Raw genomic sequence first — 72,089 nt, 5'->3', positions numbered from 1 at the left:
CAAAACTTTGATTCTAAATTCAGGATGCTTTAAACTTCTGACTAGCAGTAAGAGATAGGCCACAAGTAAGAAGCTTGTTATATCTCTCCTAAAAAGCCCTGTGTCCTGTCAGACATCTATTCACAATGTTTCTTGCATTTTGAAAATACCGCTAAACTGACAGAAGACTGTTGAATTACCAGAAAAACAGCAGTTGTTCTGAATGTTGGCTCGACAACACAGTCTGAGTCGCTCCGCCAGAGTCTTCATCTACGTGTCCCCCTGAAGAGAGAATTAGTCATACTGTCTACCTCTCTCTGTTACAGTCTTGTTTTTCAAGGAAAGAACGCTTCAACCACATACCTTGCCTCTGTCAGAGAAGAATCAGCAACTAAACAAAACAACAACAGCAACTTGAAAAGGTCAGTGCTCACATAAAAATAAAGACCTTGTCCCTTTCTCCTATCGCTCTGGTTTCCCATCATGCATTACACAAAACACATCACTAAAGGTTAGGCTGAGTGCCAATTCATTTCCTTGAATGAGCAGAGACAAAGGTTGGAATGAGTCCTCCCACATGCAGGTTGTTAATGTATGCAGCAGCACATAATGAATGTTTATCTGAATTCAGCAGTCAAGCTGCTGTCGTTTAGCTTACGGCAAGTCAACCCGGTAGTTCAAGTTTCTTGCATACAACCAAACTAATGATCAATAAACATCTGCTTATAGTTTCTTCTTCTTTGAAGATTTTTGTATCTTCTGTGGAAGTGAGACGGCAATGGGGTCATAGTTCATGCACTGAAAAAAATGTGGAGTAGGATTTACTTGAAAAAAGCTAGGCAACTTTTTTCACTCAGAAAATGCTAGTAAATTTACAACGATTTGCCAAGTAAAAACCTAAACATATTTATCAGTAGCTTTAATTAGAAATATTTAAGTTAAATTTACTTGGAATATGGAATTAAGTAAAATTTACTTACAGTAACCTAGCCAAGTGAAAGTAACAAAGAAAATAAGACATTTTAACTTGGCTAGTAAAAGGTTGAGTAATATCAATTTAGTTGAAATTTCCTTTGCATTACATTTCACTCAAACAATAATATTGAATTATACCAGATTGTGCTTTACTTAGAACTTCTAAGTAATTTTTACTACATCATGTCAGATGTTAAACATCATGTGAATGCAAAGACCTCAATACTTGGTAGAAAATACACAATGACGGTAACATTTGATGGATCGTTTTTGTGTTTGAATGTGTCAATTTTTTGAGCAGAAAATTTACTCGAAATGTCACAAAATGGCAAGTTACTATAATCCTAACAACAAAAGCAATGATAAAACAGTGTAAATACAGCTGGAAACCAGTGAAAAATCAACCTCATTAATTATTCAAGGTCCAGTGCATGATGGGAACCCCAGTATCAGAAAAGTTGAGTAATTTTTACTTAATTTTATTAAGTTGATATTTACGCTTTCATTTCTACTCGTTTGAATTAAGTACTGATATGGAATTTACTTCGTTTTTTTAATTCTTGCCTGAACTAACTTTTTCATGTAAATTACATTGTTTTTTTTTCAGTAGTATTTACTTCACCACAAAATCATTTTTTACAGTGTGGGATTATCCTTCTGACCTCTCAGTAGTGTCATTACGTGTCAAATCAACCAAATTTCAGAAACTTCCCCAGCTCAAATTTTTTATTTTACTCATATTTTTTCTAAAGAAAGACAAACATAAATAGTGATGACAGCCAAAATATTAAATGTAATGGCTTAACAAAAACGTTTTTTATGGTTTTAGTTTTAGTTAACGATAAGAAAATGTTACTTTTTATTAGATGGTTACACTACATGACATTTTTAGAGACATTAAATGTTATTCAGTATGAATTGAAACCAAATATAAAACTAAAATGCATACAAAGAGTAGTTTACAAGAGTAGCATACAAATTTACAACCTCGAATTTGACACATTTTAAACTTTTCTTTTTTTTTTTATCGTGGACACTCTTGTGGGTCATTGACCTATACTGTCGGCTATTTCACAGCGGCTCATCCAATCATATTTCAGAGTCTGAACTATATATGTGTTTTAAGCACATTTATAGTTTTTCTCTCTTTTTTTTTGTGTGTGCTATTGCATCATGTCTATACTTTGGAAGCACAGACGTATGTTAAATAGCAAAAAGGAAGTTTCACTGTCTTGTAATCAATCTTCTGTACAAACACAGATGATACATAAAAGGACGGTTGTTGATCTGTCATCAGGAATCTGTGTATCCGTCAAAGCTCAAGCGTCTCTAAAAATAGATCAAATATGATTAAGTCTAAACAGATGCTACTTTCTACAAAACACCCACTTAAATGAATTCCTCCACACTGCTAATTACTGCAACATTTTGACTTGCAAACACTTCCAAACTCGCAATCTTAGCTATATATTTAACCCGACAATATGTAACTTGAAACAGGTTTTCAGTGTCTATTGCTATGAGAAATGGAGGTGGCAAAAACCTTATTTCTGAGATTCATGCGCTAAACTTGCATATGACAACACGGCCAATTTTGTATGTGGTGGTGCAACCCCTCCGTTTCCATTATAATATCTTTGCTGAAAAACCTGTTGTTCACAATTTACTACATGCCTTCTGTTGTCTGATTGATAGTTCTAAAAACGTACAATTCTGATAAATTATAAATTATAATTTATTAATCTGGTTGATAATTCTAAAAAAAATCCCCTTCCTGTCATGGTATGTGTCTTTTTGCTGTGAAATATTTTCCAACTTTTTTTAAAATAAACGCACAAATAATTTTTATATTGTTATATTGCAACTTGGTTTACTTTATTATCCATACATTATTTATTATTTGTAAAATGTGCACCGCCTTTCAAAAGTTTGGGATCAGTAAGATTATTTTGAAGTTTTTAAAAGAAGTATCTTCTGCTTACAAGGCTGCATTTATTTGATTAAAAATACAGCAAAAACTGTAATATTGTGAAATATTATTACAATTTAAAATAACTCTTTTCCATTTTAATATATTTAAAAATGTGATTTATTTCTGTTTACAAAGATGAATTTTCAGCATCATTACTCCGGTCTTCAGGGTCACATGATCCTTTGAAGAAAGTTATTATTTGTACTGTAAATCTCTCATTTATCAATGTATTGCATTGCATTACGTCTTGCATTGCATTACCCCTTTTTTCTAAGAAATAAAAATAATAAAAGATTATGCCAAAAAGAATTGAAACCTTTTTAAAGAGGCCTTTTTTCTTTATTATGATATAAAAAAAGGTTGTAACAGCATTTTTAACTTAATACCCCCAAAAAATATCTAAATTAATTTTAATTCAGAAATCAGCAACATGCTCATCATAGTAGAAGTGTATTCAAGTCATTGTATGTGAATTTTTGAATAACTACTTATTCATGTCAATGTCATTGACCCCTATTCTATTCTATTCATTCTATTCTATTCTATTCTCTTTCCAATCCATATTTACGTGCACATACAAACATCAAAGTGTACAACTGAGGGGGTTTTAATTCCTACCCTTCACGTTACATTTCCCCAGTGCCGCGACACAGCCGAGCGTGCTAAACTTGAAATTGCATCCTCACTCGGGTGAGGTCAGAGGTCACCACCTCACCGCTTTTCTTTGCATTTCAGAAGCGAGATGAAGGGAGAAGTGTAGCAGAGTCGTCAGGATTGTCCCCGGCCTGCTTCTCTCCCATTAACCCAAGAGACCCTGGACAACCAACACTTCAACCTCCTGGTATTTTCGCTTCTTCGACATCGAACTCCTTCAGTGACAGTGCATCATCTATGATGTGATGATTCACGACCGCCCACCTCTGCGTTAACACCTCACGATCATTGCCGCATGTAAATGCACACATTTAGTTAACGTCTCCCCTACAATTAAAAGAGACGAGAGGAGGATATATTCAACATGTTGAATACTGTACCTGTCAAGACTCTGAAATTACACTCACCCCCTGAAGCAAACCGGAAAGCCTGACAGATGGAGCTGTCTGCCTCTCTGCATATATAGCCACAGCTAATGAGCAAATGAGCCGTACAGACAAAAAAAACTGTTCTGTGCAGAGGAGGACCATCATAATGGACAATCTGAAGTGAACTCTAAACTTTAGTTGAACAAAATTCCGATATGCCCTCAAACTGTTTTGTGGCTTGTGTTGATTTTAGCCACTATGCAAGTAATAAATCTCTGTCATCTGAAACGGTGTCTTTGTTTTTGCTTCCTGCATATGGTCATGACTTCCCTTGTTTGACGTTATAAAGGCATGAATTGAGAAGCAAAGAAAAAAAAAAGTGTTGCAGGTAGGGGAGACAGGGGAATATAGTAAAACATCTTGTTTCAATTCTGTAGCTGTTATTTTTGTCCACTTTGGAATCTTAGATTCCCACATTTCCGAGCTGCAAATTAGTTTAGAAATCAGCTTTCGCCCTAAATGATGTTTTATTAACAAAGTTCGGGAGGAGCATGTTCAGATAATTAACCTAATTAACACGAGAGAAGCGCATTCAGTTAATCAACTCAATTAACGATAAGAGCTATATTCAGCAGACTTACTTCTGTGCGTTGACAGTTTACCACCCCATCTCCTCACTTCTAACTATTCCCATCACATCCGGGGGGAGTACTCTGGGTTCGGGCCAAATTCCGAGCTCAGAGCCCTGCCCCCGGACAGCACGCCAAATACGCATAACCTTTACTCTATCTAATTATATGTAAGAGTGAACTCGTGAAATGGTGTGAATTAATGTCAATACCAACAGTGCTGTAGGGCACAACACTAATGGTTTTAATTATGTAAATCGGTTTAAACAGTAAATCAAATGTATCGTTTAGAATATTTATTATGCCATCAATTTAACTGCACATTTTAATTCAAAATATATTGGTAACAAATACAGAACAAACACATAAAGCAAATATACTGCACTATACTGTCCTATAATACACTTTATAAATCTTTATGAGTTACAGTAGTGTTACAACCCTCTTACTCTGATCAGCATGACACACACACACACACACACACACACACACATGCTTGATGAGGCTTGATGAGCATAAGAGACTTCTTTAAAAAAAAAAAACGATATCAGCCAAAAGTTTGGAAACATTACAACTTCCAAACATAAACTATTTCCATACAGAAATATTCCAAAATATTACTACAGTTTAAAATAACGGTTTTATATTTTTACATAGGCTACTTTACAATAAAATTAGTTTCTGTGATGCAAAGCTGATTATATATATATATATATATATATATATATATATATATATACTGGTATATAAATATGACTAAAATAACATACTGTAAGTGCTGCTGATTCAGATTTAAAATCCATTATTACCATGACTGCAAATTTATAAAGACTCATAAAAACAAGCACATCAGAAGGGTGGTCATGTATAATCGAGATTTCATCCAGTAGTTCATTTCTAAATGGTTAAAATGATAGTGTTACTCTCTCCAGACTCCCCTAACACAGAATACTGAACCATTTAATAATATTGTTGCATAGACATATTTAAGATCCCAAAATTTCATATGCAATTTGCAGCATTAGCAAATATGACATGAACCATATCTAAACATTTTGTGATACTAAACATTGTGGCACATACAATTTATAGTACAACAGAGGCACTAAAGGATCAAATACATGAAATAAAGAGTGAAAAGGTTAGGCATCCATGCATAGATATTGGGAAATTATTCTCTTTTATTTGAAGTACTGTTGAGAGATAGGACCGTGTTGAGGACGGCCTGATGTCTTTCATTAAAATGCTAAACAGGTGCAAAGGTGGAGTAGGAAAACAACGTGTTTGATCAATGCGCCCTTGCTATTTCATCTCTACCAGAATGGGACTTTATAAAGAACACGATCTGGCTAAATCTACAGAATGTGATATGTCGCACAGAACCGTAAAAAAACAACATTTGGTGGCAAATTTACAACAGAGCCACTATTTCAGCATACTTTTCTATTAATGTTGGTTTCATGGTTTTGAAAACATAAGCTACTATTTTCAACTAGAGTCTACGAATGTGATGTGGTGGGGTCAACAAGAAAAAGTAAATGTCAAATTATTTGATTCCAAAAAAAAGTTTTACTGACCTTTATGTACACTCATGAGTGCATGGGTCCTTTTTTTGATGTCATTTCCTATTGTATGATTTTGATCACACTGACTGACTGACTGACTGACTGACTGACTGACTGACTGACTGACTGACTGCTGATTTAACGGACAAAGGTTTTTCAAACATTAATAAGCAGTGAAGCACTTTGGTGAAAATATTTACAAAAAAAGATTATCCCAAAGTGTTCTGCATCCTCCACAACCTAACACTCAGAACCGACCCGCAAGATGGGTAAACGCGGCATGCAAATTGCGTTCAGTACAGATTTTTTTGCGCTGTTACCTGATTTGCATAATTCCTTTAGTGAATCAGTTACAACAATGCAGACAGTGTATGCAAATTAGCTGTGCTATCAGCGGCTGCAATTCATTTATTTCATTTATACATATATTTTCCACAGAAGAGTTTGAAATGGAACAGCTAGCCCATTAAATCAACAGAATGTTTTGTTTTTATTTGTGTAAGGGAGAAGGAAAGTGCTGCTGTGGGATTCGATTAACATTATTTGCATAACATATTCACAGATAGCCTACAGAATGTGTCTCCTCAGACATTCTCAAGGCAGTGAAAGAGATTCAAATGCCCCAAAAAAGCTGAAAGTGGGATCGCACTTTGGTGCCAAACGCTCTTTATTTATCGTTTGAAAGGCTTCAGAACCAACCACCAAGTGTGTTCGACAATCAAAAGCGTCTTCATCCACATTGCAACAACATTCACACAAACATTGCACATAGCCCTACCAATATTTCATGAGAACTTGACGCAATGCTAAAACATGTCAGAGAAAGTATGTTTTAAAACCTCCGCTATAAATAGCATATCTCGAAGGAATAACCGGCGTGTTGGAAAAGGAATATTTTTATCAAAGGATTTGGGACATATTGAGGTCAGTCTGATGTGGCAGAGTCCATAGATAGAGATGGCGGGAATTAAACAGCGCTCGGTTTCTCTTTAATATCGTGTCATTTGCATATAGTCACATCTGTAAACACCAAATCGCTCGAGCAACATTTTCCGCAGTGCTTTTTAGTTTTGGCAAGTGAATCAGAGAGCTGTTATCTCTATCTACGTAGCAATGCCCCCTAACTGAGAAGGGCCAGGCTAATGCATTCCCTTTGAACACCCTGGGCTAGATGGAGGTGTCAATCAGACTGCATCCAGCCTCCCTCGCTCCCCTCTCGCTTTTTACATGCATTCTCGCCTGTTCATTCGGCGCTAGGCTTGACAAAGGTGGTCAAATAGGGGTGACTGCAGCGACACAGCACTGAAAACACAACCAGTCCCACGAGAAACTGTAAAACCCGCTACCAACCCAAACATACCCCTGCACTGTTTTACTGCTGTCTGTCCAATTATTTGATAAAAATCAGGTGGTTATTTCTATTTTATGTCCAGCACACACACTGTCCTTTTGGATGCTGGAAACAAAGTAGGCCTATCCAATTATCTAAAGTGATTTCCTGCTAATTATATCTACATTAGAAGATTTTACCTAACCAGAAGGGGATATGAATGTATCAAATAAAATCAATTATTTTGTTTACGGATTAGTTCACTTCAGAATTAAAATGTCCTGATAATTTACTCACCCCAACGTTATCCAAGATTTTTTTTTTTTTTTTTATTATTTGTAGAAAAAAAAAGACAAAAGGGACAATACATATTAATGAACATTTTTCACAAATGTAAATATGCCAGATTATAGCCATAGGCTAATTATGGTAGATGTTACACATAAATACATATAGACACACTATGCACAGGCTATATACAGAGAAGCAAGGACAATAACAGTGATAACAACATAGCCCATATTACACTGTTACAATGTTCATGTCTTTCTTTCTTCTGTCGAAAAGAAATTAAGGTTTTTAAGGAAATATTCCAGGATTTTTGAAGGTCCAAATTGCAGTTTCAATGCAGCTTAAAAGGGCTCTACACAATCCCAACCGAGGAACCTTAAGGGTCTGAGTCTGAATCTGTCATTTTCTAAAAAAATGATATACTTATTAAACAAAAAAATGCTCGTCATACACTAGCACTGTGATGGGCATTACGCATTACGTAATGGCACAGTTCACCCAAATAATAAATGCACATTTTGTATGTTACTATAGTGACCTCCCCTTTTTGCTGCAAATAATGGGAAAAACAGCTCTATTATTCCAGTGTCATAAAAACACACAAATTTATTTTTTATTAAAATTATTCAAAATACAGTTTCACCTGGTAAATTCACCACAATGTAGACCTTGTATACATAAAGTAATTACAGCAATACATGTATAAAGACAAATGATAAAGACTTCCAAATTCTTGTATTGCTCAGCTGCTGAGTAACACTGGGTGTATGACTTTGCAAACTGCTTTTAGATCACAGCACAAGTGTTTTTTGTCTACAGTCAGGTTCAATAATGTGAAAGGACTGAGCTTTGGTTTGAATGGACTGAGTAACAGTGTTACTGTGTGCTGTTTAGAGAGAGTTTATAGAACTCTCTCTAAACAGCACACAGTAACACTGTTACTCTCTTGACAAATAAATTCAAACCCTTGATTATGAAGTCAACTGAAACAGCATCAGCCATTTAAATAAAATAAACCTGCCTTAAAAAAAGTCCTGTATCAATCAGACACCAAATAAATACATTTCAGCCTCGACCAGGGTCCAAAATTGTTTTTTTTTTCTCTCACTTGGCATATGAACTGATGGGTGGTTCAGGAATACCCTACGTAATGGGGACAAAATGTTCTCACAAAGATGGCAATATCTGAAATCCTTTTCCTTGTGGAGATATTTGTTTGGTCATGAGGAAAACAGCTTATAAATCCTACCAAGTGAAGTTTTTTGAAAATGTAAAAATGCAGAAAGTTTTCTGTGATTGTTAGAGTTAGGGGAATAAATATACAGTTTGTCCAGCATAAAAATCATTATGTCTATGGAAATTTCCCGTAAAACATGAAAACTAAAGCTGCCACATCTTTCATGAAAAATACATTTTACATTTCTGAAGAACTGATGTTATTAAGACATCTCAGAGTCAAATCTGGGCATTAATGCGTTCATTTTGGACCCTGAAACAAACTATTCTGCCCATACAATCCATTTTTGATGTCTTATCAATGAGGAAGTTCTTATTTGATACAGTTTTTCTCCAAATAGCATAAAAACAGCTGAAAGGCAACACACAGACATTTGAAGACCTCGATCTGACAGAATGATGCCAATCAACACCACACTCCAATCTCACTGAGCCGAGCCAGATTTAGAGATAGACAGAGGAAGAAAAGAAGAAAGCATGACCTCTCTCTGCAACTTCACCTATTTCTATCTTACTTACTATCTCTCGCTTTTCGCCTGGAAAACTCTTTCGCACTATTGCAGTTGTCATAGACAGTTGATCTGCCGCCTTCTAGTGACGCCACACTCAGCCAAAAGCTTTCCCATCATGCTCTGGTGAAAAGGCATCAATAACCAAGAAGGGGTGGGGAACCAGAGCAAGTAAACATTCTGAATCATAAACAAAGATGAATAGTGCTATGAGTCTTATTCCACTCCGACTGCAGACGGACCCTGCATCCTCTCTGACTCGGGTGTTATTGCATTAGGATGGATTGGGAAGTGAAGCCGACACACAAATGGAGAATATTCAAGAGGGATTGAATTTTCTTTTCTCTCACTCCATCAACTACAGCTTTTTAGACCAAAGTGAGCTCTGTTGGAAATGGGGTGAAATTTCGGGGCTGCAAATGGGCTATGGATATTTGGCTGCAGGATTCTGCAGTTCATTCACTTTTTTTGATATATTTTTTCCAACTCAAACTCAATTTTCTCCCAGTCTTCAAAGAAACAACCCTGTAGTTCTTCATTAAATGTCTATTCATAGACAGGAGAAACTCTATGTTTTATTGAGTGAATTAATGTTTTAGAGAATAACAACATGATCAATGACCCTATTGAAACATGAAGCATGTTTATTTTATTTTACTTTGAAATGCCTTGCACTAGAAATTGATTGGTTTGCTTTCTAAGGATCAAACCAAACCAAATTCACTATAGTATGAGGAAATACGAAAAAACATAAAACTTTTTTGGCCCGTGGTTAGATTTGTAGCCAAGCCGGTTAACCAAATAAACCAGCTTAGCCAGGGTTAAAGACCAGCAGGCGTCTTAAAAACACAAGACGCGGCACAACAGCAAAAACCGTCTGTTCAGCCAGCAGTTTCCATAAAATTAATGTGCAAAACAGGACCAATGCAAACAGATTCCAGAGACAATTCAGAACAGTTCTCTGTCTGAGCAATCTATCGCGCTCACAATGCAACGTAAAACTAAGAACACATATCTTTTATTGACTTACTTGTTGAACTTGAGGGATTCATAATATAACATTTGTTTCGAAACTTTCACAATCACATCACTTTGTGTCTATTTGATGTTTAAGGCTATAGATGAGGAGGACCATTACTAGTCCAACCCATTACCACTCCGCCCGCTCACATTCATATCCATATTATTATTATTATTAAGTGACTATTAAACATGCACCAAAATATAAAAATTATTTGATCAAGCCTAACCATTTAATCATACATAGTTAGGATATCAAAATACATTGGTATTTGGACATTAGTTAGTTGCATTTCACTGTTTATATTCAACATTGATTTACACCTGTTGTATAACAGTCCTTTCAGAAAAGGCCTGCAAACCATTGGAGAAGATCCAATCTACAGTGGACCAGCTGGGCCAGGCTGAAAAACCACAAGTTAATTTACCAGATGTTTAACCAGGAGTTAAACATGTTTTCAGGAAGGTAGAACAAAAAAAAGTTAAGCGACTTTGTTTAGGCCATTTTTAAAACAAGTGACAGGAAAAGTGCCAGTTTAGTTGAAAGGAAAAGAGACGTGCTGTGGACAGGGAATGAGAGCATTTCTTCAAGGGTGAAATTAATGGAGAGAGGAAGGGATGGAGAATTGCATATGAGGGAGAGAGTGATCACATTTACTGGATTTCCTAGCCCATTGTTTTCCACAGCTGCAGATCAGTGTCTGTAACCAAACAGGGTTTGGATGGATATTTAACTGACAGAGCAGTTGGTCATTTTACAGCCTATGCATTCCACAAAACAATGCTAAAGTAATCATGCCTAATTGGCCCTGGTCCAGGCCCTGGTCATTTCTAGGCTTGATTACTGCAATGCTCTTCTGGCTGGACTTCCATCATGTGCAACTAAACCTCTACAAATGATCCAGAATGCTGCAGCTCGTCTGGTCTTCAACAAGCCCAAAAAGGCCCACGTCACTCCTCTGCTCATCTCTCTGCACTGGCTACCACTCGCTGCTCGCATCAAGTTCAAGGCTTTGACGCTTGCTTACAGATTGACCACAGGTTCAGCTCCCTCCTACTTCCACTCACTACTACAAGTCTACATCCCTACCAGAAGCCTACGATCGGTCAATGAGCGACGGCTCGTGGTACCATCACAGCGGGGCACAAAATCACTCTCCAGAACATTCTCATTCACGGTTCCATGCTGGTGGAATGATCTCCCCACCCTCATCCGGAATGCAGAATCCCTGACAACATTCAAAAGACAACTGAAAACTCATCTCTTCCGGGAGCACTTAACTTAAAAAAAAAAAAAAAAAAAAAAAAAAAAAAAAAATCCTTTCCTCTAAATCCTCGCTTGCCTGCCTTATGCTACTCCGAGCTATGGCTGAACTTTGTATTTTGAGCACTTCTTGCGTTGCTTTTGCCTCTTCACGATGACTCGCTTGGTTTAGTCCTCAGTTGTAAGTCGCTTTGGATAAAAGCGTCTGCTAAATGACTAAATGTAAATGTAAATGTAAATGTAATTGCATCCTAATCTCTCCCTTTCCATCTTAATTCTTTAATTGGCTGCTGCCATTAAGATGGACACTGTTTCTAGGTCACAAATCAAATAAGCAAATTTGTGTCATTGAGCATGTAAACTTTTTTCTTCAAAAGGTCAGATGTTGGTGTATTGCTACAAGAATCGTACATATTATCGAATCATTCATGCTGTGGACAAACTAGAACAGATCAGTTGGGTGTCTTAGATTCAGCCAATATGTCAATTTGAGTTTGACAATGCTTTAGAATTTCTAGTGAAAACTGAAAGCTTACATTTACACTTAGCAATGTGAGATGACAATCAGATGACAATAGATGGCTTTAATGCTCAGTTCACTGTTGTTCATTCCCCCTCCAGGGTCAGTAAACTGCAGCATATGTTTCTTTGACTGCTGCACTGTTACATAAACACTGAGCAAATGACCGTGGTGTATTTAAAAGTCATTAAACATCAACAACATTTCAATATGCAAATTGGTCAAAAGAAATGTATTTGTGATCCAAAACAATGAATCTAAAAAAATATATAATAACTGTGCAGATGACTGAATGACATTGTTAAAAAAGGATTACAAAAAAACTGACATCAACAAATATGTTGATCCAGGAACATGTTGTACTTGGTGAAATCTCATTCACCCATACAGTCCACAGTTTCTGAGATAAGACAGCTCACAATTCTGAATGTTTTTGTAACTGTGAGTTTACCAGTTTACCTCTCACAGATCAGATTTTTTTTTTTTTTTTTTCAGATTTGCGAGTTTGGACTTCAGACCATATCGCAATTACGAGTAATTAAGTTGGAGAGAAAAAAGTCCAAATTGTGAGATTTAAACTCACAATTGCGAGTTATAAAGTCCGAATTGTGGGGGGGGGATTGCTGTAGTCAGATGTGAGAGTGCTGTGATGGACAACTATAAAAAAGTCAAGAAAAGTAAAACAGAACAGAGCCCTACAACTCAAATGCTTCCTTCTGTCCTTGTATTGGGTGATATAGACTGCAGGTGAAAAGATCTGGGTTGTTAACCAAATGGTTGTAGGTTCAGACCCTTTTAAGGTGTGATCTATGAGCTATCACCATTGTGCCCTTGAACAAGGCACTTAACCTCTGGTCACTCCAGGGGATTATATTTTTCTGTAATAAATGTACTGTCAAAAGTCAAAGTGTCGTTTGGTTTGTTTTAGTACTTGTACCTTTGCTAGTGTCCGCTGAAGTACTTTTCGCTAAACTTTCTTGTAGTATATTTGTAGTATGTAGGCATTTGCCAAGCATAAAATGGAAATGAAAATGTTAATGTACTATATGTAGTCACTTTTAAGGCCAACTTTTGTCTTAGTTTGTTTTGTACATGGTGTTTATTTTCATTTGGTTGACCCCTCTTGCTCATGACAGAGTGAGCAGTCAAGCAAACACAAATGATGAACAATGCATTAGAAGCAATGTGTGTTAGCTTTCCGCCGGGCCTCACCAAACGGCAGAACTTTTCGTTGAGGACTTTCATATGAGGACGCCGGGGGCGTCTCTCTGACTGTCCAAAACAGATGGGCACACAGAGGCAGACGACCCCGTGAAAGACCAACAAAACAAAACAGACAGAGAGAGATTTTACAAATGCAACTGACCCCATGATGGATTAGAAATCCACATCTTGACATAATTGTTACATAAGACCTCTAAAATTGTTACTTAAGAGGAAATAGCTGGAGGATTGATGCGGATATGAAACATTGATCTCCCCAAGCAAATATGAGTCAACTGGTGATTATGTGTGGATTTATGCAAGCACAGAAAGAGAGCCATCAAAAAGCGAATTCAAGGGCTTTGAATAATATAGCTGGATTATGCCATCTGTCACAAAGCAAAGCAGTCTCAACACAAATGGACATTGTCCCACAGTGAAGATAGATGTGAAAAGCAGAGATGGGGACTACTATCCAATGACAAGTTAAAGATAGAGTTGTTTTATGTTTCATATCGTATTCTTTGGTGTCTTTATTACCGGTATGTTCATTTATCTTCATTTTAGAAGGCTTGATTCCTTCTTTTGTCCAAACAGGAGATAATCCAATCTGCCGTTCTTCTAGCCAAAACAAAATGTATATACTTAATATATTCAGTACTGAAAAATGATGGAAGAAGTTTAATCTAAATCAAACAGGCCTACCCTATATTGTGTGTGCTGTGTATTTTTATGCTTAGGCCTATTAGAGTTTCACATTTTTATCTTAGCAACATTCTAACATCTAGCCCTAATTTAATATATTGTAAGTCAAGACTCCAGTGCTCAAGATGCACTGTGTTGCATGAGTTTCTGCAGGCTCTAAATTTCAGTTAGGATGCTGTGTATGTCTATGTAGGCTGTAAACATCAAGACAGGCTTTGGCATCAGCTAGAGACATCACTGTCACCAGAATCAGGCCTGGAGGGAGACATGAGAACTCCACACCAAAGCTGACTTCATTACGCTACATCTGTCACTGTGGCAACAGGGGGTTGTTGCCAGCAGTGATGAAGTAAGGACTTGAGAAAGGCGTTTAAATACTTCAGTACGCCTGTCATAGTACCACCCCAACAAAGTGGAAACAGCAAACCAAGGGAACACATGAAGTCCATTATCACATGCACTCTCCTGCTCTCTGGTTCTCTGGTACAGGGTGCTAAACATGTCTAGAGAAACGTTCTCAAGATCACAGCCCAGTAAGACTCTCACTGAGTAAAACATTTAACAACACAATCATTTGGCTTTTTATAAATAATGTCATGTTCCATTTTCTCCCGGATCATTTCAGTCCTATAAGCCAACAGTGCTGTAAAATTCACACTCCCACTAGATAGCAGTTTTGAAATGCGTGAAATACACTAAAAAAAAATAGCTACAGCTTGAATGAGACAATGACACAATGAAAATAAGTGTTGCCCAAATTTAAAATGATAGATCAGCAAAAAAAGAAAGAAAGAAAGAAAGAAAGAAAGAAAGAAAGAAAGAAAGAAAGAAAGAAAGAAAGAAAGAAAGAAAGAAAGAAAGAAAGAAAGAAAGAAAGAAAGAAAGAAAGAAAGAAAGAAAGAAAGAAAGAAAGAAAGAAAGAAAGAAAGAAAGAAAATTCCCACCCTCGTGTTGTTCCAAATTATGACATTTCCTACTTGTAAAAATTGCAGAATTTTCATACTGCTCTTGTCCATACAATGAAAATAAAAAGACATAATTGGTTTATGTATGATACTCTGGCATACACAGTGTCTTGCCATGCCATTAAACATGAATATTTACATTTTGTGATACTAAGAAAATAATACTGAGATAAAAATCATGTATGATAAAAATGTCATAACTTTGTTAATTACGACTTAATGTAATATGAATTCATATCATAATTACGACTTTCTCATTATTTGAGGTAATTCAACATTTTTACCTCATAATTATCAGTCAGTATTTCATATTTTTTACATTTTATGCCACAAATATGATTTACCAAAGCATTTTTTTCCTCATGTGGCTGAATGTTATTTCAGACCTGTATGACTTTATTTGTTCTGTGGAAAACAAAGGAGATACTTTTTTTTAAATGTCTCTTTCTTATCAATGGAAGTCAGTGCTCATCAAAACGGTTTGGTTACTAACATTTTTTATTCTTTAAAATATATATTTTTTGTGTTCTACAAAAAAAAAATCAGTTATATATCTTTGGAAGGACATGGGGGGGGGGGGGGGGGGGGGGCATTGTTATGCCTTTAAATTTCAGTCTATTCTCCACACAAAGTGATCATGTGGCTTCAGATGACTTGGAATGTGAATTTTGGTTCTCTATGGAGTTCAAAAGATTCAGTCGTTACAAATTTAAAGAAATAAAACCGCATCGTTTCGGAACGAAATGAGGGTAAGAAAATAAAAGAAATAAAATTTTTGGATGAACTGTCGCTTTAAAGTCTTTCTTAAGAAATAAACAGCCTTTTCATTTACATTATAAAGACTCCTTTTAATACCCGAATCAGTCCAGCTGGAACACAGTATGACAGCAGCCAGTGAATTATCTCATTACTGGTGTGTCCTTAGTGGGATGGAGGTCTTTCTTTGAGAGTGTATAACATAATGGCTGGACTCAATCAAGTGCCTATATACTCAGGTGCACTGTGTCAGCACTTCACAAGGAGAGCTCTTCACGATGGAGATAGCACAGCGGCTGGCTCCTTTTGATACCGCTGCGCTAGAAGTGTGATAACTGCTCAGGTGGAGAGTTTAAAAGATGCTCCTTTAAGTAGGCAGGAAATAAATATCCAATCTGGAGAGGTAGAACGTGAGAGGGGACCATGGGCTGCATGTTTCCTGTATATTGAATGTGTGGATTGCTTTTATACACATGGTATACCTTCATGAAGTCTCATCAGTCTATATTACATGGTCTGATTATGTGCGAAAGGAATTAAGCTGGATAAAAGCTCTCAAAATCAAATAGCACCTGAAAGAAGTGCACTGACCCTAATCTCATCTGTTATAACATCCACTTACTGTTCGGTATGCACAGTCACACTACATGGATTCTGTAACACAATGATCACGCATAAGAGTTTTTTAAAAGAATAGGTTAGAAATGTTACAGCAATCTGCATAATGATAAAATTACCATTATTCTCTGCATGAGACTTTAATGCGGCTGCTGAAAGACTGATTTCAAATGTGCATATAGGGAAGTCACAGTAAAGGCCTTAAGGCACCACACACTAAGATAATCGGGCCGATTTTGGGCCCAATTTTCCCCTTTCGACAATCCTAGGCAAAGTCCAATATCTTGATGGTTCTACAGATTATCAGATTTTCTTGTGGTGTGATTGAATCTGCTCGGAAGAACTTTGGGGCCGCACGATTGTCACGTTGAATGAATCAGCAAGAGAGCTAATGGAAGATGGAAGCATAACAATCATAAAATAACAATTACAGGAGTACTTTAGTTCCTAAATTAGTCAGAGGCTGCATTCGAATGCGTCCTTCTTTTTCTGGACCCCGAAGGATAGAACGAGTGAATCCTTCGCAGCCCAGCTTATCTCAAGATTCATTGCGCACCAATGACGTTTGGATTTTTTTTTTTGAGAAAATGCTGGATTACACTTTCAACTGCAAGTATGTGAATATCTAACGATACAAATGTTTCTAAAAAAAAAAACACTTTAAAGCTGTTCAAATATTGACATCTCTTAATGTGCAATTTTAAAGAAAGTTTATACTCTATATTATGTACTTAAAATGGACAAACATACTTAGACAGGTTGAGAACCCTGTTTTGTTTTCAGACAGTTATAGACGGTATAACTTTCAAAAGTCCAATACAAACGTTACTGCCGCTTGTCAATGGCATCGGTCACAGTTGCTTGGTGACGAACAATCCTCCGTAGACTAGACCGTCCCAATTAACAATGCTCGGTCTGACTTTCACGGATTTCTAAGCAATGGCCTTTGAAGTCTGCCAGGATTTCAGATAAAGCTAAACCTCTGAATCAACATGCACCAATGCAAAATTCTCCATATATCCTAATCAATTGTTAGCTAAATGTATTTATTACTTCAATGAGCTCATTGTTTTCTGCCTTTAATACATTGTTAGCTAATTGCGTGATTTGTAAATGCACCTTTCTGAAATGCATACCTTAGCTTAGACAGTCACCTCTGATAGCAGATCTCTCTAAATTGTAATGTAGACACATGCATTTTCTGTAAAGCTGCTTTGAAACGATATTGTGAAAAGCGTTATAGAAATAAATGTGAATTGAATTGAAGTCTGCATCCTTTGAAGGATGAAGCCTCTGAATTGGGATGCAGCTAGTGTTTTTTTTTTTTCTCAATGAATCGGTTGAGTCAATGATTCAATGTGGTGTCTTTATCAACACAATAATTGAATTATTTATTCTACTGATTCATTCAAAAACAATAAGGCTGCAGACAAAATCACATACTTAACTATATGTCTATCATGTACTATCATGTCCGAATTCACAGCTCTTGTAAAACAGTAGGCGTAAAGTACTTGGATGACATACTCCTTCAGACAAGATTCTGAAGTGTGCATTCGATGACACTTTACTATCTCATGAGGGCTCGGGAAAGGATTTGTGAATGGCAGTGAAATGAAGTAACTGACCCTGGTAGGTCACATGACAATGATATGATGACGAATGTAAATCCAGATTACAATTATACTATGTACATTCACACTATAAAGAACATACTGTTTAGCATTTGCAAGGTAATTATCCATAGTGAAAAATAAATATACTAAAATGTATTTGAAATAAATGTATTTTATGCTAAGTATACTACAAATACATTTACATTTTTTATAGTGCTGGGCAAGTTAACGCGTTATTATCGCGTTAACGCATTTATTAATTAATGCCGACAATTTTTTTATCGCGGTTTAACGCAGTTTTTTTATTATTATTATTATTTTGAAAGTCCGTTGCTCACTGGCTCTGAATACACATAGGCCTACAGTCAAACCATGATCACAGGAGGGGTGGGAATGGGATGTTGGTCAGCCAGCAAATAACCCACCCAAACAAGCAGTGGAGAGGCTTTGGCAGGTTCTCGCAGGTGAACAGAAAGGGAGACAGCGCTCCGCGAGTGAATGACAGGCATCGCGTTTCCTCCTATGCATTTCCGGCGTGTTCTTCTGCACCGCCCGCCATTTTAAAATTCTAAGTACAGCGAAACTGTTAAAAAAAAACTAAAAAATTACCTTTTCCACCTCGATAAGCTCCAACTCCAACATGATCTGCTCTCTTTCAGTCGACATTGCTTGTAGTAACCTAAACTCAAAACAGCCGCGAGGAATCTTCTTCTTCTTCTTGCCGCGAGGAATCTAAACACAGTGGAACATTAAAACCCTCCGCCGCCAACTAGCGTTTCGGCGCTGTACTGCAGAGCAACGCAGACCTAAACGCAGAAGTATAAATGCTCATGACGGCGTCGCCTACGTGCGTAGCGTACGCCGTACACTACGGCGTACACTCGACGCAGAAGTATAAATTGGCCGTAACCTGACGCGCACCTCCTCAAAAATGTAACTACACGTCGCGACGACGCGGACCGCAAGATCTGTGATTGGTCGGCTTGGTAGCATCGCGTTTCCTCCTATGCATTTCCGGCGTGTTCTTCTGCACCGCCCGCCATTTTTAAATTCTAAGTACAGCGAAAAATTTTTTTACCTTTTCCACCTCGATAAGCTCCAACTCCAACATGATCTGCTCTCTTTCAGTCGCCATTGCTTGTAGTAACCTAAACTCAAAACAGCTGCGAGGAATCTTCTTCTTGCCGCGAGGAATCTAAACACAGTGGAACATTAAAACCCTCCGCCGCCAACTAGCGTTTCGGCGCTGTACTGCAGAGCAACGCAGACCTAAACGCAGAAGTATAAATGCTCATGACGGCGTAGCCTACGCCGTACACTACGGCGTACACTCGACGCAGAAGTATAAATTGGCCTTTATACTTCTGCGTCGGACCTACGCCGGAGCCTCCACGCTATAGACTACGCGTTGGTTTTCATTTATATCTGCGTCGTTGTCCGCGTTGACGCGCAATCACACATGTAGAGGGAGAGTGTGAAACCCGGGGAGCGGTTCTAGCAATCACAGCGCTTGCGGTACGCGTAGAATTGACGTTACATTTTTGGAGAGATGCACGTCAGGGTACGCGCGCTACACAGCTACGGCGTGAGTTCGATGCAGAAGTATAAATTGGGCTTTACCTCTGTTTAATGTAATCTTACGTGGGAAACCATGGCATGCCATGACCAAACCTAAGCTGCTATCAGAGAAGTAACGTTGGTCGACTTATATCTGTAGTAGTGATCATGACCCTTTGACTACATTTCTGCTGCTCCCTGATACAAGATACCTGTTCAGAAAACAAGAAAACTGGACTCGTTTTAACAAGCTAGATAAAAGGTAATGCCCTGGCAGTGGCAAATAGCTTTGTTTAAATATTTGATTTGATTACGTTAAATGTTTAAGTTGAGATTTACAAGAAATATTTTATTGATACTGTGTAAAGGGAATACTGCTGGTATAAAAGCACCTTATTTGTTTAAAGTTTTTGCAAACCATATGTTATTGCACTTTTGTAGCACATTTAAATCAAAAGTGCACAATACACTACTTTATAATTCATTATTCAATTTTGCGCGTAACAATGCGATTAATCGCAAGAAAATCATGCGATTAATCGCGATTAAATTTTTTAATCGTTGCCCAGCACTAATTTTTTAATATAAATACCCTGCAATTGTACCTTTAGTATACTAAATTGGTATACTTTAAGTCTGCTAAATTGGAACGACTAATTTTGTATTTAATGTACTTTAGTTATCCAGAAATAGTGCTGAGGTCACACTAAAGATATAGGCCCTACTTAATATTGTGCTAAAGTGGAACCATTGCAAGAATACTTTAGGTACACTTTAAATATGTTGCATTTAAAGACTGATATTATACAGAGATCATACTATCCTTAGTTATAGTGATATTAAAACACATTTTAGGCTTAAGATTAAGAAATGTGCATTGTGCACTAAATAAGTACTCCAAATAAAGTTTAATTATAATATTCATATCAGTAAGTCTCAAGCGATATGTCAGAAAATATGTTAATGGATTTGTAGTATAGGCTACTTAGAATGAAATAAATGTATTTTAAATACATTGTGGTATAGTTTTTTTTTTTTCCACTATATGATAAAACAACCGAGTGTGCCATTTTGGAATCAGGATGAAAGTTCCTTTCAGAGATTTTGAGTGAATTGTTGAATCATTCTCTCAACCGATTCATTTAAAAAAAACACTGATTCCTTCACAAATCGGTTGTTCTTATTAAGACAATTTATTGAACCATTCACTCAATGGATTCACTTTAAAAAACACTTGATAACACTTTATTTTACAATATCCCTGTTACACATTCTTACATGTGTAATAACAGTAAATTTTCAAGCCTGAAATTTTCATGAAACACAAATGACTCTCAGCTGGAGACCACTATAGTGCTAAAACAACCTTCTGTGTGTGTTAACAGCACATAACGCCTTCTTTCAGCCTCTTCTTGTCAGAACTTTCAAAATGACGATCCCTTTGGTTTGTTTTAACACAGCATCACCTCCTTTATCCATACTCCAAGATGTTTGTGCATCTACCATGACTTGTAACTTTTAAAATATCATGGTTCTCCTCACAGGCACTCTACGCTCAATCAGCAGAGCAAATATACCGTGATATTTATTGGGCTAAAACTAACCCCGCTGTCACTGATGATTCGGTAACAAAAGCATATAATGGTGAAAAGCAGGTTTTCACCTAATGCATATTTATGTGAATACACCATGAGAGGTGAAGTGGGTAAGCAATACTTCATTTTAAGCAAAGAAGGTCAACAGGCTACAAACAAAAGGAAGAGTATTCCAAAGTGTTTGTGTGACTCAGCATATTGAGAGGTAGAAGAGAAAAATGAAATAAACTAGGCACTTTTTCCCCCTATCCTCTCTCTTTCATTCTAGTTCTTTCTTGGCAGTTCTCTCTGCTTGCACAAACACAGGTGTTACTTAAATAAAATGCAGAGAGAAAATTCCATTAACAGGATTCTCAGCTGTTAACAAAGAAAACTGTGCAGCATGTTTCTGTGAACGATGCAATAAATAAACAGGACAATTACCACAATTATAATGTCTTGCGAAATGGTATTTTCACCTGCCTGGAAAGGTCTCTCACTCAGTTGTTGCTCAGTTTAAAGCGAACATTCACCCAAAAATGGTCACTAGGTCAATTATGTGATGCACATTTTTTTCTGGATCTATCAATTTATTTATTTTTAAAAACATTAAAAATTATTTGAAAAAATACGCCCTTTGTTTAGTCACGAGGCATTAAACGTCGGCGAATATCGCGCGCGAAATTCGTCCCGGTGTGAACAGGCCTTTAAAGGTGGGGTAAGCTATTCTTCAAAAACGCTGTTCGACATTGTTGATATTTGAAATCAACCCAAACAACCACACAAGAATCAATCAGTCTCATTCACATCCACAACACAAAGATCACACTCACCTGAATACTAATCACCTGCACCTGTCATCAATCCAGCAATCCAGCAATCACTAGCATTACTAAAGAACACACCTCACCTCCAGTCCTACCCACTACAGTTTTCGTTAACCCTATTCAATGGGACATTAATGATCAGATCCAAGAAGCCACGAGACAAGAACCTACTCCACCAGAATGCCCTGACACCCTCAAGTACGTCCCAGACGAATATTGCTACTTCTCATCGAATCCGCTCATTCGTCAGTTGGTACAGGTCATCCTAGAGCAACACAAACTTACACTCTCCTACAACAACGATATTGGTGGCCCAGCATAAGAGAGGAAGTACAACGTTTCGTCCAGGGGTGTCGAGTTTGCGCAGTATCGAAACCTCCACGTCACTTACCTTCTGGGAAACTATTACCTCTACCTATTCCTCAACGGCCATGGTCACATCTGTCAGGAAACAATCAGGCTCATTCACATCCACAACACAAAGATCACACTCACCTGAATACTAATCATCTACACCTGTCATCAATCCAGCAATCACTAGCACTACTAAAGAACACACCTCACCTCCAGTCTCTGTCGAACATTGAACTAGGAAAGACCCCCTAATCAGCTCTCTGCATTTCAGACCTTTTGTTCCCGAACTGTTCCAGTCTGTTTCCACAGTTCAGCCAGGTGATATTTCCCTGTTTTCCTCGTCCGGAGATCCCACTCACTCCTTGATGTTCATGCTCTGCATTCCTTGGATTGTATTTCATGTCACCTTCTATCCTTCTGTTATCTACAAGTGAAAAGACGGTCATTCTCCAGGATTATTCTCACAGTACTGTTCGTTCATTTGAATTTCTTTGCTGTCCTTCTAAAAACTTAATTAAAAGTTACTCTGAATCCTTCTAACCTTATTGTCAGAGTGTATATCCTGACACACACCCCTCTTCAATGCTCCGCCTCCAATCCTAACCGCCCTGATCCCCCCGCATGTGAGGCAGGTGCACTAACAATGACACTAAACACCGCATTCTCTGGCAATCGTCAGCGCGACTCTCACTAGCTGGCCTCCGTCATGCACGCAATCCAAGAGTGGATGTCTGTTTATCATAGCAGAAGCACAACAAAATATTGCTTCACGAAAAATAAAGCGCAGATGATGAGCGAATGACAAGAAAGCACAAAAAAAATTAACGTACAGTACACAATAGTAATTACAAACAAGAGTCCGTTGTTAGTTGCCAACAGCACAGCAGCTCCAGACAAATAATGACACTCAAACCCAGTGTTACTCACGTGTGGAGCGGAATCAAAGCAACGTCCATGTCTGTTTTCAGGCCTTCCCGCTTAGCTCTCTCCAGCGCTGGAAAGCTTTTCTAATATTAACGCGGGTCCCAAAGCTTTTTCCTGATCATAACCCTTCATTTTCCAGTGATATTCTTATGAGCTTTTCTCTTTTGTATTGTGTCCCATCTCTATTGCTGCCGTCTTTCTTCAAATATCCCTCTAGCTCAGTCTCTCTCCTCCACCGGCATATGCCCCCCTAATGCAGATTGGCTACACACGTTTTTGTTTGTTCTTCGTGTGTCTAAGCAAACAGCATTTTCAAATAACGCTTACCCAACCTTTAATGTGTTTGGTCTTGGCGGACTAGATCTGCTACCCTGCTGCAAAGAGTTTGACTTGCTACGGCTAATAGATACACAGACATGCTTCTGTGAGCATGCAAGATATGCTGCTGCTGCTGCATAAATAAACATACATTAATCCGGTAGCTATAGCAGATCTATAGACCTATAGGCAGGTGGAGCTGGGGGAGGTGGAGGGTTTCAGAGGAATATGTGCTGCAGGACGTACAGCAAACAATGAGCCAGACTATTTAAATGTTGTAATGTTGAGTAAGCAAAAATCAATCAACTTGTGTCATGCGGTATGAGATTGCTTGCAGATTATGGGGAGTCATATTTTAGATATGCAAAAAATTATTACCTTGAAAAGAATATTTAAATGTTCTGTTGTATAAAGACAGCAGTCAAAAAAAGGGTGAGTAAATGATGAAACGTTTATTTTCGGGTGAACTGAATTGTCCTTTTAAGGACAAGGAGAAGAGAGTCTCAAAGTGGTCTTATTACAGTGACTAAAATGAGCGCTCTACGAATCCTGAATTTAATTCATTTATTAAGTCCATTAGAGTTTATGGGGCTGTAGAATGTAACTTATGCTTTATTACTTTCCAATCCAGTATAATAAAAGTGTCATATTCGGTTACTGTGCATTTCGAATAACTTAATGGAAGAAAATTGGAACATAAATCTACAAAAAAAGCAGTCTGAACTGTTGTATTCTGTATGAAATGGTTTATCTGAGCCTATATATAATTTAATAGCCGATACCTTCCGTCAATCATACACTCAAATACTGGAGAAATAAAAAGAGCAGGCCTCCAAAGTGTAACAAATACTTCCAAATGCCTGTATAACAAGACTATTCTGAAAAAATATATGTGAAGCAGATCCTTTACAGTCTTGCCCAAGAGTGAAAGCAGACATTCTTGGTTTAACTGTCCCTTCAGCCTTAAACGCTTCTCCAGATGCCCATTTATGGCATTATGCTTTTCACAACCTTGTTCTAGATGTGTCTTAAGCCCATTTAGGTGTGTATAATCGTATTTCAGTGCTTTCAAATGAAATTCACAAATTCTCATGGTGTTCAATTCCACTGGCTTTTACTTTCCCAGGGCTCGGCCTGCTGCTGGTTTTGGCCCCTGTTGCATTGAGCGGGTGGTTTAAGAGAATAAGAAGTCTAATACTAATGTGTTAAATCCTTCAGTTCAGTCAAGCCTGGACTCATGACGACCGCGGAGTCTTGACACAAGTCAGATTAGGCCCGGGGATTAAGACAATATAAGTCTTGAAGAAAAAGCATTCTCTCTGGGGCAGACCACTCTCGAGGAGATGAAAAGACGCTCTACTGTAGCGTTAACTGTTAAGCACTCTGAGTCTCTTTGAATAAAGGCAGTCTTTGGATAATGTACATGTTCACAGAAGGCAGGCGCATATGTACTCTGCCCTCCGCCGCTGCTGAGAAACTAGTTCCTGTAAATGTATTGCGATCATTGAGTTGCAAGAGTAGTTTGATTTTTAACATTATTCTATTAACAGACATTTACATCGATAGTCTGCCGTTATAATTTATTTGCTTTTGGTGTACTGTGGAGTGGGTAAAACTGTTTTTAATGGCAGGCTAGCAGTTACCGTTGACTCGCGCTAGCCTAGCACTGGCGAACTATGCAACTGGAACGACTGGATGAAAATTTTTGAAAACACTGTCTCCACTGATAAATAACACTAAGGCCCCATCCACACTACTGCGTTTTAGTTTAGAAACGGATAATTAAAACGAATACGATCTCCGTCCACACCAGCGTTTTAGCTGCGTATTAGAATTGATCTCCGTCCACATTAAAATGACTGAAAACGCGGATCAAAGGTGTCCGTTTTTAAACGAAATTCTGAACCAACCATCCCTTTAAATAAGCTCATATTTAAATGGAAGGGGGGGCTAGTATTTTATGAATGATGCCATTTCAATTCTTCAGACTTCTGTGAGAATCTTTGTGGACCTATTTATTGGCAGAGAATGCATTTTATTTACATTACATTTATATTTATGCATTTGGCAGATGCTTTTATGCAAAGTTACTTACAGTGTTCTTGGTGTTGCTAATGGCATACTCTAACAGAGCTGCCTGGAGGAACATGACTTTACATGTTTTCAAATTCAAATGCACCAGAATCTGCAAACATAAACAATGCATGAATGCAATCTTGTTCAAAGAATAGTGAGCATGAGCATGACATGAGCAAAAGTGCTGTTGTTCTGTGTGATGTGCAGCTTTTCAGTCCAAAAGCATGAGAGCAAGTGTGGTATTGCTAATATAAATGTAATAAAAATAAATAAATAAATGTGTTTTATTATTATAGACTTGATTATTATTTATGAATTATTAAATAAATAATAATAAATACTAAATTCAATATTGAGTAACTTACTCTATCAAAGGTTTTTAAAGAAATGAATACTTTTATTCAGCCATGATGCATTAAATTGATCAAAAGTGACAGTAAAGACTTTCACATTGTTACAATTGTTTTTATTATATTTATCAAAGAACCCTGGAAAAATAATTTTTGTGGTTTCCTCAAAAATCTTAAGCATCACAACTGTTTTCAACATTGATAATAATGAAAAATGTTTCTTGAGAATCAAATCAGCATATTAGAAAGATTTCTCAAGGGATCGTGTGACACTGAAGACTGGAGTAAAATTCAGCTTTTCCATTACAGGAATAAATTATATTTTAAAGTAAATTTAAAAAGAAAATAGTTCTTTTAAATTATATTCATATTTCACAATATTTCTGTTTTTACTGTATTTTTAATCAAATAAATGATGCCTTCATGGTGAATATAAGGATCTTCTAAAACATGTTACCGACCTCAAACTTTAGAATGGTAGAGTACGTTTAAAAAATTTTACCGGTTTTGTAGTTTTTAATGGAAAAACTTCCAAAAGCACTCCACAGATTGCACATCTGAAACACCACAATACCAGACAAGCAGTAAAAAAAAGTCCCATTTGATTAGACTGGACGCTTTAAGACAGACCATGTGCAAATTCATAAGTCGACACCATTGCTGAGTATTTTCTCCGTAAAACTGCAGTCAACCAAAAATATCTCAAAATCACAGTTTGAAATCGCTGGTGTTTCTGACGTAACGTCACAAACTACCTTTTAACCAATCACGTCAACGTGTGATCGTCAACGAGTGGATCTCTGAGCTGGTGTGAGTGAGTGGAGGCGGGGCTAATTTGCATATGCATAGAACTGCGTATACTAAATGAAGCAAGGGTGTAGAGTTACATTCAAGATTTTAAGGCATGAAGAATGTTTTCATGAAAAAAATATATAAAATGTAATTTTGGTGATTAAAGATGAGTTTTAAGGGATACAGTTATTGACTACAGGGGGACTTTAAGTCAATTTTGATTAAATGTGGACATGATCCAGGAAGGACAGATCAGGGTGTCATGAGAGCGCCGCTTAAAGGATTAGTTCACCTCAAAATAAAAAATTTCTGATAATTTACTCACCCCAATGCCATGCATCCAAGATGTTCATGTCTTTCTTTCTTCAGTGGAAAAGGAAAAAACATTTCAGGATTTTTCTCCACACAGTGGACTTCAATTGCAACCAACGTTTTGAGGTCCAAATCAATGCAGTTTCATAGGGCTACGGTCATCATTTTCTAAAAAAAAAGAAACATTTATATACTTTTTATACTTTAAAAAATAAATAAATAAATTAATTAATACAAAGATGTCAGACGATTTTGAAGTTGGAGGAGAAAACGGGAGAAAACAAGATGGAATTTTTCGCCCTTCCCTGCCTTTTTTAACCGGAGTACACCTCTATGGAGTACACACAGACAAATAACGTGACTGGTGACGTTTCCAAATTGATGACGTAATCCCTGGCGCGTCGCAGATCAGCACAAGACGAACAATTGTGGTTAAAAAGTATATAAATGTTTTTTGTTTTTTTTTGAAAATGACCGATTGTTTCGCTAGATAAGACTCTATTCCTCAGCTGGGAACGTGCAGAGCCGTTTGAAGCACGTCAAAGCCCTTTGAAACTGCATTGATTTGGACTGAAGTCCATTGTGTGGAGAAAAATCCTGAAATGTTTTCCTAAAAAAAACTTGATTTCTTTTCCACTGAAGAAAGAAAGACATGAACATCTTGGATGGCATTGGGGTGAGTAAATTATCAGGAAATTTTCATTTTGAGGTGAACTAATCTTTAAGACACATTACCTCAGCATCTGCATGAGCAGCCTATTCTAAAGCTGCTTTGGACAAATGTGAGAACAAGCAAGTGAATGAATGTAATAGGCTATGCAATATATTATGTGCAAACGGTGGTTAAAATCACATTACATCCATTTTAGTATTTCTGAATTTAAATTTATTTTGATAGTTTTTCTGGATTCAGCTAAATAATCAGATGTCTTAAAGTACTGAATTTCTTATAAAAGGAAAAGATTAGCAGTGAGGCACTTTAGCCAACTCACTGTGGCACACCACCACATCCAGCTCACTTCTGATGGAAGGAGAGACAGAACAGAGGTGCTTATAACACATCCACTGATGAGAGACAGACAAAGGGGGGAGGCCTAGAGAGCGAGTGCACTGAGAACGAGAGAGAAAGTCTCATTAAAAACACGTGTTGCTGGGGTGTGCAGCAGGGCCCAGAACAGAATCCAATTATCACCTGCCTTTTTCTCAGCATCTCTGCATCAATACTTCATTACAAATGAAGCATCCACAGAGATTCAAACTTAAACAGGGCAGAGTCTCCAGACCTGCAGCACACCTACCTGTTCAGCCAACGCGATCTCACGGCAATTTGTACGAATTATACGAGGTGGCTAATTCGTACAAATTCATACGACCTCACTCGTACGAATTAGTACGATTTTTGCTAAATCGTTCATATTTTACGAGTTGCCCAATTCATATGAATTCATACGCACGACCTACCCCTGGCCCCGCCCCTAAACCTAACCATCATGGGGGTTTAGACAAATCGTACGAATCGTACGATTTGTCTAAACCCCCAAGTGAGGTCGTACGAATTAGCCACCTTTTAATCACTCGTACGAATACGTATCATCAATTGGTCGTGAGATAGCGTTGGTTCAACTCCAGATCCTGATTCTGTCCCTAAGATCAGGCCATGTGAAAGAACTAGTAAACTAACAAAAGACACCTTACAGTCCCCACTCATGACTACCATCCTGTTCTGAGCATGTTGGTATTTTCTTTGAAATAGCAAGTTAATAAGGACAGGCAGAATTGAATGTTCTTTTTTTGTAGGAAACTCAGCAAGAAAAAAGACATTAGGGGTCATACTGTTGAGTTTGACCGTTGTGCTCACGTCTCACATATTTTGCAGCATCTCGCTCATGACATGGCATTGAAAAAAAGCAACGCTGCATCTCGAGAACTTGTGTTTTTATTCTCCATTCCACTGGCTTCCATCTCGTGTTTTTCATTGTGAACCAGCCCTTAGTCTTTCTTATGCTTTAAATGATAGCAGCACTCGAGCTGTATGAACTCCAAATTTGTGAGAACAACCCAAAAGAGCATCTTGAGCTTCATTGGCAGAGAACATCTGACTGACTGTACAAAGTCACATGACTACAGTGTCTTTCATGTACATTTGATTTGTGATGTAGAAATAGTGCAGAATCTGAAATTATTCTTACTAATTTTACATTGTTTTTTTTTGTTTTAAACTTTTTCAAATACTAAAACGTTGTAGTATTTAAGTTAAAATGGAAAAGAATGTGGTTCCGGATGTATATATATAGACCAGCATCACCAAAGATCTCATCAAAGTGAGAAAGCCCACAGTGTTGTTAGCTGTGCTAATTGGTTGTAAAATAATAATACATTTCATTTCATACTAAAATATCTATTCTTATATTACAGCAGACTGCCTGTGAAAGACTCCAGAACAGCAGCAGCTATTGCAGGATTGCATCATCTGGCATCTCAGAATTAAGGCTATATACAGAAATGAATTCAAGCTTTCGGTTCTTCTTAAAAATAGCCTAGAGCATCCAATAAAAAGCAATAGAAAATGTTAGAGTCCAAAGGTCAAAAGCGACCACGTCAGCTGTGAGGTCAAGCAAAACTGCTCACAAATTGGATGTTTGCTTTTCAAAACATACGCGCTGCATAATTGAGGGGCAGCAATTTCAAACTGATCGATTGTGCAAGAAGCTGCTAAAAGGTGGAGGGAGAGAGAGAGAGAGAGAGAGAGAGAGAGAGAGAGAGAGAGAGAGAGAGAGAGAGAGAGAGAGAGAGAGAGAGAGAGAGAGAGAGAGAGAGAGAGAGAGAGAGAGAGAGAGAGAGAGAGAGATGAAGAAAGAAAGATAAGCGGGTGCATTTGTAAAATGACAAACTGTGAATTTCTAAAGAACTATTATGATGACGCTAGAGATATGACCCTGTAGACCTACTCAACATAATGGAGTATTGCTTTTTCACAAGCTAAATTGAAAACTGACAAGATGATTGTAATATTACTGGCACTGGCAACAAGTACTATTATCATTGACAAGTGATAATTACCATGTGGTGCAAATATTTCCTTGGTAATATTTGATAATTCAGTGTTACCTTTCTAGATGTCAAATTTTAGTAGGGCGTATAATGAAGGGCAGAAAACGTTTAGCTCAAAGTTGAGTATATATTACATGCACTGCTCTCAGGAATACTTGAACCAGTTTTACAGTCACAGCGTTCTGGCCATGAGTGCTAAACTACAAAATTAAATTTCAGTGGAGAATTTTTTTTACATAATTCATAGAAGAAGAAAAAATCCTAAATGGTTTCCATTATTCATGTCAAAGACATTGCATCCAATCAAACAATTCAGCGCTTTTGTGCAAATTCCTGGTAAAATTACCAGGTAAATTCCTTGGTGAAAAAAAGTATTAATTTCATTCTAAACAAAACCTCAGACTACACTGGCAGAACAATAATGAACTATTGACAAAGTTCAAGATAGAAATACTTAAAAATCAACCTATAAAAATAAGTTCATAATATATAAAATATATACTGTACATACTGTATGTCTCCTTTAAGGACATTTTTGTTTACCTGTGTGCAGACCAGTAGAAAGTGTATTAACATTACATTACATTATATTATAACACATATTCACATTAGGGCTAACTGTACATTATCCCTTACATAAAATAGATGCATGTAATTAGAGTATATGTTGGTAATGGGAACCATATACACACACAATAGATACATGTAATTGGTCATGTATCACACAGTCAGTGACATATTTTGAACACCCAATCCCAGAAACTCCACAAACAGCCTTGGTGGAATACATTACAGACTCAAATCCCTAAAATAGGTTGGACTGATGTCAAGATAGAGGATAAGTGATTCCTTCACAAAAGATTAAAACCCAGCCTGGAGGGGTTTGAGAGGGAAGGACACTAGAGAGATAGAAAAAACCCCACATCTCATTAGTAGGCAAGTACGCGAAGACCTCAGCCTTTAGTGATGCGGATCGTCTTGTCATCCTGTCAGGCGGTCTGAATGAGAGAAAAGTGAGAAGAAACAAAACACAGAGACATCCAGAGAACAATGTAGGTGTTTATGTCTATGGTTGGTTTTGTCAGGAGTTTGAGTGTAAAGTGCCAGCTGTGCTCGTGCTGATGCAGAGTGTGTGTGTTCTGCTCAGTGGGACTGTTAATGCCACTAAGGGCCACAGAACAGACTCAGCCTGAGGCCCACACAGATAGAAGCGCTGGAAGACAGTGCGACAGCATGCTACTGCACTATTTATGGTGGAAAGGGTAGGGGACAAAAAGAGCAAAAAAAGCATTGAATGAAAAGAGTGAAAGGAGAAAGATAAGTCAAGTATTTATGATTGAATCTCACAAACACTGCCAAAGAAATATCCTGGTTATAATGAAACCCCACAGTCAAATTAAATCATATTTAACCATTAAGGTTAGTTCACTCAAAAACAAAAATCAAATAAAAAAGAATGCAAATGCACCATACAAGAATAAGAAATCATTATTCACTAAAATTCTTAACATTTGCCCTAGTTCTAATGTAGTTCATGGGAAAGGTAGTGCTATTTCAATTAATTGAGTGGATTTGATTCATGAAACCAGTCTGAATGTTTCATTCATGGACCTGACTAATCAAGCTCAACTCACTGACTCGATTTAGTATAGCAATGGATATCAATTCTATCAATTTTTGTGTTTCTCATCAAAAAAAACTTTTGTTTGCCTTCACAAAACATGGATTATAGTGCAAGTTTCGCATAAAAAACTTTTATGATGCCTTCTTGAAGAATGAGAGCCTCAGGCCCCATTTATTGTAATTTCTTGGAAAGTTGAAATATTAATCACTTGATTATTAAGTGAATATTTAATTATATTATTCATGTCATGAATACAATGTCACATTTTAATGGAAAAGTGGTTTAATGGAAAGTAAGTAAAATTAATAGTAATCAATTGATTTAAAGGCAAAAGTAAGATTTTTAGATTAAAATGTCCAAAAACCACTAGAACAATGTTATATATTTTGTTGACTTGTGTACTTACATAATCCCAAACGTTTCCAAAAATGTTTAAATCCAGAGAAATCAGCAATTTTAGTCATTGTGTCGGTTGTCAGTGACATCATATCCACGTTACCCTCGATTTCCACCACCAAAGACACTTTAATTTATTATGTGTATTTTTATTAGACATGCAAAGTGCAGCAAGTGTCTCATATCAGCCACCAAGCGAACACACAGAGTAACGTTATAACATAACTTTCAGCACACTCAGATGTATTGAGTATGATCGTTTCAATCATGTAAAACACCACTGCGTTTCCCCTATGAAACAAAAAGAGCAAAAGCGGCCGACTGCAGCATAAGTATAATAAAAGCTCTGCTGGACTCCAGACCAGTGTGTATTGCAGGTGTCTTTCATTAGCATTCGCTCCAGCTGCCTTGTTCTGCTTCCACGGCTCTTGGCCCGCCTTAGTTCATACCACAGTAACGTTAATAATACTTTAATACATTAGCTCATCCATGAATATGATTTCTGCCAGAGTCCGTCGGATTCCATTCCACTGGCTGTGGAGGTGAAGACGACAACTCCCATTAATCCACGCTCATTCACGGCGTCATCAAGCTACGCCTTTGTTGTTTTGAATAAGCGACTTCAAACGGTGAAAATGACATATTGTTCCTTTAATAATTGAATACTAAACAATAAAAACTTATAGTCAAGGTAAACCTTTACCTTGACTGTTCCATACTGGTGGAATGACCTGCCCAACTCAACCAGAGCTGCTGAGTCCGTAGCCATTTTCAAGAAACGGTTGAAGACGCATCTTTTTCGGCAACACTTGATCCATTAATACTAATGCTTTCTTTTCCCTTCTCTTCTACTCTATAGCAATTTAATAATAACAAATAATAAAAAACACTGCCTTAGACTAAACTGGGAAGGGTCACAGCACTTACATATTGTTGTCTGAGTGTTAGTTTAACTGCTTCTATTGTTTCCCCTCATTTGGATAAAAGCGTCTGCTAAATGATTAAATGTAAATGTAATATACAATATATCAATGTTAAAAAAAAGCTTTGTTTACTTTCTGCAAAGGTTTTTGGAGTGAAATATGACATTTCTTTGAGACATTCATCCTTCTAATATTCTTATTCAGAAGGGGAATAAGAGAGAATTCAATGTCCAGCCCTGCGCAAAGTAGTGATGCTCTTCTCCTTTTGAATCGCACCCTCCATTCAGGTCACTGCACAATCATGGCGGACACCCCTCCGGTCAAGCCCGATTCAGACCCATGACCCATGGAACGTGTGGCAGACTCCCTACAGAGGCAAAAGCCTGGCCTTCTGCTCTCAGGCCCGGCAGCTATTTTATCATCAAAAGGAGCTTTATCTTGCACAATAGCCCACTGACAAACCGGCTGTTTCACAAGCAAGAGAAACAGCAAAATGGTTTTAATTCGACAATGTTCCTGCACCATAATCTTGAATGAAACCCCTGGGCAGAGGAACCAACTCGATGAACACCGGCAGAAGCACTGAGATCATCAATCACGACTTGGACTGGATTCTCAACCAGCCAACAGCAAAAGAGAAGCATGTGGTAGTACAGCATCAAGCCCCAACCGGCTCTCTTTCACTAACGAGGACAGAAAGACTTGAGAGTGATCAATAAAATGAGCGGGCCCACAGGAGCATGAGCCTGGCCATGCTGCGACTCAGAAATAGGCTGCCTGTCAGACAGAGCGCTGCACAAAGAGAGATAGAGAGGGCTAAATGGAGACAAAACTGATAGAGACAGCAGAGCCAGCAAAAGAGCTTAAAACCAAGAGTGAGACGGCGAGAATGATGGGTCAGGTATCCGCGGTGAGCTAGACGGTTGAGGGACGCAGACAGGAGTGTCTAGTCGGTGGCTAATGACATCCCTTGTGACAGGTGCTGGCTTTCCCTACAGGCAGATGGTTGATTTGCCAAACTCATCTCTGCGTCTTCAAAGGAACGGAGAGAGCAGATGTGACTCAATTCGGTTTGACAACTCGAGAGGGTGGGAGAAAGCCAGGCAGCAACAGTAGACACATTCTATTACCTAAAGGAATATTTCCAAGAATACATTCTTCAAACCTCTTTTCTCGCTGGCCTTGGTGGTGGAGGACTGCGACACATTGAGGTTTCTCTTAGCGCGCTCCCAAGCATTGATTAAAAGGGTTGCTGCAGCCAAGTCATGTGAAAGCAGGACACTGTTTCCATGTACATTCTTCCTGGTGAATGTATTTGGTTATTTATTAAGATGGAAAAAAAAACCCACTTATTAGTCATGTCTACAGTATTGAAATCACTGTGCATATGTGAATAATAAAGAATATTTAATTAAATGTGTTTTTTTTTTTTACATTTTCTGAAAGCTTTCATGTCATCTTTAATGGGACAGCTCACGAAAACAAAAAATTCCCATCAATTATGTTCTTCAGTGGAATAAAAAAGATGTGATATTCTGACGAATCCTCAAAGATCTTGTCCATTCAATGACAGACTTCAAATTTTAAAAAAGTCGCTGCTACATTTCTAGCACTGTTTGGGATTAACTAACTAAAAGTAGCAATGCTAACTTGACTATATTTTTCAGTAGCATGACTAGTTCAGTTATTTTCATAATAGTGTAGCTTTTCTTGTACTACTTTATCAAGTGGTATTCTGGATTCAAACGCTATTCTTTTTAACTTCTGAGGGAATAAACAATACCATTCACAACACCTCTCCCGTGGCCTCATGGGATAGTAAAGCGTCCATTGAATGCTCACTTCAGAATCTCGCCAGAAGTAGTAGGTAATCCAGGTACTTTACGGCTACTTTTTGAATACTATGAATTTACTCTTCGTTTGACTAACTGTTTTTTGCCTATTATATAGTAGTAAATTATTAAATGCAGAGCCTGTACTACTGTTTTCAACTTGATTATGTAAATTGTGCTTTTTCTTATATTGAGTACAAATGTAACTACTTGGCTAACTTACACTTAGCCAACTACTTTCTTTTTTTTTAAAAACTGTGGCATGTAGCATGTGAGCGGCTTTAGAAAAGGCAGATATCTCCACACAATTCACATGATTTAGTGAGTTACGCACCAAAGTTTAATACTTTGTAGTAATCTTTTGGGTTCGAAGCCAAAATCCAAAATATGATCAATATGCTTGCCTTAGAAAGCACCATTAATAAGCACATCAAGATTGCAGAATAAAATGAATCTCAGTTGCAGCTACATACTATATAAATGCAAATGACTCAAATTAGCAGCTCTCTTATCAGTTTTGAACTCAAAAGCCCCCAGACATAAACCATTTAACCACTAGCTCTGCTCATCTAGATTAACAGGAATGATAAATTTTGTAATTAAAAGCTTATTTCATTATTATGGTACTCCTTAGCAAGAGGGAAAATAAGACTCAAACTGCAAGGTCAGTAGTCTACCAGGTGACAAATTGGGTATAATATGGTATAAGGTGTACTAGTGACTTAATGATATATTGACAATTAAATGGATAGTTCATCAGAGGCCATGGAGTAATGTCCTCCTCAGAAAAATGTCTATGTCAAAAATGACATATTGGGCCAAACATCGATGCTGTCTGACCTTCCTCTCCAGCCCAGGGAGGATGCCTCAGTCCCGGTCAGATCCGTTCTCCCCTCCTCTGGAGCTCAGCCTCGGGTATAAGACTGGCAGAAAACGGGCCGTCAGGGTGTTGGTAAGCGGGTGACAAGGTGGACTTTTGGCGCTTTTCCACTGCATGGTACGGTACAGCACGGTTCGGTACGGCACGCTTTGGCGCTTTTCCACTGCATGGTACGGTACGGCTCGGCTCGGTACGGCTCACTTGTGGCGCTTTTCCACTGCATGGTACGGCACGGTACGGCTCGGTATGGCTCGCTTTAAATGATACCACCTCTGTCGAGGTTCCAAGCGTACCGTACCATAGACTGTAAAAAAAGATGGACGACGCACCTTCGCTCTTTTCCATCGGAGAGAACTGAAGTCGCCAGTGTCCCGATATGGCGCTGACATCTTGGGACTTGAGTCTGCGCACTTACGTTTTCGGGACCAGACATGCACAGTCGTGAGCAGGAAGTAAAGCCGCGAAATCAAGGCCCCGCCCTCACTCTCGCTGAATCAATCGCAAGCACACGCCCCTGCACTTTTCTTAAGTGGCCTCTGTCTGCTCCGTTCGTCTCCAATGATGTCTGCTGATTGAAGTAACTCGTTAAAATAAGGTAAATACAACTACTAACCACATAGTCAACATTATGAAAAAAAGTCCGTTGGTGCTTCAGTGACTACTTCACACAGAGAACCTGTCAATCACAGCTGTCAGTCATGATGTCACAGCACCGTTTTTATAGCATCAAATAACTAACTAAAAACAAACTTATTTTAAAAACAAACACTTGAAATTACATCAACGTGATAGAAACTACAGTAAATGACAGAAACTATCTTTGGAAAAAGGATATGTGAAGTGTAATTTAATTGTTTAGTTGGTCTCACGTCCCGTTGAATAACATGGGGAGGCGGGGTTTATGACCTATACTAGGACCGGTCACCGGGGGGCGATCGAGACGTTTTGGCTTCACTTTTGAGGGCTTGTGCGGCACGCTTGTACCGTACCGATACTAAAATGTGACGTGAACACACTCCAGATCACTGATTGGTCAGACAGAATCGTCACTACCAGCGTCATTGTATTTGCGAGACATCAAATCCGCTAGATTTAAATAGCCAGTAACAGCCACCGCTGTTCTTCACAAAGAACCGGCAAAAGTAATGATTATGAATATGTAAAATATAGCAAGGAGATATTTTAATTGTTTATTAATAAACAAGTGTTTTCTTTGTCGGCTAAGATGAAGTTGACGATGCTGACTCGCGATCTTCAGTAGTCTAGTGAACGCGGCAGAGAGAAATGCATATTTCATAAGGATTACATAAGCAGAGAGCAGACTAGTCTGTTTTCTTTCGTTTTGAATTGTTCTGTTTAAAAGTTGACATGTGAGGCAAGTAGGCTACCTTATATGCTGAGTTTCGGTTCATTTATGAGACGAGCTCAGTTCATGCGCCGGCGCCTCCGTTTCCTATCTATCGTCTGCTATATTTGCTTCTTATTTATTAAATCCAGGCAATTGGTTGATGAAACATTTATTAAAATTAAGATACAATTAATACAAAACGAAATTCAGGTTAAAGAAAGGTTTTGTGTTTTCTGTTTGATGTCTCTGTGAAAGTTTTAAAGCATATTTTAGTGCCGCTTTCAGAGCCCTCACGTCCGTAACATTGTTTTTTCATCATAAATGCGAACACGAAAAATAAAATAAAATGAATATTTTATGTACTGTGGAGACTGAGAGCCAACCCTTCTTCATCCGGTGGGTAGTATTATCCTACTTTGGTTTGCGCAGTGTAATTCACATAATCACTAAAAAATATTTTGCCTCCAAGTTGTTTTTTTTTAAGCAATCAGAAATCTGAGGGTACTGCTATAATCCCACCCACCTTGAAGCGGTACTAACTGCAGTGGAAAAGCAAACCGAGCTAAAGCAAATCGAGCCGTGCCGTGCTGAGCCGAGTCGTACCACGCAGTGGAAAAGCGAAGCGAGCCGAATCGAACCGTGCCGCGCCGAGCCGAACCGTACTGAGCCGTACCAGCAGTGGAAAAGCGCCATTTGAAACAGACTACATCCAGGAAGGCAGACCGAGGGAATGGCGCACTTCACCCCAGAGAGAGTTCACTTGTTCCAAACCTGTATGAATTTCTTTCTTCTGCTGAACACAAAAGATGACATTTTGAAGAATGTCGGTAACCAAACAGTTGATGGGCCCCATTGACTTCCATAGAATTCAAAAAAATTACTATCAACTGTTTGGTTACCGACATTCCTCAAAATATCTTCTTTTGTGTTCAGCAGAAGAAAGAAATTCAAAAAGGTATATGGAACAACTTGAGGGTATAGTAAATGATGAATTTTCAGTGAATTTTGATTTTAAATCGCTAGTAGTTGATGTTCTGTGGGTTGCTATTCAACTTCAAGACTCTTCACACCCATTGGGAGATGCTTGATATCTGTATAAATAAAGTCAACCCTAATGTTGCATTAAAGGATTAGTTCACTTTTAAAAAAACTTTTGCTGATAATTTACTCACCCCCATGTCATCCAAGATGTCCATGTCTTTCTTTCTTCAGTCGAAAAGAAATTAAGGTTTTTGAAGAAAACATTCCAGGATTTTTCTCCATATAATGCACTTTGCTGGGCACCAAACGGTTCAAGGTCCAAAAGACAGTTTCAGTGCAAACTGCAAACTGTTCAAAGGGCTTTAAACGATTCCAGACGATGAATAATGGTCTTATCAAGCGAAACGATCGGTCATTTCAAAAATAAATAACAAAGTTTAAGTTTAATAATGTCAAATGCTCGCCTTGCTCTGTTCTGTGATGCACGTCCGTGACTCTCCTGTTCGAACTCGTTCATCAAAATGAACAAATCTTTTTTCGAGTCATTTGGTTCATTTAACGAACGAAATGAACGAATTGACTCGGAAAAAGATTCGTTCATTTTGATGAACGAGTTCGAACAGGAGAGTCACACAGAACAGAGCAAGGCGAGCATTTGAGCTTATAAAACTTAAACTTTGTTATTTCTTTTTTAAATGAGCGATCGTTTCGCTTGATAAGACCCTTATTCATCGTCTGGTGTCGTTTAAAGCCATTTGAACAGTTTGCACTGAAACTGTCTTTTGGACCTTGAACCGTTTGGTGCCCAGCAAAGTGCATTATATGGAGAAAAATCCTGGAATGTTTTCATCAAAAACCTTAATTTCTTTTCGACTGAAGAAAGAAAGACATGGACATCTTGGATGACATGGGGGTGAGTAAATTATCAGCAAAAGTTTTTTTTTAAAGTGAACTAATCCTTTAATGCATTTGCCAGGCACTTATCCAAATTAAGCAACTTAAATTGCATTCAAGATGCATTTTTTTTTATCAGTTGATGCATTCCCTGGGAATCGAACCCATGACCTTGGTGTTGCTGGCACCATGTATGCAACTTTGCTGCATCATCCACATTATCACACGTCTCTACAAATTGCCAACTTTTATTGGAACACATCGACTACTTGCAATGTAATTTCAGTCACTACAAAATGCTTTGAATGTGACATCATTATGCCTCACTGTACTCTTAAAAAAGGCATCGAAATTGCTTCTATTCACCTTATTTCTTTCTATTAATCTCCCTTTCAATTTGTAATGGGTATGCGATAAAATATCCATCACACCTCCAATTTACTCCAATAATATTTTCAATTCACACTCCGATACCAATGGCAATTGCATTAGATATCCGACCATTATTCTCAGTGAAAAGCTCTGATCTATGGAGAGGTGACTGAGTCACCACTGCGTCTGCCGGCTGGGTTTGCTGCAGGGAGGCTGATACCGAGGTAACAGGATGGGTAATTAGGTTGGAAGTCTGAGTCTCGCAGAAAGACCCCCTTGCCCTTCCCCTGCTAGACTTTCTTCAATCCTACTAAAATTAGAGCTGAGCCGAAGGCAAGACGCAACAACCGCAGAGGGTCAAACATGAGACCAGAGAGAGGAAGAGGAAGAAAACTCCAGGTTGGAAGGAGAGAATGAGCAGGCGATGTGAATTACTAAGACCTGTATAGTAGAGCGAGAGAGAGGCAGAGACAGCCTGCGGTGGTCAGAGTTGTGACTAAAGCGCAAGGGACGTGTGGGAAGCCTACGGCTCGGTAAAGCGCACACTTTCCCACCCCCACACCTCCTTTCAAGGCAACTATTTAACATAAAAATTGATTTATATCGAGCCCTAAATTGCTTCCGAGGGATTCGCTCCCGTGGAAGCGTAGACAGGGGTCTAGAGTCAAGTGCGTGAGCTAATGAGGCCCAGGGTTTCCATGTGAACAGGCAAGAAGAGGAGCTGCATGCGCGGACATGTCAGCTCAGACCACAGCAGTGACCTGTGACAGACTGTTGTGTTTAAACTACATTCCCAACAAGGAGCGATCTTTAAAAGGTGATTCTGGGGTTAGCTTGAGGAGGCGGATTTGCTTGGAAACGCTAACGATAAAAAGCATAAACTACATCAACTGCAACAACTTTCCACATGAAAATGCTCCTGAGGCTTTGCTGCCATTTCAGTCTCACTTCGAGCGAACATATTGGCAACAGACCAGTGAAGAGGAAGGATGAGAGCAGGCGGATTTGTACCGTCGGGCGTGGGTTGTAGGTCAACATGAGAAGTTTCCTTTTTAGTCATTTAACTTCGCCAGACTAGGCACTGAAAACACAAGGATGGAAGCAATTACTCGTCTATAAATACATTCAATGCTATGGTTCTTCTGCAAACACTGTGTTTATCACAAGGAAGACATGATACTTCCTCTAGAACTTAATGCTTGTTGAGCAAAGCCAAAGGGCAGACTGGCGCCCACTTCCCTTCAAGCTGCGTAGCACCCTGTATGTCTCATTGATTCTCATCTGTTGCATCAGATACCTGAGCGCACTTGCATTAAACACACATTCCATTAAAACACCACAATCACTCAACAGCCCCTGCTTACATCAAGGTTTGGTACAAACATAGTTTTATAAGTGCCCGGCCTGTGAAAGCACATCCTCGTTGTGCATTAAAAGTATTCAAGACTAAATGGGAGTCTTTAATTATTCATGAGGGCCACACAATGCAGATGTCTTATTTATCCTCACTGGTATCAGAACATGCTCAGCACAGCAACCAGCAGGACAAGTAGTCATTACGCAGATTGTCTGATTGTTGCTTGCACTTTCAATGGAAGTCTATGAGGATTCCATAAAACAGCTGCTCCACGGACATCCTTTACAAATGCATTTCTGCTGATTTTACAAACTTGAGGTACAAGCCAAAGTTATTTTCTTTGGTAACCAACATCCAACTGATGCCGTCTATAGAACTTTACCATATTAAAAGCATAGCTGTATTTGACCATAAATGTTCCTTTAACCAGAGAAATCTGGAGACCCAGGCTGTATCCTAAAACCCCATACCCTTATATAGTGTGGGTTCACACTCTTTTTCAGTGATCATTTTCAATTTCACTAGCAGGAATTAAAGACAAGCATCATGCCCTAAAGTAATATATTATACGTTATCTAGCCTGCTCACAGAGTTCTGCACTCTGTGAAAACCCTCATTATAATCAATGAAGCTGGCTACACTGCACAATGAATCTCTTATTTACATGTTTACACTTTGTTGGTTATAATGAAATGATTCTGAACAACTTGAACACCTCTGATTGGTCATTGCATTCAGGTGTTCAACACTTATTACAATGCTTAATGCTGCAAAAACATTCTAAATACAGAAAAATTTGAAAGTTCTCACACAAATATGAATGGGAGTGTCTGAAAGCAGCCACCTATTAGTGGGTATACCAGATTGACCTAGTACGATATACCAGTGGTTCCCAAACTTTTTGAAAGCATGGAACCCCTTTGTAGCACTGCACCTAACCCCCCAACCCAACCCAACCCAATTAAACTAAATCTACATGTGTACATGTTTAATATTAGAATGAAAATAGCATATCAATTATCAAATTGACTTGTTTTTTTTCAAACAACTTGATGAGAAAAATAAGAATATTAAATCAAATTATTTTATTTTTGGCATTTAACTACTTTTTACACTCACTGAGCAGTGTGTGGGACATGCCAAAGTCACATACATCCAATCAAAGAAAATGGTATGAAATGAGAAAAACACATTTCAAGAGATTTATCATTGTACTTCTGTGTAAATGTATGTTGATTTTTCATAAAACCTCAGAATTTCATTATTTTGCATTATGTTCATGATGACTGAATGAAATTTGATGGGAACACCAAAGGCACTTTATAGTGATTTTGACCCATATAAAATTAAATTAGATGAGCAAACAACAAATGAAGCATAATGAATTTATTATGAATGCATCACAACAGACATAGGCCTAACACCGTGTCCTAACCAGACGCGACGCGACACGATGTGTATTTTCCATGTTAATCAGAGTTTTTGTCCCAACCAGCAACGACGGCTACCCGCGATGATTCTATTTTAGAAACGGTTTCTATTTTTCTGCGCTGTCGTGTCTAGAACAACAGAAAGTATGATAATCTCAGGTAGCCTACTGTTTAATGCTTCATTTAAAGTTAAATGCGTCTGTGTTAGTTTGAATATCATTGTGTGTATTTTATAGCCGTAGCCTAAGTTACTGGAAGCAACAATTCACCTCAGATCTTCAAAATAAGTGAACAAGAACGTTCAAACTGTCAACTGCATTTTATGACTACGATTTTTTCAGAAAGTGATTTGAACCAATTACTTTAAATGTGTTTTGTTCCAATGATTCCCACATAAAGATTGATACTTAACTCTATCGACTTGGTACCAAAGTAGGCCTACTGCTACTTTTGCCCACAATCAGAATTAAATAAAAAAGACTGTGTGCCTGCTGTAAGCTAACTCTGCTGCAAGGACCTATTCATGACTAAACATCATTATCCAAAATACTTCTCACGTGTCAAAACTCAGCATCCATGAACATAGCACTTTCTGCTACGAACAATAATTGTTTCAGGGTGTGATAAACTCCTTTCTCAGCTAAAGAAAAACACAACATGATTAAAATAATCATTTTACATGTGTTTTCCAGGACTGGAAAAAATAGTAATCAATTTTCCAGATTTCACAGTACACGTGGGAACCCTGATAGTACACTGTTTGAGAGGACAGCCATTTGTAGTGATGTCTGAAACCATATCCACATCGAGCACTCATTCAATCCCATAGACAGTGGGTCTCCAAGAGCAAGGTTGAAGGTTTTAGGGCTAAAGACAAAAAGACAGCCACGGATACCCAAAATGAAGCTAGAAGCTAAATGGCTTGACAAATTAGAATCGTTTGATACAGATAGTAGTTGACTGAGCGCATTGCTTTGCTTCACTGTTTTGAACTACACATTTTTATTATACAATAAAATGATTTAATATCACCCAAAGTTGCTGCATGCAGGAAACTACTATCAAAAACCTTTCCCGATTACCAACAATGACAACTAGATATTAAATTACCATTGAACATGGTCGCATTTGCATCCATTTATTCAGTCCGAAACCCTGAGGAGAACGAGCTATCAAGAAACATGAAGACAAGCTTTGAAAGAGACACAGGAGCCAGGTCTAGAATTTATTTATTTTTTATTTTTGACATTACAAAAGAGGTAAAACATATGCAAGTTTATTAGGTATTCTCTTTGTAGTCATACGTAATGTGCAGGCTGTGCGCGCACTTGGATACACCAACTTCCAAACAAGTTAGAATAACTTTCGAAAGTGAAAAATTCTGTCCGCTCCCCCAAGTCACCGAAAGGGTTCTACAGCCCCAAAGGCATTAGTTTTCTTCTACACAAATAAGGCCAACAGCTATGCTGAAAGACGAGCACTTCAATAAGCTTAAATCCAGTTTAGCTGCATTGAAATACAGACTCCTGGCACTCATAACTAATCTATTTCATCACTAATCCCAAGATATTCCCATGGTTTCCCGACATTGTTTTAGGCGTGTCTGCTTGTGTGGATGCTGGAAAACATGCAATGGAATGTTACTTCAGCGACAGCCAAGGTGGAGGTGTCCAACTCTTTGTCCTGGAGGGCTACGGATTACTCAAGCCAGATTCCACATGGATGGATTTAATTCATTTTCATCAAAGCACATTGAGAGAGACCTTTAGGAGGCTAAGTTATTACCAGCATTTCACACTGAAGGAGGTGGCCAGCAGCCATGGTTCTCCTCCAGGACATGAGCCAGAAACCATCACAACTCCTCCCCATGCACTCAAAACCCTGACTCCCTGGAGAGTGTGTACTGGTTAGGTGTGAAAATAACAAAATAGCCATGCAAGACAGACAGACATTGGTGTGAGCATTTCATTTACATTCGTAAAGCCATGCTTTCTGTTTTCAGTATGCACAATGTGTTGTTTCAGACCACCACACATGCCTTACACATTACCCTAGAGGCATTTTCCTAGCAGCTGTAGGCCACGTATGTCCAACGCAAACAGATATGACTGTGTAAACAGACCCATTTAGTGCACTCAGTTGGGTTGAAAATTTCCACCTCCTTGAGACAGTTCTCTTTACCCCCTTGCATCTGTCCGGAAAATAAATATTTCCATTATCTGCTTTTGCGATTTCTCATTACAGTGAAGCCTGCATACACATCGGTCAACCTCCTAACCACGTGGACCCATTGTTCGACGCCACTTGAGCAGTGGCTGATGCTTATTAAAATCTGTGCAGAGGACAGATTTGTCTCTAATGCAATAAGGCATTAGTCCTGTTAGCCAGTCGGCAACCAGTGGCGGCTCCGCGGGGGACGGACACACTGTCATCGGTGGTAATTGGTCAGAATGACGTGCTCGAATCGTACGTGTGCTAAGGGTGAAAAAAATGAGCAAAAGATGAAAGCTACAGCAATACACACTGACAGTGAAACATACACATGCACAAAAGTCATGCAGTGCTAAATTCACACTCTACACAGCAAGGATTAGAAAAAGCTGAATTTATGGAAAGCTCTCAATTAGGGCAAGAAAGACCTTTATCCAGAACTTAAGGTAACAATGTTAGTATGATTTAGATCAACAGCTGCACTATGTTGCGAGCCCCTGGAGTTTTTTGCATTTGGTTAATGAGATGGAAATTTCAATTGTGATTCACGCAAACTGCAAGACAGTTCCAGCAGCTTAAACCCATTCAAACATATCTCAAGAGCAAGACAAAAATTACCATGGCAATTAAAGGACAAAGTCTTTGCTAAGAGATAGGAGCCGGACAGCTCTAAATTAGCATGTACGTTCCTCCGAGCGAGGAACTGGGGAAGACATGCTTGTCCTGCAGAATAAAGCACTGGAGTATTGTCTGAGGTAGACGTTTAGAGAGCTCGGACAGAATTTTCCGAGCTTGTTAAAATGATTTCTTGGCCAACATGAGCAGAAGAGGTCAATTTAAAGATGAACATTTAAAGTTAAGTGTGCTTAGAAAGCACTTGAGGTGAACAGTAAAAGGAAACTTTTCAGTAGAGAAATGACTTTGCATAACCACTGGAGAGCAGATATACACCGCACCAGACCTCAAGACTTTTCAACCCTTTTAAGAGGTTGCTGGTTTAAACTTTAGCTGACAGTACCATCGATTTCTGCCATTCCACCCCATTCAGAAGCTGTCCAGTCAGACCGTCCATGGTTCCATAAAGACTGCTGGTGTTCAAAGGTAAGATTGCTCTTACACTGCAAACAAACACTTGTCTTTTCCTGTAGGAGAATTACAAGTCCATCAGCAAGTGACCAAAAGAGGGAGGAGCGCACACACACAACTCTGAGCCAAACAACTGATGCATCTTGTATGATATCACATCAATCACATTAGGCCAATGAAGCTACCAGTAATTACTGAGCTGCGTATATAGTGGAAACCGGAAGCAAGCCCATTAGGGCAGTGCAACTTCGTACCATTTAGAGCTTTTTGCAGAACACGCAGATTTGGAAAGCTTTGACTCATCAGAACGGGAATGGACTAAAACTACAGAGAATAGGATAAAGAAAGGATAACTGACCTGAGGAGAGGTCTGATATTCTTGTTTAAACTTTCCATTTCCAGGAATTTCCAGGCATCACAACCTGAGGGAAGAGAGAACACTATGAGCGAACAACCAAACATTGCTATGATAAACTATATTGTATAGAATAAACTCATGCAATCTTCCAAGATTGAGTCATGCAACTCAAGCTTTCCCAGGTAACATTTTCAGGTAGAACAGTGAGTTTTTCAATACGTTAAACAAATCGCAAAAGAAAAAAACAGGAGCAGCATTACAAACATAGATGGATCTAGATTTGACACTGAGCACTTTTAGCATGAGTTGCATTACAATTCTGCTCTAGAATGTTAGTACACAAATATTATTATAAGCAAAATCTATTACTGCGTGTTTGTATATTTTTTTCCACTTTACTTTTATATTTTTAACGACTAAATATTTTAAATCATTGCACGCCGTCACCAAATACTTTTAATGTATAAATGTAACATTACTCACAAATTTAGGGTTAGGGTTACCTTTACAATGCTGCACTTAAGTTTAACAGTCCTCTCCTGCCCTCTTTACTAAAAGCAGCCAACGTGTCTTTGCATCAGACTTGACAAATATGGCCCCTGCAAGCTTAACTTTTAAATTCAAATTATTTCAGGCTATAATACATTTCCCATTCTGAGAGAGACCAAAAATAGAATGTCATTCAAGAAAAGTTTAATACATACCCAAGCATCGAATGCTTTAGTTCTCTCTATAGACATTAGGAAGCTATCCAGGTTATTTTAAAGAGCACAGGTCTTACCTCTAGGGTCCTTTTTAAGTATAAAAAGAGAGAGAAACATTAAAGGTGTGCTTTTAATTGTCAGATCAAACACTTTAAACAGACTCCTTTAGTGTAGTTTACGTCTTCAGACTACATGCATTGTTTTAAATTTAAAATCTGTTTTTGAAGAGGAAGAATGATTGGAACCGAAGGTTATGAGTTATTTAAAAAGGCCATTTCAGATTTTATGAAGACAAAGAAAAATAAACCAGGTTAAAGTTTCATAAAAACAATCTAGGCTTTATTGACAACTGCTGCAAAACATGTTTTGGACAGATTTAGTTACCTATTTAGGCAAGCTTACACATATCATTCTGCATTTTATGGAGAGGATACAAATACTAAATGGCAGTAAAGTACAGTTTGGATGTGAGTTGTTTTTTTCTTTTTCCTTTTTTAAATTATATACAATAGTCGGTTTTAGCTGCAGTATCCCTTTACATAAGAAAGAGATGACCCTTGTGGAGATTGTTGTCCAAATCCTTTTTTTTAAAGCAGTTTTTGCATGCAGTTTATATAGCATGGTGGCATCCATGATAATCTGACTTTTGATTATTATTTTTTACATAAGTAGCCAAACATGGGTTATTCTACAGAACAGTTTTGAAGAGTAACATCTTATTTTAACAAATTAAGGATTTGAGGACATTCCATCTCAACAGCGTCTAATTGGGCTATATTTCAAAACTCTAAAATACAAGGAAAAATATTGAGGCCTAAATCTACATTTACAGCTTTTAAGACTATTTAAATCAAATGAGGAATAATCAATGGCTGTTGGAAAGACCATTAAAGACATTTTGACTTTCAGTAATTTATATTCCTTATTACAAAACAGACATTAAGTTTAGGGTCTATTTGATATGCTAGTATTAAACAGAATTTTGAAATGTAGCCTACATGGGAATCTGCAACTGCACCTCAGCAGAGTTTTTAAGGTAACAAATTAAAGTGGTGTCCTGAGACACAAAAAGTGGCTGTACAGTTGTTAGGGTTTACCTTTCAACTAAATACTTTTTCCAATCATTTGACAAACTTTTACCATCGACAAATGCAAAAAAGCAAGGGTAGGTATGAGCAGAGGAAAAGATATTTGCAAAAACAAATAAAAAAACAGCAATGTTTAAACTTTAATTCCTTCTAAAAGTTATATCGATTCTTGAGGCATTCGAATGCCGTTCCGCCAAGTTTCTTTAAAGTCCGGAGTAAAAAACACAAAACGAGAAAAAAAAAAAGTAAGAAAAAAAACGAGAAAAAAAAAACAGACAATTACTTTTGTCGGGTAGCTTAAAGTGTGAGCTGCCATGGGAGACAGTTATGGCGACGCGTTGGGTGACTTTCCGCTAGTCAGACTTAGTATCGTCCATAAGGGGGTTCCCTGAATCCAGGCTTAGTCGGTCTCTGAGTGGGAGCTTTTCCACCACCAACAGCGCGCTGTGTCCCGTTCCAGTCATCTTGAGCTACGGGAGCAAACACAGTGCAAAAAGGTAAGATAAAGCAAGCAAACAATAACTTACCAAAATGTTTAAATAACTGAGCTTTCACAAAGCCTCACCTTAAAAACATTACTGAAAAAAAAAACAAGGCAAGTCTGTGTTTGGATGGTTTTAAACACAAATTTACAGAAATTATCCAAAAATAAGGTACCTGTTCTGTTACACTAGCATTATCAATTGTAATAGCTATAACAAAATCTCACCCTTTCATTAACCACAATAAATGTTTGAAACCATTATCAACAGCAAATGTGGGGTTACAACTTAATTGACCCTACAGAGTGTCAGATCAGAAAAAAAAAAGAAAAAAACTTAAATTCAAAAGCAAAAATCTTACCGTAGTTTTCATACCCCTCCTGTGTCTCTCCGTGTCCATAATCATAGTACTCTGGTTCTCTGGAAAAAGAACAAACACCATTCAAACTAACTCTTAAACAAGAGAAACTGGCCTGAATTTCCAAAAATAACATACTAAGCCATAGGGCTGTGTATTGGCAAGAATCTGTCGATACGATACGTATCGCGATACATGGGTCACGATTCAATATATTGCGATATATTTCGATACTGTGCATAAGGCGATATATTGCGATTTTTTTAAAGTAGGACTACAATTTTAGAAAGTATTATTTAAAAAAAAGACATGATGTGCATAAAATTCAAACAAGTTTACTTTAGATAAACAATTCAGTACACAGAAAATCAAACTGCCAGTTTGGGATTGTGGTTCACAGGTTCTTAGTGAGCAAATTTGTATATGCTCAAGTAGGCCTTAATAAAAGAAAATACATAGCCCCTGTCACAATACATAACATACACACATGTGTGCAATCTGAAAAAAGAAAAGACATCTGTCAATGTCAATAAAAATAAATAAATGCTTGCACTATTCCTAGTACACAGGGTACATCCAACACGTTTTGTGTTGCAAAAACACGAACACAATTCAAGTCAAGTCAAGTATATTTATATAGCGCTTTTCACAATTGTATCAAAGCTTCACAGTATAAATCAAAATAACATAATGTTTGTTTCTTAGTGGAAAAAACATCCACGTTAGGTAGGGCTGATCAATGGTATTAATGATTGGTTAATTAATTTGAATATCCCCAATTCCTAAAGGAAACATTGAGGAACAAATATATAAATAGTCAGTTAAAGAAAATACATAGCCCCTTACTGTGACATCTAGGCTAATGCATAACACATAAGGTGCAATCTGAGGGGCAATCTGTCATTAAAAAAATGCTTGCACTATTATTCATACAGGGTACATCCAACACATACCGTAAAACTTCAAATAATAGCGAGTCCCATATAGACGCCGGTCTCTTTTACACGCCTGATGTGGCGAGTGGCGACAGGTTTGGGTAAATAAAGGCCAGTCTCAAATAGAGGCGGGGTCTGTTTTTTAGTTTCGGGTTGTATTTAATCTTTTAAAACCCGTCAAATCGTCCGCTTTTTAGCGGCTGCCAAAACAAATTTGTGTCCCGCCAAAACCTTTTTTTATCGGTGAGTGATGTAGAATAGAAAGACTGCTGCGCTTGACAGGACGCAAACGAGCAGAGAGAGAGAGAGAGAGAGAGAGAGACAGAGAGAGAGCGCCCCGGCCGCGCGCGCACTCTCACGTCTTCAAACAACACGCGCGCTGTCTTGCTCTCTCTCCCTCGCGCATATTAATCAAAATCATAGACACTGTAGGCGAGGACACTAGTGGTGCGTCTCATTCTAGCCATCTAGTGGTAGGGATTTAAACACAACATAAACGCGAACCACGGCAATAGTATGAATATTTTTGCACGTAAACTAAAAAAAAAAAATCGATATTGCATTTTTTAAAATCGATACAGTATTGCAAAATAAAATATCGCGATACTCAAGTGTATCGATTTTTTCTTACACCCCTACTAAGCCAAGCACATTGTGCTTTTAAGACACTGGGATGTTTCCAAAAAGCCTCCATAAACCCCAATAATTATAAGCAAAGTTAATCTTTTTGAGGAAACTTGGACTTTCGAAGTCCCAAACCAGCAGTAATAATATTATGTTTTCAATCAACTTACGCTTGTGGCTGGCTGTAGTAGCTGTCATAGGATTCATAGCCTGGCTCTGTGTAGCTCTCGTCATAAGACTGAGGAAACATAAAATACAATCAGTCCACTGCAGCAAACTGTGGTATATAAAAAAAAAAAGATATATTGTCTAAAAAAAAAACATACATAGTCTTCGTATGAGTCTTGGGCCGGAGGGTGCGGGGCTGGTGGAGGGGGCATCCGCTGAGACTGGGCGGGTGGACGGGCACGGTTGGAAGCTGCTCCTCTGGGCGGCTGGGCTGATGGTCCACCTCTACCTGCAGGAGCTCCCCTTGCGGCTCCACCTCGAGGGGGACCACCACGGCCACCTCCACGTGGGGGCATACCACGACCCCTGCAAGGGTAAAAAGTGTTAATCTTCTACTCGCCTTAATCTACAAAATGGAAGTTCATTGCATTAAAAATCAGATTTAACTAACGATCACATTGAACATTAAATAGGTGTATGTTACCTGGGTGCCCCAGGAGGAGGAAGACCTCCACGCCCTCTGATGGGTGGCCCTCCTCGGCCTCTGCCCCCATGTTCCTGACCTCCATTTAGATACTTCATCTCCATGAACTGCTCCTGGCAAATGTCATCCATCATGTCCTGTGAGACAAGCACACAGCTCACTAACATGACAACACAACAGACACGTCACAAGAACATCTGTCTCAGAACATTATGCAAATAATGGTTTCTACAAAATCCAATGCTTAAAGAGCTGGACAACAACTATTTTTATCTCTTAACAATGAAGAGCCAGCATTATGCCTTGAGAAACAAACTTGCATAGCTCAGATGAGGCCATTAGAACAGGGTACAGAAGTTTGTTCTCAAAGGGGAAACATTTAGGAAAACCTTTCAGTCACTCAGTCCAGCTACAGAAGTGAGCACAAAAACAACCGATTTATCTGATTAAATATTAATCTGCTGCCACGGGCAAAGCAAGTAGAGTTACAATCCAACAACACAGGCGTTTTGGACTTATACAATTGCCCATTTGGAATTCATAAATCACAGCACTATAAACAAAGAAAGCTTAGACAAAACAGATAATCAGCACTTCACTGCAAAACATGATCTCTGGGCTGCCTTTCTTGAGGCCAGAGCGTATTTCAGTACTTACAGGGAACAAGAACTTTTTGATCTCCTCCATGGCATGAGCCATGCGCATGTACGCCTCAGGAACAGGAGCAAACACCTCAATGAACACATGAAGCTCCATGGACAAGTGTGCGTACTTCGGCTCTTCACTTTTTCTCAAGCCATCCTCCTGAAGAGCACAAAAATAAGTTCAGCAGATCCAATTTACCCTTAGTTGTGTCATTTATCCTTCACTCACACACAGCAAGACAACCAAAACCTGATGAATCAAATAGCCTAAAACCATCCTTTTATTTTTTCAAGTTTAAAGCTACCTTAGAAAAAAAGTTGTTCTTGCAGCAATCATTCATACTTTTAAAAAATAACCTCAATTGCACTTTACCTTGGTTTTGTCCCTCATGGATCCTTTCCCCAGCACAGAGATCTTAGCGCCCGTCTCCTCCTGCAGTCTCTTGATGGTGTTCCCCTGTGGTCCAAGGATCTTTCCAACAAAGTTAAACTGCACAAAGCAACAGAAAATTAAATATTAAACCCAGTGTTTGAAGAAATCTACAGCTCTTAACTTAGCCTGACTGTACTTGTTTTCAAGGACTGAAAACTCAATAGTGTAATCTTCCTGAACAGGACAAGATTAAATGGAATGCAAACAGATCAAAGGCTGGAGTTGTGCTCTCTTCGACACCAAAGCAAGGGGTAACATTAGGCGGTCTGTGGGACACAACTAAAATGGTAGAAAAAAAGAAAGAAAAAAAACCCCAACAAGTGCCACTCTACAAAAAGAAAGGGAAAAAAAGTCAAATATTTAAATTTATGGTAACAGCAGTAAGATGTGCAGCTGACAGGTGTGTTATAAAAGGTCACAAATCAAAGATCTAACAGATTTTAAGAATTAAGCAGCATAATCAGTCACGCATAATTCACATACATTCTGATATCCACATAATACTTAAGAAAAAAAAAGAAAAAGATTGGATTCTGAGAAGGTGGAGCAAAAAAAATTCAGTTAAATTCAGCTAGACTCAACTGATCTGGCCAGCAAACTTTAAACACGGAAGGTCAAAGAAAAACACTGCCATGCTCTCTAAAACAGCAGAGGACTCAATCAAACGGTCTGATCGCCTCTGGCAGGTAAGCTATCACAGGACATGCACAAAGAAACATGCATTTTGAAAATATCTTAAGCCCCTTCGTAACAAATTACAGGCCTTTCACAGGTTTTGGCAATCAAGGCAAGTTTATTTAGTCAAAGGTTTGCAAATTTGTTCAAATGCAACCCTAGGGATTGTAGACGTACCATTTCACTCTAATAGTGCTTTTCAAAACTAAATTCTATAAATAAGTTCTACTTAGTCTCAAATGTTTGCACAAATTGAATACCACCCAAGAACCCTCAGGTAACCTTTGCTTGCGATTACTGAGGTGTTACACAATCCTTCAACACCAGATCGGAAGCAGCACACATGTAATGGAGTAAATCGGCACAGCAGACATGTTCCTAAATACCACAATGACACCCACCTTAGGGTACTGCTTGACTGGTATGAGAACCCTTTCCTTCAGTTTGATGTTTTTCGTCGTAAAGAGGTCCAGGTAGCTTTCTGTATCTTTCTCGGTCTCCCCATTTTGAACCCTTTCAATTTCTAAAAAGCACAAGAAACATTATTAGGCATGAGATTTGAACATTTAAAATGTAAATACTAAAACTACTAGATATTTGAAGAAACTTTACCAATCAACTAACATACATTTTCAAACTGATTCCACTAAAGACATTTACACACATTTCTTGAGTTCAACATTAGACAAGGTCAGAAACTTATTGCTGAGTTAAAATCGTCAAAAAGCAGTTTTGCCCCTTTTAAGATTAAACCCCCAATAAATGGATCATATATTCACTGATAATATACATATATTTATTGTGTTTCTCCTCATATCATGACATGCTGGATAATGATTACAAATTTATGAAATATTTATTTATTCTCCAGGTCATTATACTTCAATGGCAAATGTATGCCTGAGACTTAAGTGTTTGCTTCAGGTTGCAAAGAAAAGTGCTTGCCTCAAAGACACACCAATCAATAGACTCAGATTCACTAGGTGACTTTTCACTGCAAGTCTGATGCTAAACACTGAACATTTACACGCCTCTGTAAATGTAACTTATGGAACCGTTCTGCTGATATAAACCACAAGATACAGTTAAACTCCCACTACCCTGATGATATAAGACATGTGGTGAGACTAGGCCAGGAAAAGACATTTCCTACAACAAAAAAAATCCATTTCATCTCCAGATGCAACACTTCCCACACTAAAGGCACATATGGTCCGGAACATGGTTTATATTACAACGACAATTCTCAAACTTAAGATTTTCAGCCGTCTTCAATTTAATTTGATCGGGCTTGGACGATTTCATCTAAAGCTTTCCAGATCCTTCAGTCTAGTCAAACACGATAAGCGCATGTAGGCTGGGACTCGATGTGTACAAAGAAACGCCACGTTGACCCATTAGATACAGAGCCCTCCTTACAAACAAACAATAATGTAAGGTAAAACTTTTTTCCTTAATTGGATTGCTATATTGTAGTACGACTCACTTAAATCACGACTGTGTGATTTATTACATTGAATATGATCAGTTTAAACAAAACATTTAAGACTGATTAGGTATCGTTAAGTTGTATAACATACGTATACAGTTCGGTTGAACCCAGTCCAGAACGCGGCTCACAATGTAACGTTACTCGAGCGGAAAGGGGAATGCTGTCCGGGGGATGACGGGGTAAAACTATACAGCATTACGGTTTTCGACCGTGCAAAGTGGAGTATGATACAACGAACTGATATAATCCAGGAAAAGTGGAGTTTTTCCCTCCGGGAAAAAAATCATTAGCTACACGCCAAAAATGGCTTCGGCAGCACGTGCCTGGTTCGAGCTAAGTATACACGAATCCCCTCCTCGCGCACTGAAACGAGACTTTGTAACGGTCGACCTCCGTCCCACGAACGACTACTGTCGTGGAAGTGGCTTCCCTCCAAACAAAACTGCTATTTATCTACATCCCGAAAAGTTACTCGGTAACACGTGCATGTCTCCCGCCTTCGTTTTCACAATCGGCTTTTACCTGCGGATATAAGTTTCGTGGCGTGTGTGAACGACGCGTCCAGGGTGTCTCGTTCCGCCAGCAGCTGCGGGAGGTATTTGTTCTCGCTCTCCATGTTGAGTTTGTAAGTAAATGAAGATTTAAACACCAAACGTCCGACGGTGAAACTATTTTAGTATCCACGTCCTGCAAGAGGTAATAAGAACACAAGCGTGATTGCTGATGAAGACCGTAGTGAGTCGCAATGGCTCCTGTTCTCCGCGGTGCGGCTGGAAACAGATGAACAAAAGCTTGAGACGAGCGCAAATGACTTGAACGAGCGGAAATTACGTCACGAAAACTGGACGTATGGAACCGCCCACTTTGATGTGAAAGTTTTTAGAATGTCTATTCAAAATTGATTTTGCTTTGGGTAGAGGCTGTCTGTCCTATTCATTAATACACACACACACACACACACACACACACACACACACACACACACACACACACACACATTAATAATATAATAATAATAATCTAAAATATCTCAAATTACACGTGTTCATTACACACACATAATAGTGCTGGACATAGGGAAATTATCCATGTTCTTCCATTAAATGTAAGGCTGTTATGCATGAATTAATATGCTGCTATGCTGTCTGGTTTTTGGAGACATCCACAAAGGTTTGCATAAGCTTCTGGGCTCATCTAAGTGGTAAATTATGAAGAGATAGCGCACGCTACATAATGTAATGTTTGCTGCCCCCCTCTGGATAAAAATGGAAAATGAGTTACATTCACACCAATTTGCCTATCCATTGAACAATACATTATAATATAGCAATGACTTCTAATGTATTAGTAATGCTTTTAGCATGATTTACATGCTTATGTGTTCATTACATTTACAAGACAATCCTGGCATATTAGGCTATATATCAAATTTTGAATCCATACTATTACACTATTATTATTTTCAAGGCATCCTTCATTTAAACTCAACTGTGCTTGTTTTCCTTCATGGCTTGAGCGTTCTCTCTTTACTGTAAACACAGCTTCTCAGTGCCAGTGCTAGCGAGCTGTGAGGTCAGCCGTGGCTCAGCATTGCTAGGAGGCCAGTGAAACCTTTTTGTCCAGTGAAAGCTTTCAGAACTGTCACACCTGCTTAGGTCTTTAGCACCACTACCACCACCCTCCGCTCCCATTTTCCCCTCAGCCTCGCTCAAGGTTAACACACTCTGTTTGTGCATGTCAGACTATTCAAACTCGTAAAGAAGTGACTGCTGACTGCTGTGGCCTTTGAGCTTGGCTGGGCTTGGCTAGCACATATTTCTCTATTTTTTTTTTTTGCTGCTTTATCGCTCTCATTCTCTCTTTTCCAGGGCCATTGTTTAAATTCACAGGGCCCATGCAAGACAAAATATTTATAGGTGAGCCCACTGAGTAGATTTACTTACTTACTTATACTTACTTACTTTGTTTGTTTACACTGTTTGTTTATTTCCCTGATGTTTCTGTCACATCCTTTTATTTAAAAAGCATTTGAAGATAATTGAGTGAGTTATTTTATATTATTTCAGTATCTTGTTCCCTCAAAAAAAAATTATCATCTTCTCAGCACCTGTTAGCAGGAAACTTGTGACAAAACATCCTGTGACCTGAGGCAAACACTTCCATTTTTTTTATAAGCTGTAGCAACACATTTAACAAATCTCTTCTGCTCTGCTGATAACTGACAAATGACACATCAATTATGTTTAGGATGTGCATTTCAAAGGAAGTTTTAATTTGAGTTAATGAAATCTATAGGAGAACACACCTTTCAATATAAATACAGTGGTAAGATGTTTCACATTAGTACACAGGAAAAATAATTGAGTAACACATTATTAACACAATATTAATTTGATTGTACTCTGATTAACAAATTAGTAAGTAATAGCACTCAGTTGAATGTGGTTGTTCACCATTAGCTTTTTTTTATATCGCCTAAAATACCTAGAAATATAATTATTGTGCATCATACATAATTAAGATCATGGTAAACCACTACTAATGACTCAAGTAGTCCAAATCCTTAAAATTGCTTATTATTTTGAACAGTATCTAAAGTGAAAAACATGATATCTCCTTGTAATGTAAGCTGTAAATTTATGAATAAGGGAATATAGTTTCTAGTTTGTTCTCAGGGAGGTTTGGAAAAAATAGTAGTTATTGATTAGCTAATAGTGAACTATGCATTCAACTGAGTTACAAATTCGTTAATCAGAGTGTCATGATAGCAGTGTTGGGAAAAGTTACTTCGGTAACACTTTATTTTAAGGTGACGTAGTTACACGTTACTGCATGTACTTACTTTAGTAATAACAGTACATTGTGCATAATTACAAGTAACTAACTATAAACCAAACCCTAACCATAACTTTATAGTAGGTAAATGTAGTTAATTAATATTAATCAACACTTGTTGGAGTAAGTACAATGTAACTACGTCACCTTAAAATAAAGTGTACCAGTTATTTTTAAAAGTATGTGTTACAATATTGCGTTACTCCCTATAACAAGTAACTAATTGTGTTACTTAGTTACTTTTTATGGAAAGTAATGGTATACTTTTTCACCTTGGCTGTGCTTGCTTATTTGTTTTTTAATAACAAAAAAGTTATATTTTTGGCACAATAGGACACAGGAGAAGAAAGTTCAGCACTCTTACTTCAGCAATAAAAACAAAACAATAATGAAACACAAATGTGATGTTTAAAAAGTCATTTTTGCTTATTTGTATATAGTTCAATTGGCTCATCGAAGGTCAGCAGCAAAGACATTAATAAAGTTAATAAAGTGAGATTACATAAAGTATGTGTTATTTTAACATTAAATATCGCAGGTTTGCGTAATATTCTAAATATGCATTTCACTGTTTTATTCATTTTGAGGAATACTGAATCTGTTTCTGTGTGACGATGAGTAAATGCATGATCACATTTAGTATAGAATAACCATCATGTTCACACAGCACACACACACGCCTCTACACCTTACTCCCGATTTTCTCAACATGTCAGTCAATAAATGGGAAAACAAAGTAACTTGCATTACTTATTTTTAAAAAAAAAACGATATTTTCAGATATTTTGTTGCAAACTTAAAAGTAATGTGTTACTTTATACGTTACTTGAAAAAAGTAATCTGATTACTTGTAATGCATTACCCCCCAACACTGGTAAATAGTAGTTATAGATTTGTACTATTGCGTTGCATTTATTCCGGTGTAGTTTTTCAGTAATGACGAAACAGTACAGTAACATATCTAGTAAATCAAGCAGTATGAGAAAAGCCCCCATGGTTTTATTAACTGCTGTGGTATTGTTTTCCTGGAAGCACTGCACATCAGGCTCTGACTTCACATTGTGAAGCCGATGAATAGCCATTTTAAGCCAAATTAGAGGGCAGATCTCGCTGAGAGAAATTGTTGCACTTATTTCTCCCAATGACCCAACATCCCAGATGAAGGTCATTCATCATATTAATATCTCTCTGTATCCTGTTTTTTTTTTTTCCCTCTTGGAATGAGTTCCTATTAAAGACATGTGTGCACGGATTAATCCGAGAAAGCTTCTCAATGGGAATTCTGAGGAGGAGGACCCAGATGCAGAATAAACAAGGGGCGTTATTTATTGACAACAAGTAACTGCACAAGATAGGTGAGGTAGGAATACAGTCCAAACAATAGGGCAGGGCACACAACTGGAGAATAGGTTGGTCGAGGGCACAACTGGAGAACAGGTAGGTCGAAGATGTGACAGCAAAGATGTGACGCCAAAGATGGAGACAAGGTAGCGGCTCAGGGAATCAGAGGCTTGACAGTTGGTGATGAGACTGGACGTAGCACCAGGCTAGCTGCCAGACCAGGGGAGTCAACGACCAGGGTGCAAGAGGATGCGGGACAGGAACCAACACGAGACAAGACTGAACAGGCCAAGACAACAAATAATAAAAGCGAAATAAAACGGATGATGAGACTAGAGAAAAATAAAGAAACAGAACTGAAATAACAGGATCTAGCAAAATGAATAAAAGATCTAGATATAAATTACTGAATATTGCAAAGAAATTAAACAAGACAGCAACCTTGTAGGGAACTAAAGAGAAAACAAATAAAAGATTATTTAATAATCAAATAAAAAACAAGCGAGAAACCAAAAATAAAAATTGGAAGAACTAGATCAAGATAAAGACTAGAACTTGACTAGACTTAAAATCAGGAACAAAGAAAAAAACTGGATAAAAATCAAAACAAACACAAAGCTAGAACTGACAGAGAAACTAAATCTAGTACTGACTGACAAGAAGCAAAAATGCATTGAATACAGACAACACAAAAAACAAACCAGCAAGGACATGAGGGAAAGAGGCACAATATAAAGGGACCAGAGCACATGAGGACCAGGTGAGCACAATTAGTGAAATGAGGACTAGACGTGGACTAAACAAGGGGGTGTGGTATCGGGAAACGAGGAGGCGGGACAAGAGGAGTACATGGCCAACACAAACAAAGACATGTGATCAGGCTCAAGACAAACAAAGAAACATTGAACAGAGACAAGACTGACAAGACTGTCAGGGCACCCTGACACTCAAAGGTTTGTTAAAGTAAAAATGAAGATTTAAAAATAACTTCAAACCATGCAATCAGTTTGACCCAAAGGGAATCTGAATAATGTTCTTTTTTTTTTTTTTCAGAAAATAAGTTAAAATTAGCACTCCGATGTGTTTGATGTGAAATAATACAGCGCTGCTTCTAGAAGGGCCTGTATAACACACTTCTCAACATGTCACAGCTTCACAGGAGATCAAGTAATTAATCAGCACAGGGTTTGATTCCCTTTAACCTGCTTAAGGGCCCCAGGCTAGATCTGTTTCTTGAGAAACCAAAAAAAGCACAAGATACTAATGATGCTGGAATAATCACCTCAAGCGAAAAACATTTTCAATGCTTTTCCACGCAAGCACAAACACGTACTGAGAGTGAAATGCCATGTGTAATGTGCTTTTCCCGCTCTCTCTTTGATCAGTTTCGATATAGTGCGAGTCTGGAGTCTTTATCCGCTGCATATTTGAGCTCTGGTTTCACCAGCAGACCTGTAATGATAAAGAGAGATCGGGAAAAATACAGATGTTCTCTGCCGGTTCAGAGCCTGAAATTGCAGTTACCTTATAATGATCCTTACTGCAAGAATGTCTTGCTAATGGTTTGTGATTTCTCAGTTTGGTTGCTGCGATACATAACGTAAAAATGCAATGCACACTGGGAGTATCGAGCTGGATTTGAGTCAGATTCAAGAAAATAAAGGGCTTGTTTTGAAAAGAGAGCTGCTAGAGATGATGATGAGTACTAAATTATAAAAGATGGTGTCATGAAATTATAATGAGCAATTATAGAGTAGTGATAAGTGGCATTTGAGAGCCTCATAATGATTTCAAATCACTTTTGAAGTTTGCAAGTTCACCCCTTGTCCGTGTTATACAGGGAATTTCAAGGATTTTTGAGCAAAAATAATAAAAATAGATGGACAGAGATTTTAGAAGAAAGAAAAATCTCAAAAGAAGATCTTGCTACAGTCTCGACAATACGGAGAATACATATAAATGAAATTAAAATGAAACAACTGTGAAACATAAGAAGAGTTAATTTGCTAAAACAGATAAATGTTGTGGTTTATTTTTTTTTAGTTAATTTTCATAAGTCATGTTTTTTTATTGTGCATTCCAAGTAATATCAATCAAATTGCAACTGGGTTGTTTTTATTAAGTAATAATAACAAAAAAATACAGGTGTATAATTTACTAAATTAAAGTTCATTAAAAGTATGTTTTTAATATATTAAACGTTTGTTTTTTAAGCAAAAGCAGATAACTCCACATTTTATGTTTCACAGTTAAACAAAACCAAAGTAACAACAAGAAAGTAATTGCTATGATATATAATAAAACACTTGGTTAATCGTTGTAACGTTAAAGGGTTAGTTCATCCCAAAATGAAAATTCTGTCAGTAATTACTCACCCTCATGTTGTTCCAACCCCGTAAGACTTTCGTTCATCTTCGGAACACAAATTAAGATATTTTTTATTAAATCTGAGAGCTGTCTCACTCCTCCATAGGCTTCTAAGGGATTGAAACTGGCCGGCCCAGAAAAGTTAAAGACATCGTTAAAATAGTCCAAGTGACTAGTGGCTCAATCTTAAGTTTATCAAGTGACGAGAATACTTTTGTGCGCAAAAAACAAACAAAAATAACGACTTTATTCAACTATTCATTTCCTTCTCTGTGGGCCTCGAGATAATTCACGTAGTGTAACTGCGCAGCGCTTCTGTGTTGTACGTCACACGTGGCTCACTATTGACCGACGCTGGTCGTGTGTGTGATAGAAGATGTACAGAGACCCACAGAGATGTGTGCCATGATGTGTGAACATTCTTACTTCAAGTTGTTTGATTGACTTCATTGAAATGTTATCTCAAGTGACCAGAGGTGGAAAGTAACGAATTACATTTACTCGCGTAACGTAATTAAGTCGTTTTTTTGTACTTCTACTTTTTTAAGTAGTTTTTGAAATCTGTACTTTTACTTTTACTTAAGTAGGCTACGTTTTGTTTGAAGTATTGTACTTCGCTACATTTGAAATCATATCCGTTACTGAGTAAATAATAATAATACAAGGGAGGGAAAAAAAATCACACTCCGGAAACTACTGAATTGGTTGAGGGGAGAACATACGCGCAAGAAAGGTGACGCAGCTAAAGCTGAAAACGAAGCGCCCTCGAATTCTTATGAAGCGAATTATGGCCAGTATGAAAATACTTTATAGGAAAAAAGCGTGGTTGTCCTCGAGGATAGATCCAATTTGCAAAAAATTTGGACGCAAAGTGGCTGCAAAAGGAGGATACATAGAACACCATCCCTCCTGCAGATAAAGGTATGTCCCGCTTACGTGATGCAGAGGGAATCCCGGAATCCAGTCATGAAAATGGAATTATTCACATAACGCAGATGTCACGTAAAACACGCAAAATAATGGATGGACGAATACATGGAAAGTAGAACTGTGCAATAAATCCAATGCGACATGGTTTGTGAATATTTAAGCACAATATTAACTCGTCTTTATCTTTAGGTCATGTTCCAAAAATATTCAAGCTGGCAGTAATAAAACCTCTCATTAAGAAACCGCAATTAGATCCAAATAACTTAGCAAATTACAGACCGATTTCAAATCTTCCATTTATGTCTAAAATACTAGAAAAGACTGTGTCCGCTCAATTGTGCTCTTTCATGCAAGAAAATGAGATATATGAAAAATTTCAGTCAGGATTCAGACCGCATCATAGCACAGAAACTGCGCTAGTTAAAATTACAAATGATTTACTTTTAGCTTCTGACCAAGGCTGTATCTCAATATTAGTTCTACTCGATCTTAGTGCTGCGTTTGACACTATCGATCATAAAATACTCTTGGATCGACTAGAAATCTACACTGGTGTTCAGGGTCAGGCATTAAGCTGGTTCAGATCGTATTTATCAGACCGTTACCATTTTGTTTGTTTAAATGGGGAAAAATCGAAGATAACGTCAGTAGACTATGGAGTGCCGCAAGGATCGGTGTTAGGCCCTCTGCTATTCTCAATATATATGCTGCCACTTGGTAATATTATAAGAAAACATGGAATTAATTTCCACTGTTATGCTGATGACACTCAATTATATATTTCATCACGGCCAGATGAAAACACTAACTCATCAAAATTGACAGAGTGTCTTGAAGATATAAAATGCTGGATGATGCATAATTTCCTGCTACTAAATCCAGATAAAACGGAGGTATTACTTGTTGGTCCAAAAAACTATCCACAAAACCACTTACAATACAACTTTAATATAGAAGGATGTCCTGTTACTTTATCCTCTACGGTAAAAGACCTGGGAGTTATACTAGACCACAACTTGTCTTTTGAAAATCATATTTCATATGTTACAAGAACAGCCTTTTTCCATCTTAGAAACATTGCTAAATTACGTAACATGCTATCTGTTTCCGATGCAGAAAAGTTAGTTCATGCATTCATGACCTCGAGACTAGATTACTGTAATGCTTTATTAGCCGGTTGTCCTGCATCCTCAATAAACAAGCTACAGTTAGTGCAAAATGCAGCCGCTAGAGTTCTTACTAGGTCAAGAAAATATGATCATATAACACCAATTTTATCATCTCTACACTGGTTACCTATTAAGTTCCGTATCAATTACAAAGTACTATTACTGACCTATAAAGCCCTAAATGGTTTAGCTCCTGTGTATTTAATGGACCTTCTATCGCCCTACAATCCATCGCGTTCTTTAAGATCACTAAATTCGAGGCTTCTGGTCATTCCTAGGATATCTAAGTCCACTAAAGGAGGGAGGGCGTTCTCACATTTAGCTCCTAAACTCTGGAATAGCCTTCCTGATATTGTTCGAGCCTCTGACTCGCTGTCCCAGTTTAAAACTAGATTAAAGACGCATCTTTTTAGACAAGCATTTACATAATGCTTACCTTTTATAATACTGCTGAATCAGATCAAATGCATTTAATACTATAAAACTTGAAGAGACTGTAGGTTATCTGTATAGGTTGCATAGTATTTGCAGTCATTACGTTCCTGTGTATATTGCGTGAATGACGGGTGGTTGGGCAGATATTGTGTGTTGCGGTAGGTAGTATGCCATACGGAACCGTTGTCCACTGAAACTGCCTATTCACGCACCAGTGGGGCTCGACAGCCTTAGTCAACGTGTTGGCGCGTATGGTTGGGTTGCGGAGAGATTGTGAGATTGTGGTTAGGTCTCAGCAGCGGGAGGGACGTAGAGGTCAGTAAGCTGGGCTGAGTTGAGTGGGGGACGGAGGGGGGTGATTTTGGGACGCAAGAGTCACTGTCTTCATGTTTTGTCATTTACGCCTGTGTTATGGAAATCATCATTATGAACAGCAGCTACGCTAATTATTTTCCCTTTGCTTTTCTGCTGTTATCTCGGGACGCGAGTCCCGAGAAAATGGCGTTCGTCAGCTCCAGTTTGTATCCAGCTTCTCACGGAGACTTCAGATGCTCCAATCACAAAGCCTATGAAGTGACGACTCAACACAGGCGATATGGACTCTCTATGGTGGACGGCACTGATCCTCAACAACTCGTCTTAAGACCGGCGTGCATACTTGGACTTCCAAAAAATACTCTAAATGTTCCGATCCAATCTGACTTGTAATGCTGCCCGAATCATGCACTGTTCCTTCGTTGGCCAGAGGAGAACTGGCCCCCCGACTGAGTCTGGTTTCTCCCAAGGTTTTTTTCTCCATTCTGTCACCTGATGGAGTTTTGGTTCCTTGCCACTGTTGCCTTGGCTTTTGGCTTGCTTAGTTGGGGACATTTAACATTTAATATTCAATAATATTATTGATCTGCCTTACTTAAGGTGGACGTTGACGCAATTTCTTTTAGAAACAAACTTTGTTATATTGTTTTCATGTTATCACTGTGAAGCGCTTTGATACAATCTGTATTGTAAAAAGCGCTATATAAATAAAGGTGACTTGACTTGACTTGACAAAAATAATGCATGTAAATATATAACCCTATTTGTTCTGCTGAGCTGCGCCGCTTTGTCTACTACACCCTTACAGAAAAACCACATGAGTTTCACATGTGCAAAAACACATGTGATCCCATGTGACAACGTGGACATGTGATTTTGCACATGTGAAATTTAACATGTGAAATATGTGGAACACATGTGCTTTGCACATGTTAAAGGTAATTTGCACATGGGAAACGTGTGGTTTTGGAACATTTTCATGTGAAACCCATGTATATTCCCATGTGAAACCCATGGGATTGCATGTGAAACCCATGTGATTACATGTGAAACCCATGGGATTGCATGTGAAACCCATGTGATTACATGTGAAACCCATGGGATGTGAAACCCATGTGAAACCCATGTGATTACATGTGAAACCCATGTGATTACATGTGAAACCCATGGGATTGCATGTGAAACCCATGTGATTACATGTGAAACCCATGGGATTGCATGTGAAACCCATGTGATTGCATGTGAAACCCATGTGATTACATGTGAAACCCATGGGATTGCATGTGAAACCCAAAATTCCCATGTGAAATCCATGAGCTTACATGTGAAACGTAAAATTCCCATGTGAAACATTTAATCACATGTGAAACCCATGAGATATCATGTGAAATGTAAAATATCTCATGTGAAACCCATAGAATGACATTTGAAACCCATCAACAATCCATGTTAAAGCTACACACCATGTAAACCTGTAACTTCATGTGAAATCCATGTAAAAATCATTAAGCAATATACCACAGAAAACGGTAGGCCTACCATGTTCTTGTGTAGGCTCTATAGCCTAATGTTTCCCAACATTAAAACAAATAATTCAAAAAAAAAATTTTTTCACTTTTTATTTCATTTCAAAATATGCAATACAAATTGAATGTTTAAAACAAACAAAGCAAAACCAAATTAAAATTATACATAAAAAGCCGCAAAAAACGCAGGTATACGCGCATGTGTGTGTGTGTGGTGTGCGTTTGTGAAAGTGTGTTGTCTCAGTCCTTTGTGTCTCCTGCAGCAGGCATCCTGTTTTGGGATAGAAAAAGATCAAAGATTAGGGCAGTGCAAACCATAGACTGTAAAAAAAAATATGGACGTAGTGTCCGTGACGTCACCCCGTAGGTTTCTGAAAAGCATTTTTATGGGGCTTAATAATTAATTATTATTCATTTGTAATGTTATTATGTCATTAAACGTTTTACGTAAATATGCTATGGAAATACATCTTGCTTAAACAACTGTATAAGACGAGTGGTGCGTCTCATTTATAAAAAAAACTATTGACAGTTTGTGATTAGATCACAATGTAGACTGAGGAATAAACTGAGTCATCAGTCCTCGCGCATGTCGGTTTCGCAAATGTGAACAGACCACATGGGGATCACACTTGGATGTTGGATCGTCTGAATATTACCTTTCTGCTCGTCTCCTCAGATCTTTTAACTTTTGTGCCATGCAGACCTTGATCTCAGTGCCTCCGATGCCTGGGTGCCTCTTTTTGACATGGTCTGTAAGAAATGAGATTGATTACATTAAAATTTGAAAACAAGTTTGACATGAAGTGACATAACTGTCAGATTCAAACTGTGCTTTCCGCGCTATGGCTGGCGCTGACGGACGCGCTCAGCGCTTGTCATATATAATAACTATTGATAAAAGATATTCAGACATGCTTACCAATTATTAGCTGCACCTTTTGTAGGTCAAGGCTCTTTTTTCACCAACAACCCCTTTTTTTCCGTTCATGCTGCCATCTCTTCGAAAGAGAAGATGGAGTCCATAAGAGTTCTGGTTAACTTTTTGTAGCCCTTACATCTTTGAGCATGATCCAAAGCAACTGGGTTCATTAAGTCAGTCACAGACTTGTTCTGCAAAGCAAAAAATAAAATAAAAAATAGAACATTTTCGTCAGGACAGAAACCGTGATCTTTTCAACGTTATTGCATATTAGGTGAGGTTTTCACTTTGGAGCTGTGAGTGTAAATTTTAGCATACAAGTATTTATTGTTCATGCTCGAGTCTTGATACTCTTTTACCTTCATATTCCAGAGTTTAGGGGTAAAATGCGAGAAATCTCCTTTAGTGGACTTGGATATGCTGGGCACTACTCACTGATCTATATAAATGACTTGATTGCTCATGACGTCATGTAAATTGAAGTCACCATATTCTATTGAATTAATAGGAAATCATCTGACTTTAATGAGTAAACATGACCTAACGAGTCAGTGTTTTTTATATTTGAATTCTATACATTCTTACCATGTAAACATCCAAAACATTTCTGATTATTATCAATGTTGAAAACAGTTGTGCTGATTAATGTGTTTGTGTAAACCATTGTAACAGTTTAAACCATTTTTTCCCCTCCAGGATTCATTGTTAAATAGACCACAAACATATGAAGGGTAGTTTACACTAATGTTCAAACATTTGGGGTCAATGATAGATTTAAAAATGAACAGAAAAAAAAGAAGAAATTCATATTTTTACTCAGCAAGGATGCATTAAATTGATCAAAAGAGAGAGTAAGGATTTCTGTTTCAAATAAATGCTGTTATTTTAACCTTTCTATTCATCAAATAATCCTGAAAAACACAAAAATATGAAGCAGCACAACTGTTTTCAACACTGATAATAATCATAAATGTTTTTTTGAGCATCAAATCGTCATATTAGAATAATTTATGAAGGATGATGTGAAGCTGTGATGCTGAAAATTCAGCTTTGATCATAGGAAGTAATTGCATTTTACAATATATTCACATAGAAAACAGTTTTTATTTATTTATATTATTTCACAATATTATTGTTTTTAATGTTTTTTGGTGAACATAAGAGAAAGAGACATAAACATTTGTACCAAGACAATTAGTGTATGTTTGACATTAGTGTATGTTTGGCGTTTTACTTACTAATCATATGGTTCATCAATAGTGCTTTAGAGATGAAGATCAGCTCCACTCCGCTCCGTTGAAGGGCATCAGCACTGAAGGATCTAAGAACACAACAAGCCATTTGTCACTGAGCCAACAATGCAATGCCAGGTTTATTGAAAGGAAAGAAGCTACAGCAGAGGTGAAATGCAGAAAAGAGAAAGAATTTAAAGAATATACAGAATATAATTTCTTAACTAGGATAACAGAATTTGTTTTTGGGTTTACTTATTCATTTAATTTTGCTCATACGGTGTAACTTCGTTTGGATGTCAAAACCTTCTTAAAATAAACAATTTAAAAAAACAAATTGAGAAATAAAATGAGGTTATTTAATGAGCTTCCTCGGCTCACCTGTGTCCTAACGTTACTTCTCCGGCAGCAGCTTTCTCCAGAAATGTTGAAGTCGTGGAGCTTTCTCTCTGTTATGGGTTATTTTGTTACTACTGAAATCACAGAACATTTTTTAATCAAAATGTGTTTAACGTTACCATTGAGCTAACGTTAGTTTCAGCCAATTTTCTTGCTCCTGAAAGTAACATCACCGATACGTTATGTTTACGTTTGTGTTAAATAAATTAGCTCACTTCCAAGTAAAACCTTTACAAAACCTCTCATCTACACATAAGAGGTGATTAAAAGCCCAAACTTTAATAAATAAAAGTTCAACCGAGTTAACATTACGTTAGCCTAGCTAGCTGCTACCTCTTCAGAAAACGGTTGAGATCCTAACGGACTTTTTCCGAAGACACTACACCATGTAAATTTTTAACAGAATCGTGTCAATTACAAGTAAGAGAAATGTCAAAAACAGTTGTGAGTATTATTCGTGTGATTTTAGAGACTAATCTCACCTGGAAAAAGCCGTGAAAAGTTTAAACAACATCGAGAGAGGGAGTTTTGTTGCTTACCAGTAGCAGTGGTCCCGCGCCGTTTCCATGGCAACTCTGCGCGCCGGCCGCTCCAGTGTTTGAAATACTCGAAAGTTCACGCGCACGGCATTGATTAAACCACGTCAAAATCATGCAGCACTTAAAATGAAAAGTTTAATATCCACTTTATTTTATTTGAAAACGTGCTTGCAGTAGCCTATTGATTATATCAAATATAATATACTGTTGATTATGTAAAATATATTTACAATATAGCTTTAGAAATGGTAAACAGTGTTGAAATAAAAGTATTGCAAAAACTCATTAAAAACTATACGTGTATATAAGTGTTAGTATATACACATGCATTATAAGCTTTATGTTCTATGCATTTTGTGTGAAAAAGGCTATTGAAGCTAAAAATGTACAGTATTTGTGACGTGGTAACATAATTCACATGTTAAAACCTATTACAACGTGCAAATATATTTCACATGAGCTCCACATTATTACCTATAACATGTTTTCCACATGTGCCACGTGTTCCATTAAGTTCACATGTGGTGACATGTTGTTCACATGTGGTCGAACATTACTGCATGTGGTGACATGTTGTTCACATGTGGTCGAACATTACTGCATGTGGTGACATGTTGTTCACATGTGGTGAAACATTGTTCACATGTGATGACATGTTGTTCATATGTGGTCACATGTGGGCATATGTGGTCACATGTGGTCACATGTGGGCACATGTGGAAAACATGTGATAACATGTGAAATTCATGTGTTTTTTCTGTAAGGGCATACTCAAGTACGCGTGACATTCATTGTGTTTTCAGCGTCTCACAAACAATTTGAGGATACGAATACATGAACATTTCCAGAGCTGCTCTGAGAGAACGCCTTATGAGCATTTTCATAATTTTATTTGAGAAAAACAAAACCATTGTCAAATACACTTTGAAACACTTTTTTACACTTTTGGTCTTCACCACAACCCGTCAAAATAAAAGTTTGGTTTTACTAGGAGAAATTATGACAGAAATATATTACTATTGTAGGCATACAATAGAACGTAGCCTACTTCTCAAAATAATAATAATAACAACAATAATAATACATTTTATTTAAACATTATTTAAAGGAATATATTTTTTGTCCATGGTTTAATTTAGTAAATCTGTTTTTGCAGCGCTTTCTCAAAAAATAAAAAGACACAAGTTTAAATTTGATTACCACGGTTTTGATAATATATTTGGATTAAATCATAAAAACAAACATTAATTTTCTGAATAAAATACATTTCATAGGACAATATTGTTTTTTAACATTTTAATAAATAATTAATGTTAAAAATAAGTTGTTAATCTAATTCATTATCAATTATCGAATTTAATTGATTAGACATGTTCTATTGAAATTTTAATAAACAAAACAAACAAATGGTTTCAAGTTTGTTATGATTAAAAGCATTTGTTCAACCAAAAAAAACCCTGTCATTTTAACTGATGATAATAATAATAATAATAACAACCATAATTTAATAATACAGTTTATTTAATAATTGATTAATACTGTAAACCGTGATATTTTCTGAGACGTTATCATACTGTGAAAATCTCATACCATTACAACCCTACATGGGAGAGTTCCCCATCCCCGCTGTTAAAAAAGTAACTCAGTAACTTTTACTCTGAGTAAATTTTAAATGAGCTACTTTTTACTTTTACTTGAGTATAGATTTTTAGACCGGTAATTTTACTTGTACTTAAGTAAAATTCCATGGAAGTAGTAGTACTTTTACTTGAGTAGACTATTTTATTACTCTTTCCACCTCTGCAAGTGACTTTGACTGTCTTGGATCAGAGAGGCTTGGCCTTTGGTTTGGGTGAACGCTTGTGGCTGAAACTTTCTTTTTTTATTCTGCTGGTCCACCTGACACATTCAAAACACACAATGTCGACAAGCAGTTTGAGGGAGCCGCAGGCATGGTTTGAAGTAAATGGCATACTGCCAGCTTTACTTTGCACATGAACTCAGCTATATACCCCAAGTCATGATTCAGCCGGCGTATTCCGTAAACTATGAAGCCGCATAGCCTCATATGAACTACTGAGCAGCAAACCAAATTAGGGTTAATAGCTAGTAATTTCCTTTTCTTCTTACTTCGAATTTGTCCCGTCCTTTAGATGGCCTCCATGTGGTGTTTGTCATTCATGTCACTCACTGTAGGCCTTCATTGGGAAGTGTGCCAGAGCATTAAAAGACTTTATAATTACTCGTGCATCAAGATTAGCCCATCCAAACAGATTTCTCTTCTCCCTCCTGACTTTAGGCGATCTATATGTATTGAAACCAAGTAGACATTTAAGTATCTGCAAGGTCAGTGACATTAGTTGCGCAGTTCCCTTGGGGGAACCTCGAACGCTAAAGGTACTAATTATCGCTCACACGCTGTGCATTTTCAAAGAGCAGACGCTGATAAGATGCGAACCGGCAACGGACCATGGTGTGTGTGTGTATTTGCATAATTCAAAAGCTAGGCTGAATATGAGCCTAATGTAAATCATCAACGGCCTACAGTGGAGATTAACCAGAACAGAAAGGAAGGAGAGCACCATGAGTAAACTATGCCACACGTACCAGGCCAGACTGTGTCTGATCCTAATCGCTTGTCAACGAATCAACAAGAGCCCTCAGCACTTGACAGCAAGACCTTGAGTATGGTTATCACCCTCGAGTCTTGTCTCAATGTCAGGCTGACCGTGTTCACGAGCACATATGCACACCCCCGCGTTCAGTGCCTGCCAAAGACACAAACACTCGGAGGATAGAGGGTGTAAATGACCTTTTAGAGCACAGGGTTGAAAGACAGCAAAGAGCAAAGCGGAATATCAATTCATGTAATCACTTCGCATCCATTGTCCATATTGCCCGTATGGCAATACGAATATTTCTTTTAATATATATCAAAAACATATACATTTCATTTCACGAGTTTACATGTTAATGAAATCTGATGTAATATAATAATGCGTATTTGGCTTGCTGTCCGGGGGGAGGGCTCCGAGCTCAGAATTCGGCCCGACCCCAGAGTACTCCCCCCTAACCTTAGAGGTCATAGGTATCTATGAGCGGACCCCGCCGAATGTGGGGTGAAGGGGTGGTGGAGGGATGCTGAGAAAGAAGTCATGAGACAGGAGGTAAGGGAAGGCTTTATTTATACTGGCTTCTTCTTGTGCTGATTGGATGATTACCTGAACATGCTCCTCCCGAACTTTGTTACATAAAACTTCATTTAAATACTGTTATTTTGAACTTTCTATTTATCAAAGACTTCATGTTTTTCACAAAAATATTAAGCAGTACAACTGTTTTCAACACTGATAATAATAAGAAATGTTTCTTGAGCAGCAAAATCAGCATATTAGAATAATTTCTGAAGGATCATGTGACACTGAAGACTGGAGCAATGATGCTGAAATGCCATTACAGGAAAAAATATATATTTTAAAATATATTCAAATAAAAAACAGGTGTTTTAAATTGTAATAATATTTCACAATATAATTGTATTACTGTATTTTTGATTAAATAAATGCAGTCTTGATGAACATAAGAGACTCTCAAAAAAATTTTTTTTAAATCTTACCAACCCCAAGCTTTTGAACAGTAGCGTATATTTATACTTTTTCATTTACTGAAATTTGTATTTTAACAGGGAAATTTCCTCGCCCTTTAAAGTATATTTTGTAAAATATATTGCATCTGAAGGTGAAAAACAAATTAAACTGATCTTTTCTGAAGGTATTTTACTAGGCAATATATTACATCAGCTAGATTTTTGCATTTTCTAAAGAAAATATTAGTGGGGTTTGCCTGTGCAGAACTTGCCGACACAATTTGCAGGGTCTTGTGGGAGGTATAGAGCATTGTTTAGTTGTTGCTAGGGTGTTATGGGTGGTTGATAGGTGGTTAGGTTTCCTCACAAAAGCCCTCTAAAAATACGATCCATTTTATCCTGCG

The 72,089-nt window shown here is 37.8% G+C and overlaps 1 protein-coding gene across 2 annotated transcripts; it reads right to left on the bottom strand.

The window, feature by feature from the left end:
- Window positions 1-43,559: 43,559 nt before the first annotated feature.
- Window positions 43,560-54,892, bottom strand: khdrbs1b (KH domain containing, RNA binding, signal transduction associated 1b). Of its 2 annotated transcripts, XR_008807055.1 has the most exons (11): window positions 54,612-54,892; window positions 52,999-53,120; window positions 51,863-51,979; window positions 51,503-51,649; window positions 50,846-50,982; window positions 50,520-50,727; window positions 50,364-50,431; window positions 48,638-48,696; window positions 48,078-48,264; window positions 46,003-46,066; window positions 43,560-45,700 (listed from the first exon to the last, which is right to left on the bottom strand). XR_008807055.1 is itself a non-coding variant. In XM_056250128.1 (9 exons), exons 1-9 carry the CDS (start codon window positions 54,703-54,705, stop codon window positions 48,158-48,160), a joined length of 1,059 nt encoding a protein of 352 aa, XP_056106103.1. In that variant the 5' UTR covers window positions 54,706-54,892; the 3' UTR covers window positions 47,030-48,157. The 2 variants fall into 2 exon arrangements, 1 of the variants encoding a protein (XP_056106103.1); XM_056250128.1 differs by lacking the exons at window positions 43,560-45,700; window positions 46,003-46,066 and having other exon boundaries at window positions 47,030-48,264.
- Between the last annotated feature and the right edge of the window lie 17,197 nt (window positions 54,893-72,089).

This window comes from Rhinichthys klamathensis, unplaced genomic scaffold, assembly GCF_029890125.1.
Source record: "Rhinichthys klamathensis goyatoka isolate OS25496 unplaced genomic scaffold, OSU_Roscu_1.1 h1tg000067l_1, whole genome shotgun sequence".
NCBI classification, from domain to species: domain Eukaryota; kingdom Metazoa; phylum Chordata; class Actinopteri; order Cypriniformes; family Leuciscidae; genus Rhinichthys; species Rhinichthys klamathensis.
Note: the sequence above shows the minus strand (reverse complement) of the source record. Positions and strands in the feature narration are given on the sequence as shown.

What these genes read in the sequence shown, in the direction of transcription:
- khdrbs1b (XM_056250128.1), bottom strand. Translation starts at nt 54,705, where the DNA reads ATGGAGAGCGAGAACAAATACCTCCCGCAGCTGCTGGCGGAACGAGAC. An exon ending in CAGTCAAGCAGTACCCTAAG is followed by an intron (nt 51,980 to 52,998) that starts GTGGGTGTCATT and finishes TGCTTTGTGCAG; the next exon opens with TTTAACTTTGTTGGAAAGAT. An exon ending in CCTCCTCCTGGGGCACCCAG is followed by an intron (nt 50,728 to 50,845) that starts GTAACATACACC and finishes TTACCCTTGCAG; the next exon opens with GGGTCGTGGTATGCCCCCAC.